At 47.9% G+C, this 70,502-nt stretch overlaps 5 protein-coding genes across 6 annotated transcripts; 3 read left to right on the forward strand and 2 right to left on the reverse strand.

Moving 5' to 3' along the window:
- The first annotated feature begins 16,868 nt into the window (after positions 1–16,868).
- Positions 16,869–17,390, forward strand: LOC124663040 (putative cyclin-dependent kinase F-2). The gene has a single exon (XM_047200799.1). It carries the CDS (start codon positions 16,869–16,871, stop codon positions 17,388–17,390), a length of 522 nt encoding a protein of 173 aa, XP_047056755.1.
- A 21,660-nt stretch (positions 17,391–39,050) lies between these two features.
- On the forward strand, positions 39,051–40,509 carry LOC124663041 (probable pectate lyase 4). The gene is made up of 4 exons (XM_047200800.1): positions 39,051–39,300; positions 39,372–39,934; positions 40,067–40,135; positions 40,234–40,509. Exons 1-4 carry the CDS (start codon positions 39,051–39,053, stop codon positions 40,507–40,509), a joined length of 1,158 nt encoding a protein of 385 aa, XP_047056756.1.
- Positions 40,510–40,981: 472 nt separating this feature from the next.
- Positions 40,982–43,977, forward strand: LOC124663042 (caffeoylshikimate esterase-like). The gene is made up of 9 exons (XM_047200801.1): positions 40,982–41,014; positions 41,095–41,133; positions 41,229–41,322; positions 42,685–42,717; positions 42,800–42,946; positions 43,029–43,159; positions 43,295–43,432; positions 43,515–43,613; positions 43,717–43,977. Exons 1-9 carry the CDS (start codon positions 40,982–40,984, stop codon positions 43,975–43,977), a joined length of 975 nt encoding a protein of 324 aa, XP_047056757.1.
- On the reverse strand, positions 43,254–47,021 carry LOC124663043 (putative F-box/FBD/LRR-repeat protein At5g56810). The gene is made up of 5 exons (XM_047200802.1): positions 46,952–47,021; positions 46,397–46,512; positions 45,128–45,964; positions 44,894–45,052; positions 43,254–44,804 (listed from the first exon to the last, which is right to left on the reverse strand). Exons 1-5 carry the CDS (start codon positions 47,019–47,021, stop codon positions 44,436–44,438), a joined length of 1,551 nt encoding a protein of 516 aa, XP_047056758.1. The 3' UTR covers positions 43,254–44,435.
- Positions 47,022–48,272: 1,251 nt separating this feature from the next.
- On the reverse strand, positions 48,273–52,518 carry LOC124660877 (26S proteasome non-ATPase regulatory subunit 12 homolog A-like). 2 transcript variants are annotated; one of them, XM_047198717.1, is made up of 11 exons: positions 52,381–52,518; positions 52,056–52,244; positions 50,806–50,913; positions 50,615–50,719; positions 50,433–50,489; positions 50,153–50,349; positions 49,502–49,601; positions 49,317–49,429; positions 49,067–49,220; positions 48,903–48,980; positions 48,273–48,789 (listed from the first exon to the last, which is right to left on the reverse strand). In XM_047198717.1, the coding sequence occupies exons 1-11, from the start codon at positions 52,381–52,383 to the stop codon at positions 48,571–48,573; spliced, it is 1,323 nt and encodes a 440-aa protein (XP_047054673.1). In that variant the 5' UTR covers positions 52,384–52,518; the 3' UTR covers positions 48,273–48,570. The 2 variants fall into 2 exon arrangements, with proteins under 2 accessions (XP_047054673.1, XP_047054672.1); XM_047198716.1 differs by lacking the exon at positions 52,381–52,518 and having other exon boundaries at positions 52,056–52,253.
- Between the last annotated feature and the right edge of the window lie 17,984 nt (positions 52,519–70,502).

Genomic DNA, 70,502 nt, shown 5'->3' on the forward strand with positions numbered 1-70,502 from the left:
TTTTAACTTCATGCATGATATGAATAAAATACCAGCTCATGTCAAAATATCACACAAATAGCTCACAGATTTTCAAATTTATCTACATCTAGCAGCGTTCATTTCAATGTAACACACAAACAACCCGTCGGGTCGGGAACACACAAACACACCTTGCTGCAGAGATTGGCAGATTGGCGGAATGGACAGTAGGCCGTCGTTTCGGGTCAGCAGGCCGTCGGGTCGAGGCGACGAGGTGGAGGACCTCCCGTATCCCGCCGGAATCGGAGAGCGAGGCGGCGGGCGGCGGCGGGACCTAGCTCCCTAGCTCGGCCGCGGTGGCGGTGGGGAGGGAGCAGCAGGCGGCGGTGGGGGAGGAGGCAGCGAGCGGCGGCGGTGGGGAGGGGGCGGGGAAGCGGCGGCGGCGACGGGGGAATGGCGGCGTGCGTGGGCGCGGCGGTGGTTGGGGAGGGGCGGTGGTGTCCGTGGCCGGCGGCGGCGGCGGGGAGGGGTGGCGGTGTGCGTGGGCGGCGGCGGCGGCCGGGGAGGGCGGCGAGTGGGCGGCGGCGGTGGTGGCGTGGATGCGGGCGAGGCGGCGCGGCGTGGATGCGGCGAAGGGCGAGGTCGATGCGTTTGTGGCTCGGGTGCCCCGACCGGGTACGTTATCCCCACACTTTGCCGTGCGCCGTTCTTTGCCGTGCGGCAAAGGGCCTTTGCCGTGCGGGGACTCTTTGCCGTGCGCATGGCGGCCTTTGCCGTGCGGCGGAGTTCTTTGCCGTGCGCTCGCGCACGGCAAAGCATTTTTATTTTATTTTTACCACTTCTATAACACTAAGAATTTTATTTGTAAATTATCAATAACATTAAGTTTTATTTGTAAATTATATTAAACTTGTTTTTCAAAATGTGTATTATTTAATACTATATGTTTCATGTTTTTCAAGAAATGTGTGATTAACCATAACCCTAACCCTAACCCTAAATCCTAACCCATTGATCTAGCCACATTAATCATAACCCTAACCCTAAATCATATAACCCTAAATCATATAACCCTAAATCATAACCCTAACCCTAAACCCTAACCCTAAATCCTAACACATTAATACTTAACCATAAATCCTAACACATTAATACTTAACCATGCATCATAAACCCTAACTCTAACCCTAAACCCTAAACCTATACCTAACCATAAATACTTACCCTTTAACCTAAATCTTTGGTTCTCCATGTGTATATGTACTAAACAAACCTAAAAGAATGAAAAGTTACATTGGTGCACCCTCGCGCGGAGAAATCTAGGGGGTAGACCCGCCGGGGCACGCGTTCCGCTTGTTTTGGGGGAGGAGGGGGATAACGACCGCCGGAGCACCGGAACCCCACCAAACCTTGCATGTGGACCTATGATATGTTTCAAAGTGTGGTGCAAGGTCTAATGGTGCAAAAGTAGCTCCCCTAAACCCTAAACCCTAAGCTGGGGAGGCTTCGAGCCCTAAACCCCTCTAAATCCCTAAACCACGACGCGGAGCTGCAGAACCATGCATCATAAACCCTAACCCTAACCCTAAACCCTAAACCTAAACCTAACCATAAATACTTACCCTTTAACCTAAACCCTAGCCCTAGCCCCTAAACCCTAGCCCTAACCCTACACCTAACCCTAACCAGTAGACCAGGCACACCGTCGATCGTGTGATAATGGCTCTAGTTGCTGGTATATGTGCCAAAGGGTCCCAATCTTTGGTTCTCCATGTGTATATGTACTAAACAAACCTAAAGGAATGAAAAGTTACATTGGTGCACCCTCGCGCGGAGAAATCTAGGGGGGTAGACCGGCCGGGGCACACGTTCCGCTGTTTTGGGGGGAGGAGGGGGATAACGACCGCCGGAGCACCGGAACCCCACCAAACCTTGCATGTGGACCTATGATATGTTTCAAAGTGTGGTGCAAGGTCTAATGGTGCAAAAGTAGCTCCCCTAAACCCTAAACCCTAAGCTGGGAGGCTTCGAGCCCTAAACCCCTCTAAATCCCTAAACCACGACGCGGAGCTGCAGAACCATGCATCATAAACCCTAACCCTAACCCTAAACCCTAAACCTAAACCTAACCATAAATACTTACCCTTTAACCTAAACCCTAGCCCTAGCCCCTAAACCCTAGCCCTAACCCTACACCTAACCCTAACCGAGTAGACCGAGCTACACCGTCGATCGTGTGATAATGGCTCTAGGCTGGCTGGTATATGTGCCAAAGGGTCCCAATCTTTGGTTCTCCATGTGTATATGTACTAAACAAACATAAAGGAATGAAAAGTTACATTGGTGCACCCTCGCGCGGAGAAATCTAGGGGGTAGACCCAGCTGGGGCACACGTTCCGCTGTTTTGGGGGAGGAGGGGGATAACGACCGCCGGAGCACCGGAACCCCACCAAACCTTGCATGTGGACCTATTCTATGTGTCAAAGTGTGATGCAAGGTGTGATTCACAAAATGGTGCATGGCATGGATCCCCGGTCCGACATTCCTCACCTTCGGGCGATAACACTTAACGGATTCCTGGACGTGTACGGCGTGAAGTGTCCCGCCGCGGGTATATCGGGGGCTAGACTGTGCCAAAGGGTGCCACACATGGTTTTCCATATGTCCATGGACTAAACAAACCTAAACCTATGAAAAGTTACATTGGTGCACCCGCGCGCGGAGAAATCTAGGGGGGTAGACCCGCCGGGGCACGCGTTCCGCTGTTTTGGGGGGGAGGGGGATAACGACCGCCGGAGCACCGGAACCCCACCAAACCTTGCATGTGGACCTATGATATGTTTCAAAGTGTGGTGCAAGGTCTAATGGTGCAAAAGTAGCTCCCCTAAACCCTAAACCCTAAGCCGGGGAGGCTTCGAGCCCTAAACCCCTCTAAATCCCTAAACCACGACGCGGAGCTGCAGAACCATGCATCATAAACCCTAACCCTAACCCTAAACCCTAAACCTAAACCTAACCATAAATACTTACCCTTTAACCTAAACCCTAGCCCTAGCCCCTAAACCCTAGCCCTAACCCTACACCTAACCCTAACCGATAGACCGAGCACACAGTCGATCGTGTGATAATGGCTCTAGCTGTCTGGTATATGTGCCAAAGGGTCCCAATCTTTGGTTCTCCATGTGTATATGTACTAAACAAACCTAAAGGAATGAAAAGTTACATTGGTGCACCCTCGCGCGGAGAAATCTAGGGGGTAGACCCGCCGGGGCACACGTTCCGCTGTTTTGGGGGAGGAGGGGGATAACGACCGCGGAGCACCGGAACCCCACCAAACCTTGCATGTGGACCTATGATATGTTTCAAAGTGTGGTGCAAGGTCTAATGGTGCAAAAGTAGCTCCCCTAAACCCTAAACCCTAAGCTGGGGAGGCTTCGAGCCCTAAACCCCTCTAAATCCCTAAACCACGACGCCGGAGGCTGCGAACCATGCATCATAAACCCTAACCCTAACCCTAAACCCTAAACCTAAACCTAACCATAAATACTTACCCTTTAACCTAAACCCTAGCCCTAGCCCCTAAACCCTAGCCCTAACCCTACACCTAACCCTAACCAGTAGACCAGGCACACCGTCGATCGTGTGATAATGGCTCTAGCTGCTGGTATATGTGTCAAAGGGTCCCAATCTTTGGTTCTCCATGTGTATATGTACTAAACAAACATAAAGGAATGAAAAGTTACATTGGTGCACCCTCGCGCGGAGAAATCTAGGGGGGTAGACCCGCTGGGGCACACGTTCCGCTGTTTTGGGGGAGGAGGGGGATAACGACCGCCGGAGCACCGGAACCCCACCAAACCTTGCATGTGGACCTATTCTATGTGTCAAAGTGTGATGCAAGGTGTGATTCACAAAATGGTGCATGGCATGGATCCCCGGTCCGACATTCCTCACCTTCGGGCGATAACACTTAACGATTCCTCGGACGTGTACGCTGAAGTGTCCCGCCGCGGGTATATCGGGGGCTAGACTGTGCCAAAGGGTGCCACACATGGTTTTCCATATGTCCATGGACTAAACAAACCTAAACCTATGAAAAGTTACATTGGTGCACCCTGGCGCGGAGAAATCTAGGGGGGTAGACCCGCCGGAGCACGCGTTCCGCTGTTTTGGGGGGAGGAGGGGGATAACGACCGCCGGAGCACCGGAACCCCACCAAACCTTGCATGTGGACCTATGATATGTTTCAAAGTGTGGTGCAAGGTCTAATGGTGCAAAAGTAGCTCCCCTAAACCCTAAACCCTAAGCTCGGGAGGCTTCGAGCCCTAAACCCCTCTAAATCCCTAAACCACGACGCGGAGTCGCGAGAACCATGCATCATAAACCCTAACCCTAACCCTAAACCCTAAACCTAAACCTAACCATAAATACTTACCCTTTAACCTAAACCCTAGCCCTAGCCCCTAAACCCTAGCCCTAACCCTACACCTAACCCTAACCGATAGACCAGAGCACACCGTCGATCGTGTGATAATGGCTCTAGTGCTGGTATATGTGCCAAAGGGTCCCAATCTTTGGTTCTCCATGTGTATATGTACTAAACAAACATAAAGGAATGAAAAGTTACATTGGTGCACCCTCGCGCGGAGAAATCTAGGGGGTAGACCCGTCTGGGGCACACGTTCCGTTGTTTTGGGGGGAGGAGGGGGATAACGACCGCCGGAGCACCGGAACCCCACCAAACCTTGCATGTGGACCTATTCTATGTGTCAAAGTGTGATGCAAGGTGTGATTCACAAAATGGTGCATGGCATGGATCCCCGGTCTGACATTCCTCACCTTCGGGCGATAACACTTAACGATTCACTGGACGTGTACGTCGAAGTGTCCCGCCGCGGGTATATCGGGGGCTAGACTGTGCCAAAGGGTGCCACACATGGTTTTCCATATGTCCATGGACTAAACAAACCTAAACCTATGAAAAGTTACATTGGTGCACCCTGGCGCGGAGAAATCTAGGGGGGTAGACCCGTCGGAGCACGCGTTCCGTTGTTTTGGGGGAGGAGGGGGATAACGACCGCCGGAGCACCGGAACCCCACCAAACCTTGCATGTGGACCTATGATATGTTTCAAAGTGTGGTGCAAGGTCTAATGGTGCAAAAGTAGCTCCCCTAAACCCTAAACCCTAAAGCCGGGGAGGCTTCGAGCCCTAAACCCCTCTAAATCCCTAAACCACGACGCGGAGCTGCGAGAACCATGCATCATAAACCCTAACCCTAACCCTAAACCCTAAACCTAAACCTAACCATAAATACTTACCCTTTAACCTAAACCCTAGCCCTAGCCCCTAAACCCTAGCCCTAACCCTACACCTAACCCTAACCGATGAGACCGGGCACACCGTCGATCGTGTGATAATGGCTCTAGTCTGTCGGTATATGTGCCAAAGGGTCCCAATCTTTGGTTCTCCATGTGTATATGTACTAAACAAACCTAAAGGAATGAAAAGTTACATTGGTGCACCCTCGCGCGGAGAAATCTAGGGGGTAGACCCGCCGGGACACGCGTTCCGTTGTTTTGGGGGGAGGAGGGGATAACGACCGCCGGAGCACCGAACCCCACCAAACCTTGCATGTGGACCTATGATATGTTTCAAAGTGTGGTGCAAGGTCTAATGGTGCAAAAGTAGCTCCCCTAAACCCTAAACCCTAAACTGGGGAGGCTTCGAGCCCTAAACCCCTCTAAATCCCTAAACCACGACGCCGGAGCCGCAGAACCATGCATCATAAACCCTAACCCTAACCCTAAACCCTAAACCTAAACCTAACCATAAATACTTACCCTTTAACCTAAACCCTAGCCCTAGCCCCTAAACCCTAGCCCTAACCCTACACCTAACCCTAACCGAGTAGACCGGGCACACCGTCGATCGTGTGATAATGGCTCTAGGCTGGCGGTATATGTGCCAAAGGGTCCCAATCTTTGGTTCTCCATGTGTATATGTACTAAACAAACATAAAGGAATGAAAAGTTACATTGGTGCACCCTCGCGCGAGAAATCTAGGGGGGTAGACCCCCGGGGCACACGTTCCGCTGTTTTGGGGGGAGGAGGGGGATAACGACCGCCGGAGCACCGGAACCCCACCAAACCTTGCATGTGGGCCTATGCTATGTGTCAAAGTGTGATGCAAGGTGTGATTCACAAAATGGTGCATGGCATGGATCCCCGGTCTGACATTCCTCACCTTCGGGCGATAACACTTAACGGATTCTCGGACGTGTACGTCGAAGTGTCCCGCCGCGGGTATATCGGGGGCTAGACTGTGCCAAAGGGTGCCACACATGGTTTTCCATATGTCCATGGACTAAACAAACCTAAACCTATGAAAAGTTACATTGGTGCACCCTCGCGGAGAAATCTAGGGGGTAGACCCGCCGGGGCACACGTTCAGTTGTTTTGGGGGAGGAGGGGGATAACGACCGCCGGAGCACCGGAACCCCACCAAACCTTGCATGTGGACCTATGATATGTTTCAAAGTGTGGTGCAAGGTCTAATGGTGCAAAAGTAGCTCCCCTAAACCCTAAACCCTAAGCCGGGAGGCTTCGAGCCCTAAACCCCTCTAAATCCCTAAACCACGACGCGGAGCTGCAGAACCATGCATCATAAACCCTAACCCTAACCCTAAACCCTAAACCTAAACCTAACCATAAATACTTACCCTTTAACCTAAACCCTAGCCCTAGCCCCTAAACCCTAGCCCTAACCCTACACCTAACCCTAACCAGTAGACCAGGCACACCGTCGATCGTGTGATAATGGCTCTAGCTGCTGGTATATGTGCCAAAGGGTCCCAATCTTTGGTTCTCCATGTGTATATGTACTAAACAAACCTAAAGGAATGAAAAGTTACATTGGTGCACCCTCGCGCGGAGAAATCTAGGGGGTAGACCCGCGGGGCACACGTTCCGCTGTTTTGGGGGAGGAGGGGGATAACGACCGCCGGAGCACCGGAACCCCACCAAACCTTGCATGTGGACCTATGATATGTTTCAAAGTGTGGTGCAAGGTCTAATGGTGCAAAAGTAGCTCCCCTAAACCCTAAACCCTAAACTCGGGAGGCTTCGAGCCCTAAACCCCTCTAAATCCCTAAACCACGACGCTGGAGCTGCGAGAACCATGCATCATAAACCCTAACCCTAACCCTAAACCCTAAACCTAAACCTAACCATAAATACTTACCCTTTAACCTAAACCCTAGCCCTAGCCCCTAAACCCTAGCCCTAACCCTACACCTAACCCTAACCGAGTAGACCGAGGCACACCGTCGATCGTGTGATAATGGCTCTAGCTGCTGGTATATGTGCCAAAGGGTCCCAATCTTTGGTTCTCCATGTGTATATGTACTAAACAAACCTAAAAGAATGAAAAGTTACATTGGTGCACCCTCGCGCGGAGAAATCTAGGGGGTAGACCCGCCAGGGCACACGTTCCGCTGTTTTGGGGGAGGAGGGGGATAACGACCGCCGGAGCACCGGAACCCCACCAAACCTTGCATGTGGGCCTATGCTATGTGTCAAAGTGTGATGCAGGGTGTGATTCACAAAATGGTGCATGGCATGGATCCCCGGTCTGACATTCCTCACCTTCGGGCGATAACACTTAACGATTCTCCGGACGTGTACGTCGAAGTGTCCCGCCGCGGGTATATCGGGGGCTAGACTGTGCCAAAGGGTGCCACACATGGTTTTCCATATGTCCATGGACTAAACAAACCTAAACCTATGAAAAGTTACATTGGTGCACCCTCGCGGAGAAATCTAGGGGGTAGACCCGCCGGGGCACACGTTCCGCTGTTTTGGGGGAGGAGGGGGATAACGACCGCCGGAGCACCGGAACCCCACCAAACCTTGCATGTGGACCTATGATATGTGTCAAAGTGTGGTGCAAGGTCTAATGGTGCAAAAGTAGCTCCCTAAACCCTAAACCCTAAGCTGGGGAGGCTTCGAGCCCTAAACCCCTCTAAATCCCTAAACCACGACGCAGGAGCTGCAGAACCATGCATCATAAACCCTAACCCTAACCCTAAACCCTAAACCTAAACCTAACCATAAATACTTACCCTTTAACCTAAACCCTAGCCCTAGCCCCTAAACCCTAGCCCTAACCCTACACCTAACCCTAACCGATGAGACCGAGCACACCGTCGATCGTGTGATAATGGCTCTAGCTGCTTGGTATATGTGCCAAAGGGTCCCAATCTTTGGTTCTCCATGTGTATATGTACTAAACAAACCTAAAAGAATGAAAAGTTACATTGGTGCACCCTCGCGCGGAGAAATCTAGGGGGTAGACCCGCGGGGCACACGTTCCGCTGTTTTGGGGGAGGAGGGGGAGAACGACCGTCGGAGCACCGGAACCCCACCAAACCTTGCATGTGGACCTATTCTATGTTTCAAAGTGTGATGCTAGGTGTAATTCTCCAAATGGTGCATGGCATGGATCCCCGGTCTGACATTCCTCACCTTCGGGCGATAACACTTAACAGATTCCTGGACGTGTACGGTGAAGTGTCCCTGCGCGGGTATATCGGGGGCTAGACTGTGCCAAAGGGTACCACACATGGTTTTCCATATGTCCATGGACTAAACAAACCTAAACCTATGAAAAGGTATATTGGTGGAACGTCGCGTGGAGAAATCTAGGGGGTAGACCCGCCGTCCCGCTGTTTTGGGGGGAAGGAGGGGGACGGCCGCGGAGCACCGGAACCCTGATATATGTGGGGGATGAGCATGGAGACTAATTTTGTATTTCACATAGTGTAATAAATAGTCATCAAAAAGAAAAACTAATTAACAAAATAAATATAAGTAGTAGATGAAATAAAATAGTTAGAAAAACAAAAAAAAAAGTATATTGGCGCACGGCAAAGGGAGAAGCGCACGGCAAAGGACCTTTTGCCGTGCAACTTATCTGTCCGCACGGCAAAGTTTGGCCGCACGGCGGTGCCCGGGCCTTTGCCGTGCGCTGTTTCTTTGCCGTGCGGCTTGCGGGGACTTTGCCGTCCCAAAATCTTTGCCGTGCGCTTCTCCAATTCTTTGCCGTGAGACACTTCTTTGCCGTGCGCCATATCTTTCTTTGCCGTGATTTGTTTCTTTGCCGTGCGCTGCGCTAATACTTTGCCGTGCATTTTTTCGTTGCCGTGCGCTCTTCCTGCTACGCACGGCAAAGAAATCTTTGCCGTGCAGCAGCTCACGGCAAAGTTTGGCTGCACGGCAGCGCCTGATTTTCCCGTAGTGATCCATGGGAGCCACACTAGACTAGACTATACAACAAATCGCTGCCACGACACGACTCTATCGGCCGCCACATGCACTGCATGTATGCAACTGCCACTGTCTCCAGGAACATATTAACCTTCAAGCTGCACTTTAACTTCTTTTGCCGATTTAGTCGATTTTTCTGCAATGGTCGAATCCGTATTGGTTAAGCTAAATTCAACTAGAGCATCTTGTGTTCATTAATTACCTTAGGGAAAAGGAATATGCATGTGATGAAATTAGTTAAGTCGATGGATTTATACGAAATCTGCACTAGTCCTGTGCCTGTGCGGATGTACGTACATGCATGGCTTGGAAAGCGCACACACTGGAGGAGCTTAGGGCATCTCCAACCGGGCGACCCATCCCGCGCACGCGCGTCCGGATGGGTCGATCCGGACAAAATCCCGGCCCAACGTGGCGACGCACCGCAAAAGCGGACGGCCACGGCGTCCGGAACGACGCAAACCCGGCCCAAATATTGGCTAGGTTTGCGTGGCCGCGGATGGCACGCGCCGTCCGCTCGCGTCCGGGCGTCCGTCGCCTCGTCTCCTTTGGGCCACCGGCGGTGACCCGGGAGGGTATTAAATGGGGACCTGGAGGGGATCCGGAACCCACTCCAGTCCCCACTCCACTCCCGCAGCCGAAGCCGCCGCCATGGCCCCGAAGCGCGGTTTCGCTCCCGAGCCCACGACGACGAGGCGAGCGGCGGCCGCCGGCCTCCGCCGGCGCCGCGGCCATCGGCGAGGAAACCGAGGCGGCCTCCACATCGGAGAGGCCGCCCGCGGCGGCGCGGCATTGCCGCAACCGCCGCCGCTCGCCTCGAGCCGAAGCCCGAGTCCTCGGAGGAGGACCCGGACATCCGCGCCGCCAAGCTCATCTCGGCGGCGGAGGAGGAGGCCAACTGGCCGGACCTCCGAGATGCCATCCGTACCTCCGAGCTGGAGGAAGCGGCGCGGCAGGCGGAGGAGGAAGCGGAGCTCTGGGTGCTCTACGCCCAGGCCCGTCAGGCGCGACGGGACGAGGACGAGCGGCGCGGCGGGAGGAGGCCGGGCGCCGCGCCGACGAGGAGCGCCGCGAGGAGCGACGGCGGCAGGAGGCCGGGCGTCGCGCGGAGGAGCGGCGCCGCCAGGAGGCCGGGCGCCGCGCCCGGCGGAGAGGCGCAGCGCCTCGGGGAGGGAGGCGCCGCTATCCGCGCCGCCGCTACCTCGGGTCGCTCCGGACCCCCACTCGGCTCGGGAGGAGGCCCTGTGGTCTCCGTGGCCGGAGTCCCCGGCGCGGTCGAGCCACAACAGTGCCTCGCCGCCCGGGGACGTCGTCGACGACGACGACGACGCCGACTTTGCCCACAGGGGCTAGGCGGCGCACCGGCGGCCACCGCGCCGCCGACCAAACCCTACTAGAGGGTTTTTAGTTTAAATTTAAAAGCCATATAGGGCTTCTTTTGTCAGTTATATTTGCCCAAAATAGGGCTATGTATAAATTTTGCCCAAAATAGGGCATATGTTTATGAAATATCGTTTAAAATTTCCATGTTTCGTTTCTTTTCGTATTTGTCCGATTATGCGGTGCGTCCGCGCGTTGGGCGCAGCGCGCGACCCAAACGGACACGCGGACGCGGGCCGCTGTCCGCGCGTCCGCTCGGCCACGCAAACGGCCCAAAACGGACGCGCTGGGCCATCCGTTTGGGTCGCCCGGTTGGAGATGCCCTTAGAGCATCTCTAGCAGACACTCCAAACCCCACGTCTCAAATATGCGTATCCAGGTTATCCAAACACGTTTTGTAGACTGAAAAACCGTCGCACAGCTCAAAGCGTCAAACACATCCCGCATAACAGCATATTTCCAGAAATATCATTTTTTCTCTCCATCCTCTACTCCAACTAGCCACCTCTTCTCCAACTAGCCAGGCTGCGCGCGCCGCCCTTCCCGCGCATTCGAGCGGCCCGCGCGCCGCCCGCGTGCGCTGCCCGAGCGCACCGTCCTGCCCCGCACCCGCCCGCCCGTGCGCGCCGCCCCGATCCGCCGCCTGCGCGTCGCCCTGACCCGCTGCCCAAGCCGCCTAGCCCCTGAGCCGCCCGAGCACGGTGCACGCCTCTGCTCCTGCCCGCTCGCGTGCGTGCTTGCCAAAACGGAGGCCGCCTCCTGCCTGCTCAGCGTGCGCATCCAATTTTGGCCGGCGAGCTCCATCCCCTCCATCGGCTGGCTCCAACCCCTCCATTTTTGCGTGCAATTTTGGTTGGAATCTGACGACTCCAGCGAATTTTGGCTAACTCTGGCGCCCTTACGGTGACAGTTGGGCTGAAATTTCCTTCGCGCGAACGCGGGAGTAGGGATGGGGTTCTAGTTCGGAAGGGCTTGCGAAACTGGGAAATTGTAGCTTCCATGACGCGAAACTGGATGGATTGGATTTTTTTTCCCTAATGGATCCGATGCGGTGTCTAAACTGGTCATTTTTTCCGCCTAAAACCAAAAAACGGTGGTTATTTTTCCGAGGAGTCCGATTAGGAGATGCTCGGCAGACAATTGCTTCAACGAACATGCGCAGCTAGATGTCACATACATGCGTAGCCTTGACGATTCCTCCGTACGTATAGCACTGTGCCAGGGCCCGGGGGAGAGACAAGTGGTGGTCAACAAAGACAGCTCTCAATCCATCTTCTGTACTCCAAGTTTAAGTGCGTGCAAAACCTCTTTTTAAAGGCAACTTCATCTATAAAAGTGACGTCAGCAGTGATATCACCTATGTGGTGATCAAATCTTTCACAAAATTATTGAACAAACCTAAAATATAATTAAAATATAATGAAAGACGAATATTTTTTGAAACAAATCGGAGTAATGTCACCAACGATGTCATCAGTTTCACTTTTTTATCATAATGTTTCACAATGTTTTTCATGTATCACTTTATTTTCATAAAAGTTTTACTCGTATTTTAATTATTAATTTTATATTAGATAATGTCAAAAGCTCACCAATCTCGAAGCAGGAATTGGAGGGTAAACGTGGTTGCCGGTAAAATCGTTGTGTTCCAAGTGCGTGCCCCTCTCCAGCCCAGGGCTGTCGGTCGGTGTCACACAAAGATCGGATACGTAATTACGTATACGCACCCGGCACGCGACGTCGCAACGGGGAACGTTCACCGATATCCCCTCTGCATCCGCTTCATGTCGCCGCTGCACAATATTTTCGCCTCCGTCCTCTCTGCTACACTGCTACAATATTTTCCAGATGGCCGAACGAGGCGGTGGCGTAGGCGGCAGCTGTTAGCATAATCTTATTCAGTGTTGTCGTGTGTAGGTGCTGTACACATCAAGTTGGAGTCTGATTATAACTTGGAGTTGTTGTGCACGAGCAAGTCCAGAGTAGTAGTTTAGCTAGTTTACTTAGTCTAAAAAGGGAAGTTTAAGGTAGTATTAGTCCGGCTAGGATTAGTACCGGGTCCCGTGTGCATTCCTGGCGTTGAGTTCGTGTAGTTTTAGGTTAGGTTTATGTTTGTTTAGGTTGGTTGGTCTGGTTCATGGACGACGTGCGTGTACAAAAGTATAGCCAGGCCGTGCAAGAGTTTGTACCATGGCACACGTATCCTTGGCTATGAATTTGTGTGGCGTATTTTTCGTCTAATTTCATGTGATCGATCTATATCCATTGGCGGAACCCAACAACAACGGGATTCTGGGTGGGAGGGTGAAAGGCAACCACGTGAGGCAACAACGACGGTATCAGTGGCAAATCAACATAAGGGGTCGGTCGCCGCCTGTGACTACCGGAGGGACCCATGGGAGCAATCCTACATGTATTAATTACAGCTGACGATCCCAACTCAGCTATTGCACGTACGAGCGGATTTGGAGTTGCTGGCTATTCTATTAAACACTGCCAATCATCTTTGAAAGATGCTACTGAGAGCCTTTTTAGCCGGGCACCCCTATAGAGCTATTAGCAATAATGCTACTTTCTTCTACGGACGGACTCCTACAGATTTTTTGTTACGCGCTGACGTGTGAGGTGTAGATTTGATCGGGAAGGTTTTGCTGGAACTGCCGCCCTCATTTTCTCCAATCGCATCACCCCACGTCTTCTTCGTAAGATCAGTCTGTAAACTAATTTGGTAGGTGTAGCATTGCTGAGCTATTAGAGTCGCTACGGGCACGTGTCCACGGGCAATGCGGCTATAGCCGCTTCGGGCACGTGTCAGGTAAGTGTATTTTGTAGCAGCCACATAGTTTATCACGCGCGGCTTTGTGTGGCTAAACGGGGTCGCAGCGCTATGGAGCTATCTGATCTCACGTCCTTGAGCAACGCATGGTGCTTATTCTCCGCTGCAATTCTGGTTGGAACGAAAACGATTAATACTACCGGGCCAAGTGACTGGCTAACCCATGCGCTTTATGTGTGCACGTACACTACCTCAAAAAACAATGTGCGCACGTACAGTACCTCAAAAAACAATGTGCGCACGTACAGTAACATGTCACTGTCATGTACGTGTCGAACACGTTCACTCCTGTGTACACTCGGTAGTGGTGGCGTAACGTGCACAAGCAAGATCAGCTCACTCCCGTGATCCAGCCTGCTGGTTTCCGTTGAGAGAGCGACGCCTCCGCCCGCTGTGTTGGCTAGCTGCTTTAGCTGATTAGCTCTGTCGGCCCGGCCAGGAGATCTACGGCCTGGTTAGCTGCTTTTTCGGGAACGACATCGTCTGACTTAGAGTAGACTACTGCAGAGGGACGTAGCGGTTTGCTACAAGCTGGTGGCCATGGCGTGCGCTGCAGCTAAGAAAAAGGCGCAAGAAACAAAATAGAAAAAAAAGTAGCGCCAGAAAAGGATCGCCTGAACCCGGAGCGGATTTCTCGTACAGCTTTCCAGACGAAGAAAATCACCTGAATATACTATAAAACAACCTCTCACCAAGAGACTTCTTTGGATTTGATCAATTTTTCTGTTCCTCATGGAAGTGGGTGGTTGAACTTCATCTAGCATCCCGTTCATATAGTTAGTTCATGAATCTAGAGACTATGCAAGCACCAATCACAATAAAATGATTATGATTCAGCACGTCCTTCTCCAAATTCACATAGCAACTGCAGTACAATGTTCAATTTGGGCATGAAAAAGAACATCCAGTTAACCATGTCATGCTCCAAGAACGTGTTGACTAATGCTCCTCCAAATGGACCAAAAATTTTTTAAACCAAAGGCAAAAGCTTTGCATGTTTATTGATTAAGAAGGAATTGCCTGGTTAATTACGGAAAACCAGGCGAAAACCGGAACATCGTTAACACGCACGCCGGTCCGAGACCACACACCAAACGAGCCGCTGGCCCTGTCACCCAAGCAACCGGAGATAACACCCTACCACGCACGAGCCACCGCTCTCTAACACGCACACTATCCTAGAGGCCGCGCACCTGCCGAGCCAACAACTCTGTCACCCAAGTGGCCAGAGAAGCCACCCTACAACACTTCAGAGCCGCCGCTCCGGCTACAACACCAGCACCGCCATCTTCCGCTTGTCACACCGGTGGAAGCACAACTCCAAAGACGATGCCCACAAGAGGGAAAACAACACAAAAATGCCAACATTGTCCGATCGCAATGGTCAAGGGTTTCCCCCGAAGTTGACTTAGGGGAGGGGCAAGAGCTTCACCACAACAGTGCCTCCAAGAAGGAAACGGCGCCCAAGGGTGTCGACACCGTTGGCTCCAGCCACGACCGGGGCCGGGGTTTCACCCGGATCCAACTCGCAACCACCACCCAAAAACCTCCACCGGACCGAGACAAGCACCACACGCCGACCTCGAGGTCGCGCCCCAGACTGGTCGACTACTCCGCCACCCAAGAAGCCGGAACCCACACCACAAAGAGTGGGGGGCTCAAGGACCGACGGCGGCTAGGGTTTCCCGTGTCGCCGAAGGAGGACGACGCGTGGCTTTTTTGATATAGGCAGTTAACCATGTCCTGCTCCAACATGCGCAATGGCGGCGACACAGACAATGAGCGCGGCGTCCACGAATCAAACTCTGCTCCTTCACTCTCCATCCTAGAGCATGGTTGAGACGACCTCGACATTATGCTGCAGCTGACCACGACCGAGAGCTGTGTGTGTACATCGCGGCAACCAAGATTAGAGCGACCTCGGCGGCGTCGTGCAGTCGACCACGACCGTAGAACAGGGCGTGCCGGCGAGCGATGGCGACGGTGAGTGAAGGGGAAGGACCTTTCTTTCGACGGGAGCGTCGATCCCACTAAAGAATATTCCGTCTTTAATGAGACACCAAAGTGTCAAACCTGGGATTTGAACTCTGGCGGGCTGATGGTGCCACTACCCACCCAAAGCCATCAACGTCCCTCTGCAGTAAATTCGCAGGCGGTGTATGCATGCTTGGAGGCCGCTGCCACTTATAACTTGATCCTACCCTCATAACTCATAAGTAGCCGGATCAAAGAAGCGCCCGGCATTAGTTTCAGAACTACTTTCTCGTTTTGTGAAACTTGTCTCAACTGTATCTAAATACTACAGTACATGCGATGGAGGGGGTACAATAAATGTTGTCACAAGCTGTTTTCACCTGATTTCACTAGCCTTTCGACTAACACATATACAAAGCGATGTTCCTGAGCTTTTAAAAAGGTAAAGGAAAAAAAATGTGTTGGTTTTAATGCAGAAAATAAACAAGCATACACATATACTAAAATATTACACCATGGATGGAAGACAAAGCACGAACTACCCACATCTCGTAGCCGTCATAGTCGTCTCAGAGACGAATAAACAGCGCAAAGGTGATAGTATCAACGGGAAGCTGGGAATGTCCTTTTCAATCAAGAAAACAAAAACAGAAAACAATCATAGTACCGAATCGCGCCCCGTCCATATCTCTAGGTCCCATATATCCAAATATAGGGGTGTCTGCAGCTAGCTTGGATCATTTGTCAATGTCAGGTGGAGTACACTGACAAGACGGTTGCACAGTTCACTCAACACTCCTGTGTACAAGACCTCATGAGCGCCATCTCTGCCTTCCTGTCCTCAATCGAAAAGCTAGTATATATATGGGCTCTTCCCCGTCCTTTCCAGCAGTTCTCCCTCCCCTCTCAGCTGTACCGAGTGACTGCTCTCTGCTCAGTTCTCGTCTTCTCTAGTCATGGAAGCCGCGTCCACCAGCCAATCGCCGGATCATGAACCGGTCGGATACGTGTCATTCAGCGAGCGAGCTCGCGGCAAGAAGAGGACATGCCGAACTTATGCGAGCATGGACAGCTACAAGCTGCTCGGGAAGCTCGGGGAGGGCACCTTTGGAGTCGTGGTCAAGGCGCTCGACCTCCGCACCGGCAAGGTCGTGGCTGTCAAGTGCGTCCGAGGCGCGGGATCTCGCCATGACGCCTACGCGGCCACCATCCGCGAAGCTGAATTCCTCGACTCGTGCCAGGGCCACGGGTCGATCGTGCAGTTCGTGGAGGTCGCCGCGGACTCCGTAACAGCGGACGTCTACCTCGTCATGGAGTTCGTCGGCCCCAGCCTCCGCGAGCACCAGCAGAAGCTCGGGTCGCCCTTCTCCGAGGACGACACCTGCGACATGATGCGGCAGCTCATTCAGGCCGCCCAGAAGATGCACGCTGCCGGCGTCATCCACCGCGACATCAAGCCGGAGAACGTCCTCGTCAGCCAAAGCGGGGCCCTCAAGGTATGCGACTTCGGGTTGGCAACTAAGCTGAGGCCGGCGGGTACACCATACGACGAAGGGCGCGTCGGCACCATGATCTACAACTCGCCCGAGCAGCTCGCGGGCAAGCGATCCTACGGCACTGCGGTTGACATGTGGGCGCTCGGATGCGTCATGGCGGAGCTCCTGACTGGCCACCGCCTCTTCTGCGAGAACACGATCGAGGGCATTATGGCGAAGGTGCACTTCCTGCGAGATCTGCTCAGGGACCGTGGTCTACAGGCGTTTGATGTCTTGCGCCTCCGGCAGTTTTCACCGGCGGGGCGCGAGGTCCTGGCTGGGCTGCTGGCGTTTGACCCCGAGGACCGGCTCACTGCAGAGGCTGCCTTGCAGCACCGTTGGTTCAAGGAGGGCCTTGACCTAACTTTATCCCTCTAGGTCATAGGCATGCGGATCCTCCCAAATTTAAGGTGCTTGAGGTGTTATCGAATACTACTCTCGTGATTTTCGGTGTCATTTTACTATTTGGGCCTTGCCTTTTTTTTCAGTTTAATAGGAGTGCAATGTAAGTGTTCGAATAAATATATTTGTCATATTTCAATTTCTTGGTTAAAATAATCAAAACAAGGTTTTATTTTTCTTTAAGTTTTGTCAGGTTAAGAGAAACAGATGAAAAATGCGGGTCTAGTTTCATAAGGGCATCCCAATGGGGGCGCTTATGCCAGGCGCTAGGTATTTATTAAGCTCAGCCATTGTGGCACATCCTCCCGTCCAATCCTAGGAAAAGTGTTTGCGTGGGGCATCTCGATTTCCTTTTCTTAACAAGCCTGGTGTGACTAGCGTCGGACGCTATCAGCAGAGAAAAATGAACACGAGAAAAATAGAAGGATTTCCAAGGGAAACGTACGTACGCCGGTACGAGGATAGGAAACAAAGCTAGCGCTCCGTCATTTTCTGCGTTTGGGGAGGCGAGGGGCTTAGTTGGTTTCATAGCGTCCGTAGTTAACGTCCAGCATTGTGGATTGAGCGTTTCAATGATTTTTCAGTTTGATGATATTAATTAATTAATTTCTCTCTAAAGAGTCTATATAAGCGCACCTTGCGTAGCAGTCCCCGATGTCTATGGCAGGGGTATCCCGTCGACCGTAGTTGTTGCCTCTGTGTCCTCAAGAAAACAGAACGCAAGGTTGGGCTGTTACAACGCGCGTTTGGCGTCCCCACCGCAGCTGTGGCACATGTCGAAGGTAGTTGATGAGCTCGTGGAGGCGGCCGGCATGCATGCTTCTCCTCTCGTCTAGGCAAAAAGAGACTTTTCTTAGCCATGTCTCTTAAACAGATGCATGCATTTTAATAGAAGGGAGGGGACCATCCCATGTGAAAAAGTTTTTTTTTTTTTTTTTGAGGGAATACGGCACTTTATTGATCACAGCAAATCATTACAAAGAGTCTCCCGGATACATTCCGGTGCATAGTTTCTAAAAACAGAGAAAACAAAACGCTCCGCGGAGCGAGCTAAGATATGTGCCGATTCATTGAACTGACGGAAAACATGGCTGAAAGAAACATCTTCGAAGTCTTGAGCAAGGGCTTTGATATCCTGCACCACGACTCCAACACTGCTGCGATCCACACCAGGCGCAAGCACCCGCTGGATCAGGGATAGGCAGTCCGAGACCACCATGATCTTGCTTCGAAACCTTCTTCGCCGGCAAGGGATAGAGCGCGGCGCATCGCCAACGCTTCAGCAACTTCCGGCGCCGTAACCTCCTCGTGTAGTTCGCTGCAGGCAGCGACACATCGACCAATGTGGTTCCGGATCACGACGCCCAATCCCATCCGACGAGACGAGGAGAACAGAGCTGCATCACAGTGCTGCATGCATACGTTCGATTCTCTACCGAGAACGCCGAACACAAAATGCAGCGGTGTTTAGCTTTAGAGGACGCAACTAGAGAACATTTTTCATCATTTTTTATCCGCAATTACCCAAACGATATTTGGGGAAGCGACTCGAGATGCTCTCACATCTGCCTGCTCCTGAGCCTCTTGCTGCCTGTCCCGTTTCATATCCTTGTCCTGCTAATGACAACAAAATCCCAGCCACCATGGCCTTGAATAGACGTCCAGGTGATTATGCAGTCTACGGGAGCAGTCCAATTTGCGTCCGTGCTGGCAGCCTTCTGGGCTTTGGCAGTATGTTTTGCAATCTGTTGGCCAGTGCAATACACCTAAATAGTCACACGTTCTCTTCCAAGGCAAGCTTTAACTAAAAAAGAGTAATAAAATCTTGATTATATTGCATACTTTATTAATATCGTTGGATTTATATTGAAAAATATTTTTAATGATACTAACTTTATAACAACATTTTTTAATATTTTAAATAATTTTTGGTCAAACAAAAAATACGCAAAATGAGGACGACTTATTCATTAGAATGGAGGGAGCATAATTTTTTAAAAATCAAACCATCTAATGTTTGACTAGGTTTTTACAAAAAATATTAACATCTGAAATACAAAATTAATATCATTATATACACCATGAAATATTCTTTTACTTGATATCTGTAGAATATTATATTTTTTGATAGATTTTTTGCAAAGTTCCGTCAAGCTTTGCTTAGATTGTCATTTTTAGAAAAAAAAATGCCTTATTCAACAAAACAATGTTAGTACTTAATTGATCAACTCAATCATCGTTGCCTCTAGGCATCCCTTTCTTTCTGCATTTATCTTATGGTTTGTCTTAGCTCTCTCTCCACCGAAAACCATCTTAGTTTCAGGTCGAATCTTGTCTTAGTGACGTCATCATGAGTTGCACTACAGAGCACTATTTTTGTGTTGCGTGTATACTTATTTAACTGTGAGCATAACTTTTATTGCATGAGAGCATCTCTAGAAAATACAGCAAATCGCCATGCATTTTTTTTTTGGTTTCGACCCAAAATGTGGCCGATCAGAATCCCCATCTCGGCTCGCATCGCAAAACTCGATGCAACATTACCTTATCGTGGTCCGTCTGCGCCGTATATAACCGGGAGTGGGGGGAGGGATGCGGAATACCCCATCCCTATCCTTCTCCCTCCTCCTCCTCCGTCTGCCACCACTGTTGTCCAGGATCTGGACACCAGTGCCAACCATCGAGCACTGCCACAAAAACGACCCAATTGAGATATATTGATGGTACAATTGCAACCAAAGTACAAGCCTCATATCACTGACCAATGCCGCACGGATAATCCTCCGGACCAAATGCAATGCACAAGCTTAAGTAACTGTACATTGCTCTAGGTTAGAAAGGATCACGCGGGAACCAATTGGTGGTCCCATTTTAATCACTAGCTTATAAGATGAGCAAAAATATTAATATTCATATGAAGGCCTCATATAATAGTCAGCGAGAGGAATCCTCGTTCACATTTTAATCAATGGCCAAATGAAACACAAGTAATAGTTGGCCTCGTTTCATAGAAGTTGGCATAATAATCTTAGGGCAGGGGTGAGTGAACCTAGTACAGTGCAAACACTTATGTTAGCACAAATGTACATGGTTCACTTACCACTGCCCTAGGAGTTTGCCTTATTGCAATGATTGGTCGATGCACAAAATCATGTTCAATGAGATTCATATAAATCTGGCTCATTAAAAGTTTCTTGCCTCATATTACAACTTCAATGGTAGGGAAGAGATGATCCTATTGATCTCAGGGCATGATCAAATGTTGGTTTATGATCATTGTACTAGGTTTAGTAGAAACACCCCCCCCCCCACCCTGCAACATCGATGGAAGACATGATCTTAGTCATCGTAGGCCATGATCAAATCAAGGTCGACGTGAGTAGGAATATCCCTTCATGATGAAGTCGGCACGTACAGTAAAAAAACCACAATTGTTCAACAGATCGAGCCCTAAAAACTAAATCTGACCATGTCGGGTGAAATTAAACCGGTCCATGTATGAAAATGTAGATCTGGTAACCACATATAGCACAAACTGAAGAGTTGAACTTATACGGGCAAAAACGTAGGTTAATCGTCTAAATCAGCAAAAGAAAGTACAAATATGAATGCATGCAAGGATTGGGCACGATAGTAAGCTCAATAACTTAGATCTATGCAATTACAAGCACACCAGAGAAGTTTGACAACTTACAACTATTGACGACCTCGAGGAGCACTCCCTGGAAGCAGCGACAATGCGTTGGAGTCGGCGTCGATGAAGTCCTCCGCGATGAGGGCTTCGAGCGTCAGCTTCTCCGTAGTTGCGCAGTGCTCGTCGATATAACGACGGAGAGGCGAGAGGGAGGTGAGAACAACCAATGGCGAGAGAAATGAGAGAAGACGAACAGAGAGTGAGGGTGAGAAAAGGGAGTGAGAGGTGAGAGGGCGGTGAGACGGTTTATGGCACGCCTTCTTGATGTGTGCCGGCTTCTCCCCTCTTTTCCCCATATGTGTAAGCTTTTTCCCACCTTGCGATCGTCAGCGCCTGCCTCATCAAGAACGCCTGAATCGAATATATCTTCGGAGCCAACTTTTGATCGGTTTATAACCGTGCGATGCAGGAACGCAAAAGTCCATGTAACACCAAACGAACCAAATTTAATCTAACACATTCGAAAACGGCCTTGCAAGCAACTAAACAGACCCCTATACTCCAAGGGCGTGTCAGTCTCCAGCCAATGGCTGTCACTGTCAGACGAAGGTCTGATACGCACCCGCGACGGGGACCCTTTTCCTCTTGCGACCGCACAATATTTCCGCCTCTTTCCTCTCTGCTACCGTCGTCATCTGTTGTACTACGATAGTCCAAAGTCGCGAGATCAAGATGCACGTTCCTGAGCTTTCTGAATGTTCCTGCGCTTTATAAAGCAGAGATAGTACAAGTGGCGGGCCCAGGCGGACCCCATATATAGCAAGTGCCCAATGCCTGGAGACAACGCGTGTGTGGTCTCTCAAAAACGCGCGCGTGGTAGCTGGCTGACGGCCACGAAGCCAGCACATTGGGTATGCAAATCCATCCATCGGGCCGAAGATATTTGTTACCTGCAAACAAAAGTCTACGTGCACGTAAAACAGTGAGTAAGTAACTTAAAGTAGATAGTATTAGTCTAAGTTGCGGTTTTTTATAGTGGGTTCGCCAGATCGATTTTGGATCTTTTGTCGTTGTTGCCGCGAGGAGGATTATCCTCGCAGTTTTTGTCCAGTTGCTACGTCGCTCGACAATGGTGATTCGTACTTCTGGCTCTCCATCGACGACGACAAAGCTAGTTGGTTATTATTCCCGATATACTTGGTGTTGGTACTCTTGCCGATGTTGTATGGCTGCTTTAATGGTTGCGTGCGTGCACGCAGTCTTGGCATTGCGGCTCAAAAATTATGGGAGAACTTTCGTCGGTATCTACAGGTCTATGGTTCGTTATGTATCTTTGGCTGCCTTCACAAGAGTACAAGATTGTGTTCTGGAAGAAGAAAGAAATTGAAGACCTCGAAGATTTGTTACTATCTTTTATACTTTATTTTGTAATCGTTGGAGTCAGTTCATGTATCTCTACCATGTACTATTTATTACTATGAATATATGTGGTATTGATTGTCAAAAAAAATAGTGGGTAGTCTTCAGCGGGCTGACCTAAATGGCCCTGGCTGTCTAAAACAGTCCGCGATGACAGGTGGACAAGCCGCGCACACTCTAGCAGCGTGGTGTAAACTGACCGACTCGCGTGGATCGATCCATATATTTCTCAAATTAGGACGTTGATGTGTCGGGCAGAACAATCCATGCATCCTCTTAGAACAACATGGTCCCTCCCACCGGTGACGCACAATTCTCTCCAAAAACCCTACTACAAAAATTCAAGCGACGAAAAAGCCAGCGGAAGCGATGGATTCGGCTGCCACGGCTACTGCTGGCAAGAAGCCCGCGAAGCCGAAGAAGCCCGCCAAGGATTTGGTGGCGGAGTAGCGGCGTGCCAAGTCTGACAAGCGTGCAGGATGGAGGGAAGCCACCGGAGCTCGAGTGGCAGCCGTCAAGCTGGAAGACGAGCGGCTCAAGGCGAACGACCGCATCATCGCCTAGCGTCAAGAGGCGAATGGCGAGCTGCTGGCTCATAAAGCCGCCTAGCAGGCCGCCATGATGATGAAGAACCAGGCGCTGAATGTGGCATTCGGCCATGGCGTGGTTATCCCTTTGGCTGGCCACGACGATGCATTGTCCACGACCTCCATCATGTTGACGCCAAGTGACCGGCCTACTCTTCAAGCCAAGCCGCCAGGTCCGCATACGTCATCCCAAGGCGGCAGCCACAATAGGGCTGGATGCGCGCTGTCCCAGCTAGGTGATCCGCGCCGACGTCGTCGGGTACGTCCGACCAAGGAATCAACCTCAATCACACTCCCAAGGCCGGGTAATCATCACCGGTAGGGCCGAAGTAACAACGGAGAATCTCTGCGCCGATATGCTGCCGTCAGCCAATCTGTTCGACATAATGACTAGCGAAGTCGTGTCGGGGAGCAAGATGGTGAAGGTCTTTCCCATTTTCTTGTAATTGTTTCACATTGCTACTTGGTCCTGCCTGTGGCTTGTCATGGCCACTATGCGTGCAGGAATATATGGAAGTGAATGGCGAGGCCATCATGCATGACATGATCAACAACGACGACGAGCAGGAAGATGCCGACTACGATCAATATGAGGAGCCTCGGTATGAGGATGTTCACGATGGATACTCCATTGACAAGCAACCATTGGTTGGCAACGACGGCTTGAACCAAGACATGAACAAGTAAATCACCCAAGCTACCGCGGCAACACTGGTCGCGTCACTTGCTGCCACACTTGTCGATGGCAAGAAGGTCAGCCAAAGGACGTCAAGCTACACCACCGAATAGGACAAGTTGCTATGCGCCGCTTGGATTGAGATTTCACAAGATCCACTTTGCGGTGTTGAGAAAAAGAGATATGCTTGTTGGTCCCGCGTGGGAAAGTTCTTCCATGAGCATAGGAAGTTGGAGCAAAACTCCTTCTACAGTAACCGCAAGGATCTCTCCCATGCAAAGAGGTGGGCCTTCATCCATGCCGAGTGTAGTCGGTTCCAAGACTCATTCGAGATGGTGACCGGGAGGGCAATAAGAGGTTTCTCAGCCGTTGACATGGTAAACCTCTTCCCCTCTTCTCTATGTTGCTTGTACATGTGTGAGCATATATCATTGCTTGTTGTGTGTGTGTAGGTTTTTTATGCTTTGGAGAACTTCAAGTAAACCTACGACAACAAGGGATTCACATTGAACCATTGTTGGATGTTGTTCAAGGACACGAAGAAGTGAGAAACAAGCTACGCCCTTTGGAGTAAACTCGAGAGCGCAATGAAAGGAAATGCAAATTCGCCAGCGGATGGTACCATCGACCTCGAATAGGATGGCCAAAACCTTGGCGTCCCTTCAACCGAAGAGGCATGCGGTAGTGGTCGTGCCAAACAGGCAGTTGGCCACAAGACAACCAGGACCGACATGAACTGTAAAGCTTCCTCATTAGCGTTCCAAGACACCTTGAGGGAGTTGATGGTCAGAAAGAAAGAGGCCATCACCAAGAGGGAAGAGAGGAGGCACAAAGAGAAAGAGGCAGCCACCAAGAGCTTTTTTGATCTTCAACTTCTAGCTCTTGTGGTGGAAGAGGCCCTTCTGAATAGTGGCGAATGACGGAAATAATTAAGGTATGGCAAACTCTAAAAAAATGATGCAAAGAAAAAAAATAGTCAGGACACCAGAGACATTAATAATAATATATATAACTCAAACACAATCACTTATACAATAAAAAACATATTTGATTATAAGAAGAACCTACAAACATACCAGCTCAATGTTTACCTAAAAAAAAACCATTTCAACGTTCAGTCTCTAATTCTCAGCGTATGAATAATGAATAGATCAAGGTTATATTCGTATGTAGTCTTTGTTGTTGGTTTGAAGTTATTTTTGCGCAGTGTTCACTAAAACAAGCATAACTTTCTCATACGGAATCCGTTTTCGACGTGTGGCCACTCAAATTATTCACAAGAAACAAGTGTATCTTAAATTACTAATGTATTCACAAAAAATTAAGGTAGGGAGGCTGCCATACCTTGCCCTAAGGGGAGCTTCGCCCCTGATTGTGAAGTCCAAGGTCTTGGAGGCCGAAGGAAAGATCTTGGCCGGGAAGAACTTGATCATGTTCACCAACTTGGCCACCATCTTCGATCCCGTGCAGAAGGCTTGGATTGAGAAGAAGCAGCTCGCGATGCTTGAAGGTCATTGGCAGATGAATGCCATTCGGGTGAAAGTAGCCAATTTTTTGACAAATTATAAGATATTGTCTCATTTTATCACATTTGGGAGAAACTTGCCACTAACTTGCGCTGTCTGGAGGGCAATGGCATTATGTTTGCAACATATTTGCTTGCCAATTGCTATGCTTTTGTGTTGCAATTTGAAATGGAATGGCCAATTGGTCATGTCTTCAAAATTATCAGGGGACCAAATGGGTGGTGCCGCTGAGCGTACTGTCCTGTCCGGCCGGACCGCGAGATGCATTCTATCCGCGGGCTGACCCAAACGGACAGAAACCGACCGCTTCGGTCGCCAATTTGGGTCGGCGGATGCCCTAACTTATATGTGGTTTAATGCGTTGTGTCATTTATTATGTTATACTAGTAAGTAACACGTGTTTTGCACGTTTTGGTATCTAAAAAGAGTAATTTTTAAAATGTAATGTACAATGTCTTATTGTGCTCTGAAAATTGATAAACTGAGATCAATACAATTTTTAAGACCATTACAGTCATTTTGATGTGACTTATAACCAAAGATGTTGAGAAGTATTAGGGGTCTATTTTTAGTGTACTAATTTTTTTACTGAATTATGTTCTGGCTTTAAGTGAGTTCTAAATAAGAGATAAGTGACAGACAAATAATTCGGAAAATATAAAGACTGAAACATATTAATTATTTTTAATATAACCATGTCAGTTGCAACCATTTCATTTATTAAGATTATCGCTTATAGTGTATTTTTTTATTCGGTTAGAAACCAGTGTGTACCTTCTTAAGCTTTTCAGGGGCATCGGATGCAAACTGCAAAAGTATTTTCTTGCTATTCCCTCCATCTGTAAATAACTGACTTAGTTTGTCTAGATTCATATTATCTACATATGTTTTAGAAACACACGAATTTAGACAAGTTTAACTCATTTATGTTTGGACGGAGGATGTATTTTTTTATCTTTATGACATAGTGTGTGAGTGTGACACTCTCCCTCGGTCCGCCCTGTTACCACTAGTCTGTAAGTTCGGTTCCAATTTATTTTATTTAAATGGTCTAAAGAAATCATCATCACAGAACAAATGAGATGTGTGAAACATCGCTTTCAGTTGTTTATATTAATTAAGATCTTCTATACAAAGCAATTACAGCATAAAAAATATCAGGCTAGACGTAACTCTTAGTCTGCTGGTCGGGTTTATCCATAAAAACAATTATGTGCATGTACAGCAGCTCCTAGTTTGTATTTCGCAAAAGTTCAGCTCTATCTCGAATTAAAAATACGTTCACACGGCAAAGCACACAAGCTGCAAGTTTTCATGGACTTTTGTTCTCTAGAACATTCGGTTAGCTGCTAGGAGGTTCACACGAGCACAATCAAGCTGGACTGATTGGGTGTACCGTGCAAACCAGGGGTCGGAGAGGCGAATCAAGCACGTTACCGATGATATTTGATGGACGGAGGCGAATCAAGCACGTTACCGATGATATTTGATGGACTGATTGGGTGTACACCGTGCAAACCAGGGGTCGGAGAGGCGAATCAAGGGCTGCAATACTTTCTGAGGTGTTTTGACGGAAAATTGTGAACAGGTTGGTAAATCTGAATTTAAAACTATCATATTATACTAGTCACAGTGGGAAGTAATATAGAGTAATAACATGCACATGTTACTAACATATGTTACTACCTTTATAACAGTTAGTAACATCAAAGTAGTATCATGCTCCCTCTATTTCAAAAAAATAAGGTGTCCTCGTTTTTCGTATTTTTTGTTTGATAAAGAATTACTTCAAATATACTCCATAAATAAAAAAAATTGTTACCATTAACTAGCTATGTTACTCTTTCCTCCTCTTTCTCATTAACTCGTTGCCACATAAGTAATTTGCTGAGTTGGACCTTCCTGATATCATCTCGGCAAACCAAAGTACCTTCGTCCTAGGACGAATGATCTATGACAATATTATTCTAGCCTATGAGCTGACACATTTTTTGTAGAGGAAAAGAACATGAAGGAAAGGATATGCAGCGATTAAATTAGATATGAGTAAAGCATATGTCCGTGTGGAGTGGAAATTATTGCACGAAGTGATGCTCAGATTGGGTTAAATAGAAGATGGGCCGAGCTTGTGATGAATTGTGTCATTACTGTCATATACAAATTAAAGGTGAATTGTAATGCAACAGGATCATCATTCCAGGGCAGGGACTTCGCCAAGGTCATCCCCTCTCCCCGTACCTTTTCTTGATATGTGCCGAGGGTTTCTCAGCCATGTTACATGAAGCTGAACGAAAGGGGAGTTTAAAAGGAATTAAATTATGTAAGAGGGCTCCAAGTGTAAGCCATTTATTTTTTGCAGATGACTCACTTCTCCTCATTGAAGCAGATGAAAATAGCATGCGAGAGGTGAACAGAATCTTAAGTACATGCGAAGCATGCTCGGGTCAAGTCGTAAACAAGGAAAAATCGGCTATCCTATTTAGCAAGAACACTAAAATGGAAGTTAAAGTGGACCTCATGGAGCAGCTAAACACTCCTAAGGAAGGCTTGTCTGGAAAATATTTGGGATTGCCAGTGTACATCGGCAAATCTAAAGTGAAGGCGTTCCAATACCTAAAGGAGAAAATATGGAAGATACTGCAGGGATGGAACAGAAACTGCTCTCTAAAGCCGGGAAAAAGATCCTAATCAAGGCTGTTGACATGGCATGCTTTGATCTTACGAAATATTTGTGTGATGAGATCAGCTCAATGATAGGAAGATACCGGTGGAGTAATATGGACGAAGAGAACAAGATTCACTCGGTCAGCTGGGAAAATATGATAAAGCCAAAGAAAGATGGAGGCCTAGGTTTTAGAGACCTATATTACTTCAACCTCTCCATGCTAGCAAAGCAAGCCTGGAAAATTTTGAAGAATCCTACATCCTTGTGCATCCAAGTTCTGGCAGCCAAATATTTTCCAGATCTCCTAAATGTTGAAGCAAAGAGTGAAATCTCATATTGTTGAAGAAGCATACTAAAGGGAATTCAAGTGTTGAAAAATGGCATTATTTGGAGAGTTGGGGATGGACATAACATCAACATATGGACAGATCCTTGGCTCCCAAGAGATAGTTCAAGAATGGTCAAGCCCAGGAGGGGAAATCAATTACTCACAAAAGTCGCCGAACTGATTGACCCTGTCTCTCACTCATGGGATCTACAACTTATCCAACAGACCTTCAATTTGGAAGATGCAAAGACCATAAGCACGATACCAATACAAGAAGGAGCAGAGGATCTCATAACCTAGCACTTTGATAAAAAGGGAAACTTCTCTGTAAAATCAGCATACCAAGTGGTTCTGGACAGCCATGCAAAGGAAGAAGAGTTTGAATCGACATCTACAGCACACACACACTCCAGAAGGAAATGTTAATCTACCATGGAAGAAATTATGGGCTTTACCATTACCAGGTAAACTTATACATTTATTATGGCGGTTCGCGAATGATAGGCTTCCGCTCAGAATGAAACTGAAGAGAAGGGGAATTGAGCTCGACACGAGGTGCCCAGTGTGTTATAGGCTAGATGAAGGCGGTGGGCATTGTTTTTTGAAATGCAAATCACTGAAGGCGCTTTGGAGGGCAGAGGAACTAGAAGATACACGACTTCTGCTCGCGAATTGTCCCAATGCTAAATGGGTAATGATACAGATCTTCAAACTGAACAAAGAGATATGTATGAAGGTATGTACATTACTATGGACTTGGTGGCTAGAAAGAAATGAAGCCAACCAAGGACAAAAGATTAGGAGCCTAAATGAAATATTATTTTGTCGTCAACTCTATTTTACAGAGTACTGGAAGCACCTCAAAAGAACAAAAGAGATGAGGCAAAGTAAGAGGCATGTCTGGTCCCCTCCTCCCTTGAATTATCTGAAAATAAATTCAGATGGGACATTTAGAGAATCGACTCGTTCCGGTGGATGGGGTTTTACCATCAAAAACGAACGAGGGGATACTCCGGTGACAGGAGCTTGAAATCTGATGTTCGCTTCTGACCCCTTACATGCAGAAGCAGCAGTGATGTTTCATGCAATCCAGGAAGCAGCAAGAATGGGATGTCAGAAGATCATATTAGAGACTGACACTACCGTCCTGAAGCAAGCAATGACCAGCGAGGCATATGACAACTCTGTTCTAGGTGCGCTATTTAAGGACATGAAATATGTTATTAGACACTCGTTTCAGCATTGTAAAGGTAGAAGTATGTTCAAGAGTCTGTAGCATATCAGTACATTGTCTTGCTGCGTTTGGTGTCAGTCAGTAGCGGGGAAACTACCAGGTGTGGTTTGACCCGCTGCTATCCTTTGTAAGGGACTTGGTTGCTGGCGTTTCTCCAGTTTATGTAAACTAATGGAATACATCTCTCAAAACAAAAACACCAACAACTACCCAGCCACCCTCCCCGGCTGACACGTGGGCACTCGGATGCGTCATGGCGGAGCAGCCGGAGCTCCTCACTGGCCAACCACTCTTCTGCGCGAACACAATGGAGCACCTAGGGGCGAAGGTGCACTCCCTGCGAGACCTGCTCAGGGACCGTGGACTCCACGCCTTTGATGTCTTGCGCCTCCGGCAGTTCTCGCCGGCGGGTCGTGAGGTCCTGGCTGGCCTGCTGGCGTTTGACCCCGAGAACCGGCTCACTGCAGAGGCTTGCCTTGCAGCACCGTTGGTACAAGGAGGGCCTTGACCTAACTTTATCCCTATAGGTCATTGGCATGCGGATCCTACCAAACTTCAAGGGGGTAAGTCGCATTACAGGATGTTCGGGCGCCCGAACCTTATCGCTTGCCGTCAAGATCAAGTGAGATTCACGCTCAACCATTTTGCAAAAAGACCCATGTACTTTTTTGGAATCAGGAAGTAGCCCAGAAGACCTGTGTATAAAATGTCCAAAACGGGTTCAAACCCTAATAAAAAATTCCCCCCCACCGCTCGTGCCGCCGCCTCCTTGCTGCAGCCACCGCCGTTGCCTCGACAGTCAATGCCTCCGCCGCTCATGGTCGTGGTCCTGCCGCCGACCGGCACGGAGCGGCCGCCTCACGCCGTCGTGGTCCTCCCGCCGGCCGGCACGGACACGGCCGCCGCACCGTCGTGGTCTCCCGCCGTCCGGCACGGACACGGCCGCCTCTCACCGTCGTGGTCCTCCCACCGGTCGGCACGGACGCAGCCGCCTCGTCCCCTCCGACCCTAACAAACTCAAACTGTGAGGACATCCTACTAGGAATTGGATAGAGAATATGGACTTTTTCGCAAAACTACTTCACATATCTTGATGCACCTTTATGCGCTAGACGGTGGAGGATAAGGTTCAGGCGCCCGAACGTCCTGAGAAAATGCACGTTCACTTCAAGGTGGTTGATCGAGGTGTTATCGATAGTACTTCTCTGGTGATTTTTGGTGTCATTTTACTATTTGGGTCTTGTTTACAGTTTATACGAGTGCAATGTAAGTGTTCGAATAAATATATTTGCCTTGCCAGAATGTAATTTCTTGGTTAAGAGAATCAAAAGGGTTCCATTTTTTCTTTCAAGTTTTGTCAGGTTAAAAGAAACAGATGAAAAATACGAGTCTAATTAAGCTGCCAGAACCATCACCTTAACGGTGATGTCTATGGCAGAGTTCCTGTTGCTGTTCGTCCTCAAGAAAACTCACGTGCCATTGGCCCCAAAAACGGATCCCCAGACGCTGCTTTGCATGTGCAGGGGCGGAGACAGGGGGGGGCGAGCAGGGGCTAGACCCCCCCCAACGATCGGCCCCCCTCATGAAATCGATGCAGACTCCAGTAGCAATACGGTATACTTTGTACGTATTAATGGCCCAGCGCGCAGACTTAATTAGTTTGTATTTAGCCCAAATCCAAAGCATTACTTGTGCTCTGCATGTTCCTAAGCCCAAAACGAGCCCATCTTTCAAGCCATAGTAGTAAACTTGCTCCTTATCGTTGGTCTCTTTAGACCTAGCGGTTGAGATCGATAGACAACTAGTTGGCCCGGCCGTGCCGCCGTCTGCTGCAGCTCTAGTGGCCAGATCCCAGGCGAGATGCCGCCACCGTGACGCCATGCTAGCTAGACAAGCTGTTGTATCTAGTTGATCCTGCCGCCATGCCGGCGCCCGGCGCGCCGTGCGTCTGTGCCATAGAATCCGTCTTCTCAAGCACTCAAATGAAAGGTACCATGTCGCTAGTTTTTGTTTAGGAGATATGTGATCTCTATAGTCTAAGTCTAATTGATCGATTGACTTTGCATTGCATATAAGACAGATGATTGATTATTTATTAGATACTCCGTATGTGTTTCATTAGATGCAGATGACCTATTAGTTATTACAAACTATTGTAAAGTATGTTTTAGATATAAACTTGATCCAATAAAAAGAAAAAATTGTTTTATATTGCCCAACACATATTGCTACTATGATTTAATACCAATGCGATGGTCAGACTTGATATATTGTAACTTTTTTTTTGTCTCTGTGCAATTGTTTCTAAGACTGATAAAACTACACATGACGTGTCTTCGGATCCCCCCCCCCCCTATATACCTTCACTATCATCTTCGCCCCCCTCATGCTCGAATCCTGGCTCCGCCCCTGTGCATGTGCCCATCGAATATATCCATCCGTGCGCATGCGCTTTCTCTAAGTTTTTCTCTACACAAAAGAAAATTATGTATTACTTCCTACCAGTATTTTTGCGACCGAACAATGGAACAGCTGCGGAAGTGTGCGTCACCACCGCGACCGTGGCACTTGTCACATCTGCATGCTCCTGAGCCTCTTGCATGTCCTTTGCATCACGGACAGCGAAGCCCTACCTACCCAGTTCTTGAAGGAGACGTCGAAGGATTATCAGCGTATCGTCTAAGTCTAGGGGAGCGGTCCAACTTGCGTGCTCTTTATGCATGCACACTGGCTGGTCGCCTTTATATATGACATTCTTCTGCCGGCTCCTAGGCGGACGCATCCCTTAGGGCATGGCCAATGGTATGCCCCAACTTACTTCCCCAGCGATCCACCTAGGTTCGGATGCCATCGTGTAGGCTAAAATGTGGTTCGGATGGAGAAGTAGCTGCCTGCATAGGAGGCAGGATCCTCATGTAAAAAGTAAGCAAAAAAGCATGTGAGAGATGGCAAAAGCGGGAGTGAGAAGAGAAAAGCTGGAAGAAGAGTGGACTGGTGTGGGTCACCGTGTGTTGTATGCTCACATCACGAGGCTACTAGTGTATTGGGCAGAGGTAAAACTAAGCGATAGCCTCATGGGCTTGTGCTGATGTGGCTGCACTGGAGCGACCACTTGATGCTTCTTCCTCTGTACATGCCCTTAGGCATCTCCACTAACGGACTGACGTAAATTGGAGGATAAAAGTGGTCTCGTTCGTTTGCGTCGGCCCACTCACAATAAAGTGATCAGCCTGTGTAACAACCAAAAGGTAAGGATAGAAATCCATAGGTACAAAGAACCATATCATACCCCGAAGAGGTAATGAAAACTTAAGATGATGCAAGTTTTTTGAACTGATTAAAAGTTTATGGTTGCAAATTCATCTTATTGATTCTATTAAAATTTCACCTTATTCTAAATATATGAAAGATATTGTTACTAACAAAACAAATATTCCTAATGAAGCCATTACTGCTATGCTTACTGATTATTCCTTGAAAGGCAAAATACCCGAGAAGCGTGGAAACCTGATATACCTACTATCTTTGCAATGTGAGAACTTTGTTTGCTGCCACTATCAATTTTTGTTTTCTAAATATTGTTGCCATATATTATCTTCTTTGCAGCATGTACAATTACTAGAACATCAAATGAGTGAACCCTTGCTAACACTTTGTTATTTGTTAAGGAAGTCATGATATGAACACTTGTTGCTACGAAGTATTAAAATTTCACACATGTATAGAGCAAAGTTCTTGTCAAAATCTTCTATCGCTTATGCATTGCATTTGAGATTTTTGTGGATAAACAACAAGCTAACCTTTGGGGAGCTGATACATTCAAAATTTATCTACTTTTTCAAGTACTTTGCTCGATGTTTTGCACCAGAATCTCGCCATATTTGAATAAAAATGATGAATGTGACCTTGTTTTTAGGAAAGTCTTCTTTCTTCACAGGAAAAAAATTTGGGCCAGTTAATCGGGACCCTAGTCGAATCGATGGTTCTCTAGGAAGCAACTAACGGTCCAGTTAATCGATTATGTGGCCACTTTTTAACTCTTCATCGCAAATTGCATCTTCATGTTTTTTCATGTACCATTTGAAGAACTAGCACAGTGGCCCGCGCAAATGCCCGGGCAGCGTTTCAATTTAAATTTTGTGTGATTTGAAAATACTAAGAAAACTAAGAGCATCATTAAGATTTATAGTTGTAAAATGATATTTATTACAATAATAGTATTATTAATTTGCATATAATGTTTCCTCTAAATATTATTAATGTGAATACCTTTTTCCTCTCACCGAGTAATGTAGACAATCCCAGAGACTACCGAGGATCCATAGAAGTATGCAAATTTCCAACAACATTGAATTTTAGTCTTTTATCACTATACATTTTTTTATAACAACTCAATTCTACTTGCTACATGTCTATTTAATTACTTTTTCAGTCTATAACATTTCTCTAATTTAAGATAATTAATATTAAGATACAAATTTTATTTTTTAAGATATATTTGATATTTCTTAATTGACTAAAAAGTAAGTTTCACGTAAGCTTTGTCTTTGATTTCACCATGTGATTCACACATTTTTATTCTAGCTCTTAACCTTTTATATCTTGTTTTGACTGCGAGATGTTTATCCAATATCTCATATGCACCGATTGAATATCAACGTCTTGGATCAATCGAGCCCATTATTAATGTGCATTTTTTTTGTTGCTTTAATTCGAATTTTCAAGTTTGTTGAACATGATTAAAAGTTTTATAGTCCACTTAGTACAACTTAGTAGCATCAATTGTATATGCACTTCTTTCAATTAAAAAATAGTCAAATATTTCATTTCCTAGAACACTTAAAATCATAAATCATAATACAACAAAATGGATAAACATTAAACTTCTTAGATGAATAAATATAAATGTACTCTTCGTTAGTAGTAGGTTTGGCGTGCAAACAATGTGATTAGTTGAGAAAAACTACAAAAAAAGAGAGTGTGTGAGACAATATTAAAAACATACCTAATGCAAATGTAATGACATGTTATTCTTGTTCTCCATACATACTAATTTTTCTTTCTCCTTGAATTGTTTTCCAATATTTCTGAATGATAAATGATGAGATGCTTTCCGCAATGAATGCTTCGATATTACACTTCCAAAGTTTTCATGGTTTGTTCTACTTTAGGAAAAGATATTGAATGCATCCAGCAAGATGAGAAATATTGGAATAAATATATAGTATTTTAACCCGCGGGAACCATATAATACATTGAATGATCTTACACCATGCAAACATGCAGCTAAAGTTCAAGTCGAAAGATAAAAGAAGCGGAAATAAGCATAATTTTTATGGTAGAAGTATGATATCCTTGATTGAGATTAGAAGGAAAAACAACTCCTTCTGGACTTGTGCCTGCTAGGAGCAGTTTCACCTTCAAACGAATTATGTAAGAGAGTTTTGGTATAACAAAGAATTATATCAGGTGTTCAAGCTTTTTGCAACTTTTAAACAAACCTTGCTTAAATCATACTTATCCAGGATAGTATAAAATTAACCATGCAGATTGAGTTACGACTTACAACTATCATATGGCCCAACAAAAAGATGGTAAACATGGACCTAACAAACATACAGGGAAATGGGTGCATCATATATGACAAGCTTGCGGAGGAAGATATGGAGATTACAGCAGCGGCAGAGGTAGCAAGAAGGATCATATGAGTTTGGTGCCCGAGCTCGACCTTCTCACTGGAAAAAAGTGCGGATAAGTCTGGTACAGAGTCGTGAGCGAAGAAATATGTCGGCAGCTGTTATACAGTGAGGTGGATGGTGGAAGGGTAGTAGTGCATATTTTCCATGGACAGAAGGAGTTGACCATATTAAAATCAAAGTAAAGCGAGATCTTAACCGTTGGTTCTGTAATTAACAGCAATTGTTTATATAATAGATTGTCCAATATTTTTAGTTTATCTCAGAAGTTTTAACATACAAAATTTAGTTTTATTAGGAGAAACATTGTTGCATCCATGAAACTACTTTTAACCCGAAGCTGTATTATATATCATAAAGGGTTTTGTGGTGCCAAGATTTGCAAGAAAAAACAAAATACTATATTAAGGCGTTAGGCAGGAAGCCAAGCTTAAGGATCTATCTAGCTGAGGGACCGGTCGGTTGAGTATATAGTGTGGTTTCTTTTGGAGGTAGCACTTGAGTTTGCGTGTGGTGCAGCATAACGAAGCAGTATATCTTGCGATAAAAGAAAATGAAACAGTTGGAATCGACCTTCAATCTGATAATCTGTACTTTGTTAAAACTGCACACGGACTGAATATAAATTAAAGAAAGGTGTAAAGAAATTAGATATTGAAGGGAAACAATATAATAGGTTCATACCTAGTATTTTCTCCATGATGTTTTTGAAAAGCTCATATGAACACCTAGCTTCTTGCCGGTGCAGCTCGCCGAAGTGCTTACACTCATGTAGTAAACACATATACACACACTGAGTCTTGATATGAAATTAATTGATCCCTTGTCCGGCGACTCCGAAAAAAAGGAAGCAGTAATTTGATGATAAAAGACAATAAAGATGGAAATAACCTTTTACTCTGATATTATGTATGAAATCAAATTAGTCTAATAAAGTGTACACAATCTGAATATAAATTGAAGGATAGTGTAAATAAATAAGATAATAAAGGTGGAACAAATTAACAAATTTGTCCTAACTATATATTTTCGTCAATTAATTTATGCGTGTAAGACCAAGTTGAGTTGGCTGCCTTGTTTTTGAGAAGTTCATATCTACACCTAGCTAGCTTCTTGCTGGTATAGCTTGCGGAAGCGCTTTACCGAGGGCACATACAGCATGCATAAATCCTCTCCCTTTGGGAAACAAATACATGAGCTAAGCTTCGACACAAAATATATCGACTCCTTGTCTGCCGACACCTATATCACTGAAGCGGTATTTTCACCATAAATAACAATGAAATAGTGGGATTCTGTCCTTTACTCTGATGCTTACTCCGATGATATGTATAAGCAAATTAGTCTGAGGAAGTACACAAACTGAATCGAAATTGAACGGCTGTGTAAATATTAATCCATAATAGATTCATACCTGCTAATATTTTCGTCCTAGTTTCTCGCTAACTTAGCATATAGGTATGGACAGAACCTTGATACGCAGTAGAGATTCCTTAATTATCCGGCGACTCCGCAGTCCGCACATTGTGAAGCTAGCCCAAGCTGGTCTATCACGTCGTGTTGCATGGTAGCAGCAACGGATCAATTAATTATTTGACCAATCTAGCAAGCTAGCTTCGCATCAGGCTAGCTTTGAAGAGCTCCGCGCATAGATGCCAATCGATTAGCAATTGCATATTATCCAGATCAGCTACGTGCTTGCCTCTGATTTTTCCTTGTGATCTCAACCTGTGTCTCAGTCAATAGTAAAGTTGAGGGTGGGCTAAAGAGGAGATTTCTGAAGATCCAACGCGAGCGGGGCTACAGCCTGAGGAGAAAAGAGGCTCAATGAGGATTAAAGAGTGGCGAGCAGATTGAAGTTGCACCTGATAACCGAAAGTCCAAAAAAACCCAATCAATCAATGGTTCCGTCGAGTGCTTTGCTTCGCCTCTTTTCGTCGACTGAATCGCCACCAGCTGCGTGTCTCCTCCACCCCGTCCTCTTTGTTTTTTCCTATGTGCGGCGGCCGCACACTGAGGATGAACATAGATTAGAGGAAGACGGAAGGAAAAAAAATTAGTATAGGTTTTAGATAGATGCTATTTTTAATCATGGCAAAGGTGGGTGATTTCTTTAAAGTTTAAGGTACCTGAGATATATCGGCTAATATTCTCTGACTTATTGGATCAATGGCCGGATGATTCTGTTTATTGTGGGATTTTCTAATGTATTCTCTAATTTCTGGTTAACCCGTAATGTACTTTTAATATATAATAGATTCATAGAAGACCATGCATGACCAAGCTTGACTAACTACTAAGGTTTTCATTAACCGCATGAGGCGCCCACCAATAGGGTGAGAATCTGAAACCATAGAATGAAATGTGGTCGGGACACACCTCTCACGATGTTGGTTGTTAAAATTCATAATCATACCAAGAACAAGAAGAGCACTATGATTACATGGCAAAAAGGGACAAACAAAAACACCATGAGCCTCCGGAAGCCGGCTAAAAATGCCATATTATACAGGTATGTAGCTGAGACATCGTCATTGACACAATTCTGTCACAAAACATAGACAAAAATAATCAAAAAAACTAAAGGCCATACAAAGATCTGAGATTCCCCATATTCCAACTGGTAGAATGTTTCCTCAGATGAGGGGAACCTAGACATGTAGATGACAGACAAAAACGCATGCAGTAGTAAACAAACAATCGTAATTGATTAGTCATGAGACAACCTTTTCCCCACCAATGATGTCAACGCCGCTAACAGGTTGATAATAGTGTTAACAATGTTGATTTTATCAAATATCTAAATTATGACATCAAATATTTTTTTTGATAACAAATAAGTTATTACGATTTTTTTATAACAAATATATTTTTTATATGAAAAAGATATCAATTACACCTAGCCTATGCAAGAATTCAATACCCGTCTTTCATGTATCCCAGCTAAGACGTGTCTTGCGTCCTGGTCAGGAGGTGTCTATTAACATTCCCTCATTTACTGATGAATTTCCTACTCCTGCCAAGGTTTTGGATCAAACTTGGAGCCGTAAAGGTAAATCTATGGGGCAAGTGTTGACAGAATGGAGCAATGGTAATACCCATGCAGCTCATAAGAAAAGGGGATCTGGACAAAGGTTGTTTGTGGGAAGAAGAGTGCTCGATCCATCAGCAATTCGAGACATCGAGGATACAAACAACCAAATTATTAAAAAAACAAGATTTAAGACAAAAATTAACCAATAAAAACATCAACCAGTGCATAGTCAACACGCGGGGCTGTGAGAAGGTTCTCACATGGTAGTGATGGGGCTAGAATTTGCTCAGAGTAGGTTAACTGGATTCTCCTATATTTTTCGATTAACGGATTTGCTATGTCTCAGTCGACTTGACTAGAAATTACTCACGTATCTGTCCCCTAAAAGAAAGTTTAAGAACAGTCTAAAAAGTATTACAATGCACTTTTTTTTGAAGTGCGGACTTTCTACTTTAGCAGGAGAGAAATTTTTATGAGTACTTGCTAACCCTCTCGGTGAATGGTTTTTTCTCTTTGCTTCAAATCAAGCCACGTACTCCCGTAACTTAATCCCGTAAGATCAGCATTTTCGGTGAACGCTCCCTCCAGGGTTTCTATGACTATGGAACGTTTCTCCCTTTCAGATTTATGAGTGTTTTCTCTGGGCCGGCCTGAAACGCCCCAGCGAGATGGAACAGCTCACCCAATTAAGCCCGAGGTTAAACGGCAGCCGTTCTTTCCTGAACGCGCCTCCTCAAATATATACCAAACCAATACGTTCACTGTTCGTGCACTGGATCACTGTCCCACGCCTTGGCGCCTCTTCAATCCAACGATCAACTGGGAGACGAGCCTGCAATGGCGGACATCACGCCTCCTCAAGCCTACGAGCAGCTCGGTAATGACCCGAGCATGGACGACACAGCCCCTCCTCAATTACCCAATGACCAACTCGGGAACGAGCCGGCGGCTGTGCAGGACACTGTGCTTATGCCGTACGCCGCTGTGGATTCCTCGCTGCGCGCCATGGCCGGTCAGGCCGAGGGCTTCGGCCGGCACGCCATCGGCGGCCTCCACGGCGACGTCTACCACGTCACCAACCTCCATGGTACCCACGTTCTCCCCGTCAATTCTCCGCATTACATTCATAGCACTGAAGTACTTGAACGGTGTCTTCAGATGACGGGCCCGGCTCGCTCCGGGATGGTTGCCGCCGCCGCGAGCCGCTGTGGATCGTCTTCGACGTGTCCGGCACCATCCGCCTCGCTTCAGGCCTCCGCGTGTCCTCCTACAAGACCATCGACGGCCGCGGGCAGCACATCATCCTCTCCGGCAAGGGCCTGCTGCTGCGGGAGTGCGAGCACGTGATCCTTTGCAACCTCGAGGTGGAGGGCGGGCGCGGGCACGACGCCGACGCCGTCCAGATCAAGCCCGGGTCGAGGCACGTGTGGGTGGACCGGTGCGGCCTGCGCGACTTCGCCGACGGCCTCCTGGACGTGACCTGCGGCAGCACGGACGTGACGGTGTCGCGGTGCCGCTTCTCGGCGCACGACAAGGCCGTGCTCATCGGCGCCAGCAGCGGCCACGTCGGGGACCGCCGCATCCGGGTGACCATCCACCACTGCTTCTTCGACGGCACGCGGCAGAGGCAGCCCCGCGTCAGGTTCGGCAGGGTGCACCTCTACAACAACTACACCAGGAACTGGGGAATCTACGCCGTCTGCGCCAGCGTGGAATCACAGGTAAATCTTAGGCCTCGTATCTTAGTCGTAGGTCACTTTGCCTGAAGTGTGTTTCTTGACTTTATCTGATCAATCACGTGCCACTTGGCTTCGTAGCTAGTGCTCTAATCTACACGCTTGATTTGGCCGCAGATAATCTCCCAGTGCAACATCTACGAGGCAGGGGACAAGAAGAAAGTGTTCATGTATATGCCAGAGCAGGTAATTAGTTACACAGGCTTTTACAAATCCAGTTCTCTGTCAATGCGATTTGTTATTGAAAAATAGTTTAACATATACTGTATATGTGATTGATACAGGCGGCAGACAAGGACCGGAGTTCAGGTGGGCGCATCCGGTCTGAAGGCGACCTGTTCCTGAACTGTGCGCAGGAGCACGCCGGAGATGATTCAGAAACTGCAGAAGATAACCCGTGGGACTTCGAGGTCCGGGAATGCTACCAGCCATGTTCCGTCCAGCCGGCGTCATTGGCGCTCAAGGAGCTCCTGGAGTACCGCACCGGCTGGCAGCCGGTTCCGTTGCCAGAAGACATTTGCTTCCAAGGAAAACCTGCTGTTGCACATCTGAACCACTGAAATTTTAGAGCACGCGGTCCAAATAAATTACCCGAATATAATACCGAATCTGCAGTAATAATCGTAGCCATAGTAGCATTATATCTGGCAGATATAATATAATCAATAATGTGGACGATGTCGGAATTCTTAAGTCAAGGCATTATTTTGTTGTAACCCAATCTATGGATTATCCTTTTGGAATGAGAGTTGCATGACGGATAAACAGGGGATAGCGCAACTGATCGTGCTACTTGGTTCCGACCGATCGTGTACGCAGAGATTTTGCATGCGCGTTGTTTTTCATGGTTGCCGGAGTTTTGCAATTGTAAATCTCCCTGCCTTTTGAGTGAAGGAATCAGTTCTACCTTTCTGCACACAGACTAGTACTACACCGTTCCATACCGTTGGCTTGCTTTCTTCCAACAAGGAATCGATTTGTATGTTCAAGGTGCAATATATATGCATGTACAGGCATAAGCATCAAGTTCACATGTTCACAAGAAGCTCTGAAGAGATAACCATGGTACGTTCAGGAGCATCCTACTCTGGTGATTTCATACTCTTGTGATACATGTCTGAAACTCCCAAGCGTCATTTTTGCAGGACAAGTACATGTACAGCGACGATATCAAATATGAAGAGGTCGGTTCATAGTATCAGAGCACGCTGGATCCGAACTGAACACGGTTGCCCTATCATTTGTTACCTTTTCTGACTCTGCAACTCAATCTCCACAGGAATTTATTGTGAACTCCCGGGGCATCAAGCTGTTCACTTGCGGATGGAAACCACGCAATTTAGAGCCAAAGGGTTTGATCTTCATTTGCCATGGTACCAGACTACTAGTACAGTCCCCACCGTCTCTGCCCAATCGATTCATAACTAAGAGAACAGTATATTGGCAGCCGCCGCCGTTGAACCCGTCACCGACTCCTGACGCAAACAGCGCCTCCTCCTCCCGTCCTCCCCCACTCCGCCGCCGCCAGAGGTCACGCCGGGCAAAGCCCGGGCGATGACGGCGGCGGCGGGGCCCCTCCCCACGGGCGGTGTCCCTGCCCCCGGTGGCGGTGTGGTGCCTCGCGAATCCGGCGGCGCGGCGCTGCGGGATCTCGCGGCAAGGGCGGCGCTCCGGCGGCACAGGTGGGCGGGGCCTCTCCCCGGCGGTGGTGTGCCTGCTCCGGCGAGGTCGAGCTCCAAGTTCCCCACGGTCTTCGGTCTGGGGGCGGACTCGTGGAGCTGGTCTAGCCGCGGCGAGCGTGGTTTGCTGCTGGCTGCTCGGCATCGTGGTGGTGCTGGCGGCCGTTCATGGCGGCAGCGGGCTGGAACTCCACCTTCCGGTCCCGTCCGGGCTGTGGTGGTGGACCGGCGATCAGCACTTCCTTCTCCGCCAGCTGTCGTTCCTGCGCGCCTCTCGCCGGCGGTGTGCTGAAAGGAAGCTCCTTGTGCGCTTGTCCGATGGTTTTTGGGTGTGGTCGACAGGCCGGGGCGAAATCCCTGCATTTTGCTGACGACGGCGACGCCCGTGGGCGCCGTCACCTTCTTGGAGGCGTCGTCATGGCCTTGCTCGTGCTCTCCCGCCTCGAGCACCGGGGGAAACCCTAGATCCGTCCTCGGATCGGGCGGCGGCGGCACTACAATGTCGTTCCCTCCTTGGAGGCGTTGCTTTGGTTGTTCGGAGTCCTCGGCGAGTCTGATGGAGTTGAGGTTTGGCCACCGCTTCGAGCGTGAGCTTCCGGTGCGCTATGTACACCGTTGGTGAGGCTTCTTCGCCGAAGCCTTCTCCGGTTTGGTTCGATCCCGCCATCAACTCGCCATCTCTTGGGCGCTCAAGGGTGGGTGGTGCGTTGATCTACACCATCTCGGAGTTGGGGTTGGCCTGCGAGGTTTCCTCCATCGGGTGTGACGCGGTTCGGGAGCTTGGTGTATCGCCTCCTCGCCATTCTTGGCAGGGGACGATGCAAGGCGAGTTTTCGGTGCCTGGTTGTGGGTTGTGTTGTTTGCCGGGTGTGCGTTTGTATCGTGGTAGCCGTGGGTTGTGTTATACCGTTCGTTGTGGTGTGGAGTTGTAGTCTTCTTGGCGTTGTGCCGGCCGTCTTTGGCCTTTCTTCTATGAAACCGATACACCTTCCAGGGTGTATCCTTGAAAAAAAGAGAACAGTATATTGCTATATTTTATATTTTTCTCTTTGCCAGGAATTGCAGCAGAGTGCAGCGTATCAATGAGAGGTACCAACACCATCTTTATCTTCTCTTACCCGTCTGAGTAAATAATAAGTTACTGACATGCTGCAACAAAAACAATGATCAGATACGGCGTCTCGTTTGGTGCGCGCCGGGTATGCCGTCTACGGGGTAGATCACGAGGGGCACGGCAGGTCATCTGGCCTGAGATGCTACATACCAAACTTCGGCGACGTCGTCGATGATTGCTCCAGCTATTTTAAGAGTGTTTGCGGTATGGACAGCTCTAAGAAGATACCGGATACATAAACTGAAAACACCAATCGAGTTCTGAATCTGTGGTGCCTTGATTTCAGATAAGCCGGTGAACAGGGAGAAGAAGCGGTTCCTGTACGGGATCTCCATGGGTGGGAGCGTGGCACTTCTCCTCCACAGGAAGGAGCCGGCTTACTGGGATGGCGCCGTTCTGCTTGCTCCTATGTGCAAGGTCCTAATATTTCCTCTATAGCCCGCGGTATTATCTGACTTCTCTATCTACACGATGAGAAATCGAGAATTACCATGATGATTTTTGCCACGGTTCTTGCCTGCATGGTTATTCATTAAGCTGTTATCTTGTCAGATTTCTGATGACATGAAGCCTCATCCGGTCGTGGTCAGCGCTCTCAAGATGGTATGTGTGGTGGCGCCTAGTTGGAGGATCATACCAACTCCGGATATCCTTGACAAAGTTTGCAAAGATCCAGAGATGAGGAAACAGGTACTACAGCTACTGCACGTGCGAAAGAAAAAGGCTGATCATAGTTACTGAACTTTCTGCCTGTGTTGGTATGTGCGTGCAGATTCGTTCCAATCCGTACATTTACAGGGGAAAGATCCCACTCAAGACTTGCCATGAACTCCTTATGGTGAGCCTGGACATTGAGAAGAACTTGCATGAGGTAACCTTCCTAGTTGGAAAACTCACATTACTCTGCACACCGCAGTAAGTGTGCCTAAGAATCTATGATCCATGGAGAGGCTGCTAACGTTTTCAGTTGGCAGGTGACCCTGCCGTTCTTGGTTCTGCACGGTGGAGATGACATCGTGACAGATCCAACAGTGAGCAAGATGCTGTTTGAGGAAGCGTCAAGCAGAGACAAGGCCTTCAAGCTCTACCCTGGGATGTGGCACGCGCTCTCGGCAGAACTCCCTCCCGACGCCGACCTCGTCTACTCCGATATCATCTCTTGGCTGGACCAGAGGGTGAATCGTGCTACTTGTGGAGCCAATGTTTCAGAAAATATTGGCACAGCAAGTGCCTGAAAGATCTTAATTCTTCCAAGGAAAAGATGTGTCATTTCACGCGCCTTTGGGGGCAGGGCTTGAAGGTTTACAGATTCCAGATGTGTTATTTGTAGGGTTAATTTGTACTGATGAAAGAAAAGTATGAAAATATGTAAGAGGTTTCCACATCTACCGGTATTTATATTGCTGGTTTCCAACATATCTCTACTTTCTGGCTAATATAAGTAATAAAAGATGTATGCTGTATCCCTCCACAACTCTGTGGGGACTATGGAAATGTATGAATGAACGATATAGTTTTGGTTAGTCGGCATTGGATCAATATAAAAACATCTATGGAGATTCATACGCATATCACTCAGGAACTGGAAGATATACCTTTTAAAGAGTCGGGCAGGAGTGTAGGACCAGTTTGGAGCATTTTTGCTTATATTGTGCATCACCCAACTGCTTACTATGTCACAGCAACTGCCACGCTACAGCTTGCAGGGCCCTAGGACCTTGAATTCAACACCAGAGGGAACTCTCGACGCGATGCATCTGGCAGCAACCTCCATAGCTACATGAGCGTCCGCAACATTACTCTTTGTCATCCACGAGCATCTGCATGGCTTTCTTGAGGTACAAGAACTCCTATCATCGCTGTCTGTTGTGTCTAGTTTGAGGCACTCGAGCGAAGGCGCACTCTCAAGGATGTAGATCACGAGCTCAACCAGGCTCTTGGATGCACGGAAACCTGTGATCATCACTTGCCTGAGGTGCTCATGCCGGAACTCTGGCTTCTTCCTCAGGTAAATGTAGTCATCTCCAACAACAGAATCGTGACACATGACGTCTTGATTGATCTGCATATACATGAATAGCCATGTAGGATGATCATTAATGCAATTTTTCTGTCATAGTTGGTCTGAGAGGTGTATGGATAGTGACTTACACGCAGTATAAAAGAATCCAAGGCAGGAGAGGCTTGAAGAAAAGAAATCAGAGACAGGGCATCATAGTGAGGAGAGAAGGCTGGTTCTAATCCAAGTAGTCTAATGTCCAACTTCTTGAGGCGTGGGAGCTTGGAGAGAAGCATCGGAGTGTTGACATTCTGAAGAACAATACGTCCATGCATAAATCGTACTTATCCTTATAACTAGATTAAGATGTAGAAACAAACACGTACCTCGCCACAAGAGGCCAGGGTAAGGCTCTTAACATTCCGTGCGATGGACGGAAGCCTAGCACGTGCATAATAGAGAATGCAGGGCGGATGGACCAAATGCACATCCTTAAGTTGTGAAGAATCTCCAACAGAGATTCCAAGCAGGGCTGTCCCGCTGTAGTAAAACGAGGAGAGCTTTGGGGCATTAATCTCCACCGCCTGCAACACTTGACACCATGCAACCTTGAGGAACTTGAGTTGCTGCAGTGTACAAGGTATCGTCAAGCAAATTATGTTGCTGCATTTGAAGATTTCCAGCTCCTCCAGGGCAAAAGATTTCGAGAGCAGGTGCTCCAATCCCTCCCCAGTAATGTGGACACAAGACAGATGCAATATTTTCAATCTTCTCAAGTGGCCAATTGTTTCTGTGGGATGAAAAGCGCAACCAAAGAGATAAAGAGACTGAATTGAACTTGCAGCCGCCTCACCAGACAAAACCGAACATGGGAAGCTGTAACTTTCCTTGCTGTGTGAAGACAGCGCCAAGCTAAGTTCTTTGACCCCAGAATGAACAGCGGCATGGAGCCACCTGTCCAGGCAGGAGGCGCTGATATTTCTGAAAGGTAAAAGATCAAGTCTAAGTGTCTTCAGCCCAGAATGGTTCTTCAGAATGGGGTCAACTATGCAGATGAGATCGATTTCTCTGCCCTTAATTTTCTTGCCAGCCAACCCAAGTGTACGCTCGTTGAGTGTGAGATTGGGGTAGCATCTCCAGGAACGCAGGAAACCATGAGATACACAGGCAGCACGGGCAGCATCTTGCACTGGCAAGAGGGAATGTATATGATAACGGATGTCCTGCACAACCAAGGTTTGCGAGCTCAACAGTTAGACTGTAGCTACTGCATGTACAGTTGGAGTACATGGGAGATATGGCTTGTTAACTACTGCATGCACTTTGCATAAAGACCTACAGCATACACTAAGAGAGTGCATGAAACATAATTTATGTAACTGTTTGTTGGCAGGATTATGATGCACGAGTACCTTTAATTCTTACAGAAACATTCATGGCTATACAATTCATAAGACTGTCATTATTGAGAAATCAGCAAAGTGCAAGCCTATCAGTTCATCATGGTTTTTCTATTGATATGTCATATGTGGAATTGTGGATTCGCCACCAATGTCTGATACCCAAATGCACAAGAATTACTTCATAGAATACTTTGCGTCAACTTTTACTTGTTACTGAAGTCTAAAGGACACTTCACAGCCAGTAACCCTTACCTCTGGGAGTTCCTCAAACATAGGTTCTTGTCTCGTATTTTCAGCAGCTTGAGAAACATCGTCTTGTTTGCAGGTTGTGGCATTTGAATCAGCCGATGACGTCGCCGATCCACTATCTGCAGTGCAGCAACAGGTTTCGTTAGAACGTATCAGTTTTGCGCATGAGTCTCTAATTTAACTTCTTGATTGGAAGGGAAAGACAAAATCTTAGTGCATGATGACAAAAGCGGCAACAGTCGGTCTGCTTATGAAGCGTTGATAATTTGAAGTTGTTTATTTCTGCTCTTGGAGCACCAGATTAGTTCCTTTCTCAGAATACCCAAAGCTGAACTGAAATTTTACATATGTCAACAGAGTTATTTGCGCAATCTAACTCGATGAATTTGGAGCTAGCACCCTAGACAATGCGACGGCAGAGCGCGTGTCAGTCAGTTCAACGTGTTGCTAGACGACGAATAACAGGAGAAGTTTCAGGCGAGAAACCGGATCTCAGGAGCGCAACCCTTGCAGAGAACAGAGATCGATGCGGGAGGAGAGAGGATCGCGCGCACATACCTGCAGGAGTAAAGAGTTGCTGCAGCCACTGCTGCGCCGTGCGCACGGCGGCATCGAAGCCGAACTGCATGGGTTGGGATCGACAAGGCCCTGGGTGCCGACGGCGGCTGTGTTGTCGACTCCGATCTCGCCGAGGAAGGATAATCAGTCGCTTCTACTAGGTCGCAACCGTATCGAAATCCTGCACCTATCTATGACGAGGAGAGACCGTCTATGACAACATACTCTTTAGACATTATCCGTGAAACTCCATGTAAATTCAATCCGGCTCTCGGGTGCATATGCTCCCTCTACCAGAAAATTATATTTCGAAATGTCTAAAAGAAATTATAAAAAGTTCTACATGCAATTCTCCATAATATACGTGTGTTCGTGAAGTTTCACGAGAAACCAATATTTTTTGTGTTTTGTGTAAAAAGGAGAAAATTTATCCTTCTGAAAAACCTAATTTTTAGCATTAAATTTTATCTGTTTACACATGTTAAACGAGAAGTCGATTTTTCATGAAACGACTTTATAAGTGTGTAGCACGTAAAGATTTACGTACGAATTTTTTGTTTCAATTTTTTAAAATTTTAAAATAAATGTAACATATATTTCAAAACAAAGGGAACATATGCTTCCACGTGCCAAAACACCACTCCCCAAATTATAGCAACTTTATTGATCGCTCATAGTGTTACATTGTTCACTATCAGAGGTAAAATAATCATCCGGGTTCTCTCACAACTTATTTTCCTTTTCGCTTGGCAATGAGTGATTTTATTAATCAGGGAGAATTACATTCAGTCTCGTAAACTGATACCAGGTTATCGGGACAGGATGCCAATCAGACCATAGTACCATCCTCACAAGTCACACCTACGAACAGAAGCTCTCTTTGTCTCCGAAAAGCAAGGCACGCTTGCGAATTGAGCTGATAGTGATAAATTGTTCACCCAACTATCCTCCCAGAATAGAGATTTTCACCATTCTTACTTGAAGGTATGATTCACCCTGTAATTGCAGCAGAGTACAGCGTACCAATGAGAGGTACCAATACCATCTTTAATTTCTCTTAAACGTCTCGGTAGATACTGAATTACTGACAAGCTGCATCAAAACAATGATCAGATACGGCCTCTTTGGTGGTGCACGCCGGGTACGCGTGCGTGATCACGAGGGACACGGCAGATCATCTCTCCGACTGCTCCAGCTATTTCACGAGTGTTAGCATAGACAATCACTCGAGAGAGTAGAGGATGCTCAGTTTAAGGTTACACACCCCCGCAGTTGAGACGAACCCCACCCGGCTACACAGAACACATCATTCAAAAGCCAATCAATGAGAAACTGGGTCTAGTTCTGAAGAGCAGATACATCTAGGTTCAGAAGAGCAGATGGCAAAGAATACAAACAATGTTCAGAAAAGTATATGAGCTGTGAAAACGAGCACAGCCAATGGTATTCATCGTTCTGTGGTTACAGTATTTTCAGACATTCACACACGAGTTCCCTAAGCAAGCATGTGATGCTTGAGCAGAGAATAGTTTTGCCCATCCTGAGATTGTGATACTAGACCATTCAAATGGCAGGGCAGAGGGCTTAAAGAAGGCCATCTAACTCAAAACGGTTACACATTACGCTTTCAACACCACCTTGTGGATCATGGTCTCCTTGTGTATTTGGTGGCAGCTCTTCTCAACAAGGTCAAGAAGCTTCTCGAGGTTCGACGCCCACGAGTTGAGCACCCCGTTGCTGTCCTGAGCTGTCCGGAACGATATGATCCCCATTGGTCTGTCAATCTTTGCAATCAAGGCCTTTGAGTTCACCATGTCTGAAAGATGTTTCTCTGCTTCCTGGAGTTGGACAATGCTGGGCAAATTAGTTACTCTGCATACACCATGTCTATAACAGAGAATCAACGGAAACAAGGTAAAGTGCTGCTAAAGGAGAGGTAGGAAATACAGACCTGCAAGCTCAAGCAAAGAAGATCCGCAATCCTCTTCAGGGTGATCCTTGAATAGTACTTCGAAACAACCAAGATATTCTGAACACAGCAAGAACTGGAAATCAAATGACAAGCACGAAGGAAGAAACTAAATGAACATACAATGAAAGCCAATTAGACAATACATGTTCGATGATCCTCAGCTTCAAATCTTCCGCAGCTTTGGTACCTAAAGCTCCTCCAAGAAAATTCTTCTCATTCTCATACTCATCCTTGAAGAATTCCCACAACTTTGTCCACTGAATCACCTCCATGGTAACGAGTTGCTTCAGTAGTAACCTGTTTTCGTACAAACATCAGAAAGGCAAGTGAGCATTAGGTAATCCCCATTGGTGTTAATCAGAATTTCTAAAACCAGAAAGCAGGCAATTGTACCGGAAATTTGGGATCTCAGAAAGATTTTTATCCTCTAGTGTAGCATTGAGAAGGCTCGACTGCATTGGATCATGAGGAGCCAGCACCAAGTACCAGCAAATCTTCCTAAGAACCTACAGATGGAATCAGACAGTTAGACACAGGTAGGTAGAGCACATACATGTAACCAGAGAGTGAGGGATTACCGGTATCCACTTTGCTGGATCCTCTTTTACTGATGGAATTTCATAAATCGACTTGTAGCAACGGCAGATTTCAAGGTAATCATTGTTATGTGAGTAATAGCTGAAAAAGACAATTAGAATCATAATTGACCACCAAAACTGAAAATACTTGCAGAGACTAACAGTTTTAAGAAATTCAGATACCAAACAGCTCATATTAAGAGTCTATTTTCACATATATCAAACAATTCAAATAAGGAAACTAAAGCAGATGATAGCTTGAATTCAGAATAGCAGACCCTAAATCAGATATTGCTGCCGTCTACAGGTAAGACATTCAGTCAGTACACATGACATGACAATGTAAACACAACTAACACATATAGGACAGCTGAGAGGAAAATGCAGAAATTTTAAAAGGGCTTTTTAATGGTAAACAGATTGCATGTTGAACACTTGGGAGTATATGAAAATTCGTGAGTTCTTTTGTCTTCACGGTCCAGGCATACAGTAACGCTACGTTAAGTAGTGTTATTGTCGGTTAGGTAAACTGCATCGGTAAGATATTTCCTTTCTCCAATAAAAAAGTTGCTTTAAATTGAAATAAACATTACCAGATAAGATATTTGAACCTATCATGATTAAGAAACAGTAAGCAGAAGTACCGCATACCGAATCATCAGTTCATAGTAGATGCGCTTCAGTTCTAAGAGTGACGGTATCTCCGCAGGGGCTTCCTGAACCATATTATCACCGTCTTTTGGTTTCTTTTTTTCCTTTGATGTATCTGCATCAAAGACCCTAGGGCTAATTTTCCTGGATAATATTTGTGCCCGGACATAATCTTGACGATCCAGACACAACCGAACCTGCAGCCATGATAAAGAAAGTTCTTCACGAATCAGACTTTTGTGACCCTTCAAAGTTCAATTATGGCCAATCAACAACATACCTGCTCCAGAATAAATGCAATCTTCTCTGTCTTTGCCATTGAGCCAAATGTTTCAACCTGAGGATCAAATTGTTAGTTGAGATATTATTAAAGGTACTTGGAAAAGAGCACCAGAAAATTGAGCACATCATGTTTATAGCGTATGAACCATTTATCCAGAAATCTAGTGCGTGCAAACTTACAGCAACTTCCTGCATCAAATCAGCAGCCTCGTCAATCTTTCCCAGCTCCTCTTTGATTTTTGCAAGTCTTTTGATCAATCTAGCTCTCTCGATCTCTACATATATCTACAGCGGATGCTCAACAATGAGACTGTGAAAGCCAACAAATGTTACATGAGTAATTAAAAATTAGAAGTCGTCATTCTTCTCACTTTTCCAGCAGCGACGCTGCTCAATGTTTTGATAAGCTCAATACGGGTGTCTACATCTGGTGTCACGTCAATGTACTCCATCGCTTTCTGAACCACAGCAGTAATGGCCTACATATAATAAAGAACAAGAAAGTGAGATATACGTACAACTCAGAACTACAAACCAAAAGTAACAGCAGTTGCAGAGGCAGCAAGAAGTTCTTAAGTGCTTGTGGCATATTGTTCAATACTTAAATAAATAAGATGACAGGTGAACATTAAGGGCAAGATACTGACTCTAGCAAACAAAGCTCCAACTGTTTCAGGGAGAGAGAGAGAGAGAGAGAGAGAGAGAGAGAGAGGAGTAGGAAATTAGTTTTATAGTGGACAAAACGCCAGAAAACCATGCAATCACTTCACGTTTGTTTTTGTGTTGTGTGATAAAACAATAGCAAGAAGTAATATTGTGTAATTCTCAGAATAAGGCAGTGATGCTGTTGTTGTTAGAGTATTTGCACGTGACTTCAAACAGAAAAGTATATAAGACACAGGCATAGAAGAAGTATAAGTAGAAACAGCTGGTGCAAGCAAACAATAACTTAATGTTGTTTGACAATGCCTAAATGCGACTACAAAATAAAGACAATTACTATAAAGTTTGACTAGAAGAAAAACCAATTAGGGTACGTACCTAATCTTGCTCTCTAACTGTATCCGGTGTGCTAAAAAAAACTATTGGTTTTGAAACAGTCCATTAGAAACAGAGCAACCAGTCAGTACTTCTTGAGTCAAGTTAAGACATAAAGCATCGCTATAATTATGATCACTGCACCGAATAAATGGTGTTACAAGGCAATATGGCGCGCCTTTCTCATGGCCCCTTACTTATGCGGCAAAATATCCCACTACATAAGAGCATCAATTTAAACAGAGACCAAGCTCCTTCACACATAGCCCCACTAACATATTTCTACTACTCCCTCAGATCCCTTCTAATTGACTCGGATTTAGTAGTACTTGTACTAAATCCGAGTCAATTAAAAGGGATCGTAGGGAGTACATAAGTTCCAGCTTATCCTTGAAAAAACCTTAATCTAGTGCTGGACATATTTCTACTAAGTAAACCCAGCCAGTTCTCTGCGCAGCTTCTGTGAGCATATTTCTACTAAATGAATCTAGTGCTGTACATCCATCCATCCAGGCAGCTAGATCGTAACTACAGTATCATCAAGCTGGCGAAAAAACGAACACGAAGCGGAGGCGCTACATACCTGCTTGAGCTGGCCCCTGCGCTTGGAGAGGACGACGATCTGGTCGTTGAGCGTCTTCCACGCGGCGTCCTTGAAGCAGAGCTCGACGATGTCGACGGCGGCCTTCCTGGTGCCGGCCACGTCCCCGGCCAGCCTGCACTGCTTCTCCACGTTCAGGAGCGACTCGATCGCCGCGTCCAGGTTCCCCTCCTGCGCCATCCACACGGTAACAGCAGATCAGATCGGGAACCCTAGGACAGATGGGGGATGGGGCCTGGGGGCGGCAGAAGCTCTGGGGAGCGGGAGGGCCGTGCGGAGAGGGGGAGGCGGGAGGGGAGGTGCTCACCATGGTCGGGATTTGGAGAGAGGCGGCGGCGTGGAGTGGGAGGCGGCGGCGGGGAGGAGACGGCGGCCGGGATGGGGAGCGGACGGATCGAGAGAGAGGAGATGGGCAGTAGCTGTGTGAATTTGATGGTGAGTCAGGCTCGAGCCGGACGCGGCGCGTCTTGGCCAGGTCCAGCCGGCCCAAGCCGGGGTCTCTCGGCTCGGTTCCTCGTCTACGTGGCACCGCTCTGCTTCATTAAATAGTTTTCCTTGGGAAAGTCTATTTTAAACCCTAAATTCTCGTAGAATTTTTTTCGAAATGAATTTTGAATTGGAAATCCTAAATTCGCTGCTCAAACACGGCGACAGAACTCGGCCTCCATTACGTCGAGGGCCACGACGAACAGACCGGCGTTTAGGTTGATGAAGGAGTCCTTGAGCTTCGCGAACTCCTACGCGAGGTCGTACATGAAGTGGAGCACGGTGAGACTGCGATTCCCAATGTACTCGACGATATCTGAAAGCCATTGCGTGACGAGGCCACACTTGTTGAGGAGGAACCGGAGCACCTCCTCTAACCTCCTGACGTTGAGTAGGTACCTGGGAGGGTCTGCGCAGCGGCGGCGCCCGCCAGGAGGGGCGACGGCGAACACCTTGAGCATGACCGCTGAGGGGCCCGCAACACGGTCGATGTTGGAGACTGCACCCTCGAGCGTCTCCCGCAACGCGGAGACAGCTGCACTGCCGCGCCAGGATCTTTCAATCCTCATCCACCGGCGATGGGAAGGAGCAAATACGGTCCCCCCCCCTACCCCACCCCACCCCCAAAAAGGTTCAAGGTTTGATTTGGCGTTTTAGACTGAGATTCGCAAGTCTAGCATTGTGCCTCTGCAAATCACGTGCTCCACGCACGTACTAAAATCCTTTTGACATTTGATCTTTGCTTGTAACAAAATAAGGTTGTCATCAGACAGTTTTGCAAGTATACAATTGAAGTCGAGAGCTTTTACTCCACCCAAAAATTGATATGAGCCATTCATTTATTTCTCTTATTGAAGTGAAGTTGAATTGCCCCAGCGGAAAAATATTAAGTTCTCCGTCTGCTTAAGTTGGACTTGTTTCGGATCTTTTGAGTGCTTGTGGTGTGCGTAGTGTTGTATGTTGCTTGCGGCATTCTTGTAACACCGGCTGTATGGCTTTATTAATTTAAATTTAGGCATTCGTGCCTTAAGTTAAAGAAAAAACCTTGTATGTTGCTTGCGGCATCCTTGTAACACCAGCTTTATGGCTTTATTAATTTAAATCTGGGCATTCATGCCTTAAGTTAAAGAAAAAATCAACACCCACTGGCTGATCATTATACGCTTTTATGGGGGATGGACTTGCCTAAACGCAACCCGAAACTTGGGCTTAACGGTTGTATGCAATTTCTGGGGCCATCGTTTGATGGCTATGTGTATGTGCCTACGGTGGAGACGAGAGGAGGGATTCTCCTAGCTTGGAACAAGTCAATTGTTTATATAGAGCGTGTGAGTTTCGATTCCCATGCGGTTATCGGGGAAGTCGTGCCCAGAGATAATAATAGATGGTGGATCACCACCGTCTACGGGCCGCAAACGCATGAGGATAAGCTAGGCTTCCTACGTGAGCTAGAAGAGAGGAGGAGTCTATGCCCGGGGCCGTGGTTGTTGCTTGGAGACTTTAACATGATCCTGTATGCGGAGGAGAAAAACAATGACCATCTAGATAGATTCATCATGTCGAGATTTAGGCAGTTTGTCCAAGAGCATGAGATCAAGGATCTCTACCTCCATGGCAGGCGTTTTACCTGGAGTAACGAGAGAGAGGTGCCAACCCTTATGCACATTGATAGGGCTATCGTTTTGGTGGATTGGGATCTCATGCACCCGGACGCGATTTTACAGGCGTCGTCCTCATCGGTTTCGGATCATGCCCCAATACATCTTTCGCTGAGCGCGGCTTTTAGGCCAAAGAGAAGGTTCCAATTTGAGTCTTTTTGGCTAAATTTGGAGGGGTTTGAGGAAGCCCCGAGAGAGGCTTGGGCATGCGACCCTTGCATTGTGGACCCTTTCAGACGCATGGATGCTTTGTTCCGTAATGCAGCGGAATACTTCCAAGTGTGGGGAGAGAAAAAAAAGTTGGGAACATCAAGCTCAAGATTGCTATGGCAAACACCCTGATTCTAAGACTTGATGTGGCTCAAGAGTCGAGAATGCTCTCGCATGCGGAGGCGTGGCTCAGGAGAGTGCTAAAGCATGCGGTGCTAGGGATGTCGTCCCTTAAGTGCACCATTGCTAGGCAAAGTTCGAGAATAAGATGGCCCCAAGATGGAGATGCAAACACCAAGTTGTTCCATGCGGTGGCGAATGGGAGGAGAACAAAGAACTATATTGCCGCGGTGAAAGTGGGAGAGGAGATGGCGACCACGCAAGAGCGTAAGAACGAGGTGTTCACCGAGGCGTATGAGAGGCTGGTAGGAAGCATCCAAAATAGAGAGCACACCGTAAACCTGGAGGCTTTAAACATCCCTGTCACGGACCCGAGAGAGCTCGACTCTATGTTCACCGAGGAGGAAGTTTGGAACACGATTCGTGAGATGCCGAGTGACAGGGCGCCGGGGCCGGATGGCTTCACCGGAGCCTTCTACCAGAGAGCGTGGCCAATCATAAAGCATGACATCCTTGCTGGCCGATGTGGCTTCTTGCCATTGCTTGAAAATTACGGCAGTCCTTCTGCAGATGTCCTGACTGCTTTCTTCCATTGTTGTCGAGATAAAAATGCATCTGGCATGGCCCGTTCATCATATCTTCGGGAGTTACGAAAGGTCTCTGAAACCTTGACCCGCTATTTTGTCTGTTATTTCGAGAATCATCTCTGTTGTCGCCTCGCTGCTCATTACTTCTTTGATATTCATCTCTATTGTTTCCTCCGTTGTTTCCCCGAAAACCAGCCGATATTTGGCCAAGAGCATCGTAACTCGAGAATTGCCGAGGAAATCGTCTTCTATTTTGAAAGTTTCGGCTACGGTCCTCCTCTGGTGACCTGTGTCGCTTATTGTGAACGGCATCCTCTCCGTCTGCCCATCTGTTTGCTATCTCCATCAATGCTGACACTGTCCTTGGGTTAGTTCTCCCCAAGTCTTCGACAAAATCTCCTCGCCAAATTCCTGCCACAAACGCATCTATTGCTCTCTCGTCAGATATATTCTCTGCCGAGTTTTTGATGATGTTCCACCTTTGGATGTACTTTCTCATCGATTCATCATGTTTTTGTTGACACGATCTCAACTCTTCTAGTGATGCCGGTTTTTTGCAGGTTGATCGGAAGTTCTTGACGAACACATCCTCAAAACTGTCCCAGCTGTCGATGGATCCCGGAGGAAGTTTCTTTATCCAGGATCTTGCGGCTCCGCTCAGGTGTATTTGAATACTCTGCATGGCTGTTGCCCTGGTGCCACCTATCAATTTCACCGTCTCTAGGTAATCGACTAGCCAATCCTCAGGATCTTGTAGGCCATCGAATTTCTTGAAACTATCGGGTAACTTGAATCCTGACGGGACTCGAGTTTTTCGAACTCGTCTCGTAAAACATGGGAGTCCGCACATATCTTCTTCGGCAACTTCCGGTGAATGCCGATGTTCCCTTCTATCTTGTCGCGCTCTATCCACCCTGGCCTGAGTCGCTGTGTCTCTAACTCCACTTGCTCTCGGTGGATCTTGCGCTACTGCGGTAGGTCGTGGACTATTTTGCCTTGCAGTTCCTTCGGGAGGTGTAGCTGCAAACGCTGCTCCCATGGCTCCACATCCTGCCATGGCCATATTATACAACGCTTCTCTTGGATCTCCGGGAGGTGGCCTGGACGCTAGGATGAAAGCTTGCGTTGCCATGTATCCTGCTTCCGGTGTTTTTGGAATAATATTCCCCCTTGTATCGATTGACATGAAAGACATATCGAGATTTTGAATTAAAGTTTCTCTTTCTGCTTCAGGTATATTTTGCAGTCGAGATCTTGCTCTCCTTCGAGCTTCTCTGTGGCTATCTCCCGAAGTTCTTGAGTGTTGGCTTAGTTCAGCTCTTCGCCTGCTTGACGCGGAAGCTGCTTCCTGCCTCCTGTCCAACTCTATTTTCTGCTTCTCGAGCTCCCTTCTGGTACGTGCGAGCCTATATTGATACGCTTGTAACTCCTCAGGTGTCGCCGTAATGGTCATTGGTTCTGTACCATCGATAGCTCTTACGACTCGATCCCACACTGCCTGCGAAAATCGTACCATCTCTCGTGTTCCTGGTCCGATATATTTTGTTCCCAAACCTCGCGTGAGATCTGCGGGATCGACATATGGATTTCCCGCATCGTCGAAAGCCTCTGACGTCGCTGGTTCTGTCCGGCTTGGTTCTCCGATTGCGTAGATTTGATGATATTTTGGATTCTGAACTTTGTCGGGTTTGGTGACACCATCATTGGGATTGGTGAAGACCTTTCCCACAATAGTGGATCTGTCGATGAAGGTGAAGCTGTCGATATCGCTTGAGTCATTGCTTATATCGGAGTCCGCAGATGACTCGAAAGACATGTCGCTGAAGATCTTGGCGAGTTTTTCACTTGCCCTGGTGCTGATGAAGCGTGGCGACGAAATCTCTCCTTCGCTTGACTTTGTTGACGATGCTGAGTCCGAAATATCGGGATCGACCGCCAATAATCCCGACGAGATCGGAATTTCGAGACGATATGATCCTTCCTTCTCGACGCGGAAGTGGAACTCTCCAAACGTCATCTCCATGGGCTCCTCCAGATACGCATATGCATCCAAATGGGAGGGCGGGTGAGGAACAAAATCAACAAGACCAGTTTCGATCTGTTTACCTCTGTCCATGATGTTGCTTGCTACCGACGAAGTCGACGATCTTGAACGTGCCATCGATATCAGCTCCTTGTCGCCTCTAGATCCCACAGACGGCGCCAATTGACAAGGTATTAACTAGTCAATGCCTACAGATTGTAGACTAGGGTTTCGTTGGATGTAGAGGGCAAGTAGATCTCGAAGGTTTCAGCCGAAAAGTACTCAACGAATATGAAACTAGGGTTGTGTTGACAGTAAATTCGATCCTTTCTTTGTCCCCCGACTCCCCCTTATATATGAGGTGGAGTCGAGAGTTTCGTAATACACAAGTTTACAGAATCCGGGAGGGTTTCTGACCCGTCCCGCAAGATTACAAGTATTGCTTCCTAATACAACTCTAGCTTTCCTTAATAATAATTTGGGCTTCCGATTCTTCTTATCCTTCGGGTCGTGGGCCTTCAGTAAACCCCGGGTACCATCTTCGGCAGGCCCATTGGGGATGCCTATGTCACCTGGGGCTATTGAGACAAAGGACTTTAGGCCCATAAGCCTTGTACATAGCTTTGCGAAGCTTTTCTCGAAGATCATTGCGAACCGCCTTCGCTCGAGACTTGGAGAGATTGTGAGCATGAACCAATCGATGTTCATTAAACACCGGAGCTTACATGATAATTTCGTGCTAGTGAGGCAAGTGGCCAGGAAGATTAACATGAGGAGGCAGACCGGAGTGCTGTTAAAGCTTGACATAGCGCGTGCTTTCTACTCCATTTCTTGGAGTTTCTTGTTTGAGGTGCTCAGGAGAATGGGTCTTGGCGAGAGGTTCTTGAAGTGGGTAGCGTTGCTGCTCTATACAGCAAACACGAGGGTGATGGTCAACGGAGTGCCGGGAGATCGCATTTATCATGGTCGTGGTCTGAGACAGGGAGACCCCACATCACCCATGCTGTTTGTGGCGGCCATGGAGACCCTGTCCGCGATGGTTATTAAGGCGGTGGAGGCAGGATTATTTGAGGGTTTGGCTTCCATATCTCCCATATAGAGGATATCGGTATACGCGGATGATGTTGCCCTGTTTCTCAAGCCGGAGGATAGGGAGTTATGGGATGTGAAACATATTTTGAGTCTCTTTGGAGAGGCCTTGGGGCTGCATGTAAACTTTGGAAAGACTACGGACACGTTGATTCGAGGAACACAAGCGGAGGAAGAGAGGACTGCGCGGATCCTTGGCTGTGAGCTGGCAGCTTTCCCGATCAGATACCTGGGGCTCCAGCTTGCACTTTGGCCCCTCACTAGGGTGGAGTGGCAGCCGCTACTGGACCAGGTCATCAAGTGTGTACCGACGTGGCAGACATGGCTCATCCGGAGAGAAGGGAGGTTGGTCCTGATAAACTCAGTGGTGGCGGCTAGAGCGGTACACCAAATGGTGGTTGCGGAGGCTCCAGTATGGTTGCTGGAGGAGATAAACAAATGGATGAGAGCGTTCTTCTGGACCGGTAAGGATGAAGTCCGAGGTGGACAGTGTTTAGTGGCATGGAGGAGCATTTGCAAGCCAAAGGAGTTTGGGGGGTTGGGAGTAAAGGACCTCAGACTGCAGGGCCTTGCCCTTAGAGTGAGATGGCATTGGTTGAGACGCACAGATCAGGAGAGGCCGTGGCAAGGTCTACCGGGGTTGAATGACCCTGAAGCTGATGGTGTGTTCCAAAGCCTAGCACGCTTTGTTGTGGGTGATGGCTGCTTGACCTATTTTTGGAGGGATTGATGGATTAGTGGATACACAGTGGAGGAGTTTGCACCGGAGGTGTTCGCCATGGTCCCCACAAGGAGAAAGAACACTCGCTGAGTGGTGGAGGCATTGCGGGATGACGGATGGATAGGCGACATACAAGGAGAGATGACTGCGGAGTTTTGGATGCAATGCATGAGACTGTGGGAGGCAGTGGAAATGATGGAGAGAGACGTCTCGAGTCCCGACCGCATTTACTGGAAAGGTGCAGAATCGGGCACCTACACGGCAAGGGGCACATATAAGATGCTGTTGCCTGCCAAAACCCACCGGCGAGCAGCGACGAGCAACACGGAGAGCCGGGAGGCTCCCAGGACTGCTGGTGGGCCCTGGTCCCTCGGGCAACGGCCCGCAATGCTCCGGCACACGTCCTGGCGGTTGCAAGGGCGTGCCACCTGACCTATACCTGGTCAGGAAGGTGTTGGATTGCTTCGATTAGCTTCCTGCATGGTAGACATGTAAACATTAAATACGAGCCCGATCGGCTCTCAGGTTGCCCTGTGGATCGGCTCAAAGAGCCAATTGCCCCATGGTTCACGTTGGATTTACGATGACATGGGGATCCTGCTTGATCAAAACAAAGTTAAAGCAATCTACGACAGTTTAGGGTTTTCACCGCATAACCGGAACATCCTACACGTAGTTGAGCCTAGCAGATACGAAAGATGATAGAAACTAGTCCTAAAAGAGGCCTAAAAACCAACATAAAGTCAGTTCCCGGAACAATCCCTTCTAGGACTAGCAAACCACGCCTTATGCACTACCGGATCGTTCAACCCGTTTGCAAGGCCTAACCATGCGGATATCAAACTAATCCTTGAAGAACAAGGAACAACTATAACAGATTGGATCTACTAAATAAAGAACAAGCAAGACGCTGCCCTTACACCTAAGATAGATGTAAAGGCAGCTAGATATCGAGGGGCGGCATAACTAAGCAAGCATATTCAGAAAAGCATCAATGCAAGCCCCAAAACATCCACGATAAGGGTGTTACTCGCCATCAATAAGGCTTCAGTACGAGCAACACCAGATAACGAATAAACCAATACTGCCTAGATCGCGAGATGCGATCTAGGCAGCATGATGCTTACCCGGAAGAAACCCTCGAAACAAGGGGTGGCGATGCGCCTGGATTGTGTTTGTTGTGAACGTGGTCGTCCCCCTTTCTCAATAACCCTAGGTACATATTTATAGTCCGTGGACTTTCTAATTCGGGAATAAACTTAACCGTGTACGAGCTAAACTCTATCTCTTAATTCTAATCTACCATAATATACAGGTACTCGGGCAATCTAGCCCAAACTCTCGTACAAAGCCGCTTCAGAGACACTTCATGCACATATCCTCCAAGCCCATCTCAATCACGGTCCATCTCCTGCTCTGGCTAAATTCTGGTGATAACACATGCCCCCCTGGTTTTGGTAATGATAATTTCAAAACCACTCTGTTTTTTCTTCGTAGGGTCACGTCGTGGCAGAGCGGAACCGTCACGAGTATCCTTTCATCATGATGCCTTGCCTTCTCAACTTCTCTGCACGATTTGACAGTTTTGGCACCATGTCCTCGGAAACCGACGTAGCATTAAATCTCCACTATATCCCCTTTATTTAACCGCGTCGAGCAGTTCGCTTCTTCATCCCCTTGCTCCGTATTAGCCATCGGAAAACCCTCCTTCGCACCATGGATTCCTCCTCCTCCTCTACCTCATCGGATCTTTCCTCTCTATCCTCTTCCTCTCGTGAGCCGACGCCGGAGTGGGGCTCGTTGGCGGCGCACGATATCCTCGCCCCAACGACGTGGGACAAGGAGGATCACGATTCCTCCGTCTGGTCCGAGGATGACAAGTCCTTGACCGACGGAGAAGACGACTTCCAGTTCCTCGTCGATGGGGAGCTGGAGGCGGAGAGCGAGGATGACTCCTTCTCCTGGGATGACTTCACCTCCTCCGACGAGGAGGAGGAAGAGGAGGATGACACCTCCTCCGACGAGCCGCCGGCGAAGCGCTTCCGCGCCGGGTCGGACGACGACGACGAGGAGGAGGAAGAGGCCCCTGCCGAGGGCTACGGTAGCAGTGACGAGGAGCTCGCCGGTAGCAGCGCCGACGGCAGCCACGACAGCGACGACGAGGGCAGCGACGGCCCTTAGACTAGGACTACTAGCATAGGACTAGTAGTAGTAATCGGCTCTTCTTTTGTTCTTCCTCTCCTGAGCAATCGGCTCTTCTCTGTAAAAATCCTCCTTATTAATGAAGAAAATGTTTCTATGTCGATTTTGCTTTCATATCAATTTTGCCGATTGTCAAAGCAAGTCAACGCGCAAAGAACCGATGGCAGCGCATCGGCCTCTACCATAAAACGCGAGTAAGGCCAAATTCAGTTGCCTATTTCAAACGGTAACCTGCAACCTTTATCTGAAAGAGTAAACTCAGATCCCCAAATCGCCGCTCGAACAGATCCACTTTACGGCGACGCGAACCTCAGACCTCAATCGCGTAGATTCAACTCCGCAGTGAATCCAATGGCGGAATCATCCAATACCAACACTACGGTCTCTGGCCTGAAGGTAATCCTCAACCGCTCCTTGCTATCCGAGCATAATGTTAGAAGTAACAGCAAACATCTGAATTAATGTCTCGTTCCGTCATTAATTTTGAGGTATCAGACATTCTACTGCCGCATCCTTCTCTTCCAAATTCTCTCTGTCTTGGCCCTCGTTCTACCGAGAGCCCTGCCCATTTGATTTCATGCGAGGCCAATAGAATTCCCTTCGTGAACCAGAATTTAGATCTAACTTCCTGGGCCGACTGCTTACGAGCCCGGCCTAATCCTCCTGAAGATTGGGTTTCATGGTACAATAGAATATCCAAAACTCACCAAGCCACCTGGGAAACCGCAGGAATAGCCGATGCTCTAGCTTTATCACTGTCTCCGCTTGAGAAACATGAAAACCTTCTGAAAACCATCGGCTACTTTTGGTCTGATGCTTTGAATTGCTTCATGTTTGGCCATGGCTCCATGACACCAACCCTACTAGACGTGGCCATGATCACTGGTCTAGACATTGCATCCCCAAGCCCCTCTGCTTTTATGCTGCCAAAGGTCCCTTTCACACTCTCGTCCAAAACAGAGTGCACAAACTGGGGCGCTTATCTTCGACGCCACATGAAAACACAAAGGCACTGTAACAGAGAAAGAACACACGGCTTTCCTGAATTTCTGGTTGGAACACTTCATATTCTGTGGCCCTTCACTTGCTCCAACCAAGAATTACCTTTCCTTAGCCTATGAACTTGCCAGAGGTACCCAGCTTGGCATTGGAAACTGTTCCTTGGAGAGGTCTATCGATATCTCCAACTAATGTCTGTCAAACTGTTTTCCCAAAAGACAGTCAAAACAGGAGGTCCCTGGTGGTTTATTCAACTATGGGCTCAGCTGTATTTCCAGAACCATGTCCCAAACTTTCCACCTTTGGCCACTTGCACTTTTCCAGATACTAACGGGAAGCCAATCCGGTGCACTAGCTACGGTCAAGCTCTATATAGCCTTCCAGGCAGTAAACTGACCCTCAAGGAAGCATTGGAGTGGTTCAGAATTTTCTACCAAGGCCTGGACAATCCTCTTTTCTTTCCTTATATGGAGTGTGAACATTTTGAAAATCCAGTTTCCTTTAGGCTAGACAGCTTTGCCGATGACGCCAGCACCCGGCAATTGTATTCCATCATGATCCGTCCCTGCTTCCTTCCAGTTGGCATGAGCACCTCGAACAGGATCATCAAACCTGGTTATGAGTCTTATCAGCCGGTCGTAGCAGCCCGGCAGCTTGGTCTCGGGCAGGTACCTCCCCATTTCTTCCTCCACCACTTAACAGAGAGTAGAGCTGAACTGCCCGATGTTCTCACCAGTCAGAGGTGTTACTCTTTCTTTGATGCTCTAGCCATCCCAATCCCTCACAACCTCTCTTTCACCTCATCGACCGATGGTTTTGAGACCTGGTGGTCAATGTGGAAGACTCATGCCTTCAGGAGAGCTCTGGGACCATTGCTGAAACAACTTGATGCTGAATATGATATCCCTGCAGAACAGGTACCACTACTCACGAATTATCTTGAAGTGGCTCACAATGATTTCTTCCCTTTTATAATCCTGCTCTGTCTTCCTGCAGCAACAAGACGGTCCAAAACCTGTACATGATGACGGCTCCCCTTTCAACTTCCTCCCACCAGCTCCGGTGGTGCTCTTCTGCAAAAACTCACCACCCTTGAAAAAGGTCGTGATGCAGAGCCAGCCGATTCCGCGAAAATCGGCTTCCAAGAGCAGAGTATCTTCTAGGCCAGCTGCCCCCCCGAGCCTCAGCTAAGGCGAGAACAGCAGTGAGGAAAGTAGCTGCCAGGAAGACCTTGAAGCGCCAAAACCCTACTCCAGCCCAAGAAAATTTGCACGTAAGCTGATCCATGCCTTGGCTGATCTCATCTACCCTTCTAGGCTTCTGCAACATGCTTGTATTTCTTTTACAGACCTCTACTGAAGACAACTCCAGCGAGGAGACACAGTCTAGTCGCAGGGACTCGGGCTCGGGCAACTCTGGGAAAACCACCACGCAGAGCCAGCCAGACTTGCCACCGTCGGCCTCCAAGAAAAGGTCAGCTCCTGAACCTGCTGCCTCCCAAGCTCCAATCAAAGCAGGGCAGGGCGGATTACGCACAAAGAGCCGATGCATCAAGAGAGCTCGCAAGGAACCGCAAACCTCTTCATCAAACCAGGAGGTTTTGGATGTAATTACCCTCCATACTCTCCTTGGCTCATATCTCATGCTAACTTGTTGCTGTTCTCATCGGTTAACCACTTCCTCTGCAGACTGATGACACCTCTAGTGGGGAAGTCGAAGAAGTATTGATGCCATCCGCCACCCTGGACCTAGCAACTCCTAACAGTGTAGCTGACAAGGTTGCCACCTTGGCCAAGCCCACAGCAGAAACACAAGAGCTGATCACCTCTTCATCGGCTGTTCCTCTAGTCTCAGGAGAGGTACACTCCCTTTCCTTAGCTTTACCTCTCTCTTTCGCTGTATACTGACGTTGTTCTTGTTGTTTGTCAGGGTCATGACCTCTCAAGCTTACTAACGTTCGACCCTGAATCCATCGAACCAGCTACGTCTAAAGCAAGTGAAGAGCCAGGACCCAGCGCTACACATGGTCAACTCCAGCATCTCAAGGCGCTGCTCTCCTCCTCAATTGAGACATTGGTTGAAAACCCCGAAGAAGTGAAGAGCATTCTTGAAGACGTTCAGCCTCATCTCCCGGTGACGTTGCAGGTGAAACTCTGGCCAGTCGTGACTCTGTCTGCCTACAGGTCAAGGGTGAAATTGGCTCGTCAGAGAATCGGCCTACGCCACGCCCAGCTTCCGTTGAAAGCCGATATTGCAGACAAATGTCAGCGGCTTAATGAGAAGAAGGCAGCTTTGGACGCCAAAACTGACACCTCTGTCAGCACTGCCGAGCTTGAGACCTTGCGAAAGGAGTTGGAGGACCTTGAAGAAAGGGTCCGGGCAACCAAACAACTCATCCAAGATAAGGAAGCCCTAATTGCCCACTCCCACGAGGAAGTAGAAAGCCTCAACACTACTAGGAAAAGGGCTATAGCTGCACGCAAGTGGTGCCGGCGCACCACCATAGGCATGCGCCGGTGGAACATATTGCCGGCGCACCAAATAAGCGCCGCGCCGGCGATGGACCTATACTGCCGGCGCACAAAAAAAATTAGTGCGCCGGGGATAAAATTCGAAGAGATGCGGGTGAACGGTAAAAATCCGGGCACCTTACCCCCGGCGCATCTCTATGGCGGTGCGCCGGTGGTAGACAATTTACCACCGGCGCACCACCATAGAGGTGCGCCGGGGGTAATATGCCTAGATTTTTCTCTCCACCCCCCCCGGGAATCGCCTTTTCGGTTTTCGAAAAAATAAATGAAAATGATAGAAAATTCAAAAAATAAAATCCTTTGAACTGCCCATGTAATATGTGATCTAGTTTTAGTAAAAATTTGAAAATTTGAATTTCGATGTATTATGCAAAATGGCGTCATCTTTCGGTAAAACGGGATTTCGGTTGCATACGACCTCCGATGAAAAACTTTTTTATATCAAAATCGATCTACTCGAAATTTCCTATTCGAATTCAACGGCCTACGGCCGTTTGGACAAAAAATGGATTCGTCAAATTCAAAACAGAAACAGGACTTTTTTCGGCTTTTAGGTTTTGATGAAAAAAAGAAAAAAAATATCCCCGGCGCACCACTATACTAGGTGCGCCGGCGGTCATCTGTGCTATATAGGCACAACTCGGCAGGCTCCTCCTATTCTACTTCTCTCCTCCTTCACTTCTCCTCCTCCGGCCACCTTCTTCTCTTCTCCTTCCTCCACTTTCTCTTCTCCTCTTCTACCTTCTTCATCTCCCTCCGGCAAGAACCTTCTCAAGATACTCACCGGGAACCACCTCCTCGACCTCCCTGCGACGAGCTTCTACCTCCGGATAGCCGGCCTCCCTCCGACGAGCTTCTACCTCCGGTGGCCTCCCTCCGACGAGCTACCTCCGGTGGCCTCCCTCCGACGAGCTTCTACGTCTGGTGGCCGAGGCTCCGGCAAGGTTCTCCGGCGGCCACCTCCTTTAACTCATACGGGCACGGCCACATCGACAACCATGGTTACGGCGCCGAGCACGGTGATGGAGGTGCCACGGTCGCCACGATCACGAACTTGAACTAGAACTTGACCTAGATCTAGATCTAGATCTAGATCTAGATCGGACCTTTTTTGAATCCTGGATAAAATACCACCGGCGAACCAGGCTGGTGCGCCGGCAATAACTCGTGTTACCCCCGGCGAACGGGCTGGTGCGCCGGCAATAAGACATTATCACCGGCCCGTTCCCAACGGCGGGCTCTAGTGCGCCGGGGATAATCGATTTTGGTGCGCCGGCAATAAGCCTTTTCCTAGTAGTGCAAAGCTGAACTGAAGACTGATCTGGCCGAAATACGTGCCCTGAACAAGAAGCTGGTGACAGGCAAGGGCGAAGATGATGAGAATAAGATCGCCGAGGTGGATCGTGTTCGTGCTAACGCCCTCCATGCTCTTGAGGCATTCCTTCAGTAGAGCTCCTCTGTGTACCCTGATAACTGCTCAATTGAGCTTGTACCTCTGCTTGTAACAGTTTGTACCTCTTGAGTCGATGGCTGCACATCGGCTTTTTATTCTAAAGTCGATGTCTGTGCATCGGTTGTACTTTGCCTCCTATTGTTTTATATACATTTTTTTTATTTGGACGATTTCATGTATCGGCCCCCATGTCTCACTGTCCATCATCCCACATACTTGGGAAATATTTCTTGCGAATATTTCTTGCGATGCTGGCCATTGACAACCCCTGGGAACATACTTCATGGCCTCATATCTTACCCGTTTAGGTGCCCCCCGAGCCGAATCTTTCAAGTAATTGAAGATATCGGCTTTCTAGTAATCCGGTTCCAGGAACTGTACCTGAACATCGGCTCCACCTGCTAGCTCGATGTTGTGCTTTACTCTGGCTACGTGACATGCTTGAGGTGAGATCGTTGCTTTTTATTTTTTGGGGCCGATCGCCGGGATCGGCCTTGCCACGTACGTCCACTGCCTCTGGTCTTGCTACTCTGTCAGGCCGGTGGATAAGACCAGCCTCACCCCGTTTTTTGAAGCTTCGATGCGCTCACAGCCGTCCAAACTGATTCCAGAGATCGGCTCTTGATCATCTGCATCCCAAATATTCATGCCAGCTAGTGAGATCTCGATCGAGTCATCTGCATGAACGACCTCCACTTCATCTCCATCCCACTGTATCAGGCATTGGTGCATCGTAGATGGAATGCAGCAGTTAGCGTGAATCCAATCCCTCCCTAGCAGGACAGCGTAGGTGCTTTTGCTGTCGACGATGAAGAATGACGTAGGGATGGTTTTTCGACCCATGGTTAGATCAACATTCAGAACGCCTTGCGCTTCTGATGCTTGCCCGTTAAAATCGCTTAGTGTAACGTTGGTCTTGATCAGATCTTCGTTAGAGCGTCCCAAACGCCGTAGCATGGAGTACGGCATTACATTGACTGCCGCTCCCGTGTCAACCAACATCTTGTTGACAGGCTGCCCATTGATATAACCTCTTAGGTATAGGGCCTTCAAGTGCCTGTAGCTCCTCTCTCGTGGCTTTTCAAAGATAACTGGTCGTGGGCCGCAGTCAAACTGTGCTACTGGCACTCCTTCAGTTCTTGGAGAACAAAACTCTGACGGAAGTATGAACACCATGTTTGTATCAGCCGGTGTCTTTGCATCGGCTTTTGTCTGCTTAGGACGCCATTCCTTCTTATGTGGACGCGTCTCCGTTTCCAACGTTTGCTGAATTTTTACGGCCAGATCGGGCCGCGCTTTCCTTAACGTGTACAGGTACTGCGCTTCAGCTTCCTCTAAGTTACGTAGCCTCTGAACCCTCCGCTTTTGAGAATGACTGAGCCCATCAGGGCACCACCTTGGCCGGTGGTATCTATCTTCTTCTTCATCTTCTGACTCCTCGAAGTCTTCATCTCGAGATGACTCAGCTCGTCTGTTCTGAGGTGGGAGAGGCCCTAGACGCTTGAACACTGAAACCTCACTTGCGCCCTTCTTCTGCTGTCTACATTCTGGGCAGTTGTCGATTGTAGGCAATCGGCTCATTCCTGAGTCCCAGCAGTGTTTGAAGAAAGGACAATCCCAGTGCCTGTCCATGTCTTCCTGTTCTCTCGACTTCTCCTTAGCGCAGTGCTCATATCTTTCGTCGTTTCTATCATACCGACGATATTTTCTGCTGTCACCATCAGACCGACGATATCTTTCGTCATCCATGTCATACCGCCGACGTCGGTCGTACTGATGCTCATATTTATTCAGGAGATGCGCGGAGAGCGGACGTTGGTACCGTACATTTCTCACTTGTTCCTCGGTGAGGTACCGTTTGTCATCATATCGGGGTCGGTCGCGTGGATCGGCCTCCTCCTTATCCTTGCCATGGCGGTCTACAGGCCCTGCCATGTTAATTTCGAATGAGAAACCTGGCTCGCACCCCGTGGAGTGATTGAGTTCCACCATGTTAACACCAGGGAAGGGGTGCGTGTCTACTTTCATGGCAAACTGACCGAGGATCAGACGGCCCTGTTCTATCGCCATTTGGATCTGCCGACGCAACTCTTTGCAGTCATTGGTGGCGTGGGTGAATGAGTGATGCCACTTGCAGTACGGTCTCCCGTTCATCTCTTGCGCCATGGGGAATTTATGGCCTTCGGGTAACTTCAGCTGCTTTTCTTTCAGCAATAAGTCGAATATCTGCTCGGTTTTGCTTATATCGAAGTCAAACCCTTTTGCAGGCCCTGGTTGTTTCACCCATTTGCAGGACACGGGGACTCCCCCCCGAGTCCATTCAGCCACGGCGACTTCCTGATCTTCTGCAAAGTCTTCAACGTCATCTGCCTCGACCAGGCCTATCGGGCGCTTGAACTTGTCTTGGTACAATTACGGATGGCGCTGTTCATATAATGTTAACTTTTGAACCATGTGTGCCAGTGAATTGTATTCCACTTGGAAAGCCAGATCTTTGATCGGCGCTGCGAGGCCTACCACTGCCAGATCGACTGCTTCCTTCTCAGTTAAACGAACCGAATAACATCGGTTCTTGACAGTCCTGAAACGCTGAATGTAATCAGACACCGTCTCTCCCCGCTTCTGCCGCACCTGCGTCAGATCGGCAATGCTAGCTTCGGTAGCTTTTGAGTGATATTGCACATGAAACTGCTCTTCTAGTTGCTTCCACGTCCGGACTGAATCTGGTGGCAACGAGGTGTACCACCCAAAAGCTGGTCCTGTGAGAGATTGCGCGAAAAACCTCACACGTAGCTGGTCTGACGCTGAAATCATGCCCAACTGTGCTAGATATCGGCTCACATGCTCAATGGAGCTGGACCCTTCTGATCCACTAAATTTTGAGAATTCAGGGAGCCGATACTTGGGCGGCAGCGGGATCAGGTCATATTCGTTGGGATACGGCTTGGAATAGCCGATTGTTCTCCTTTTTGGCAGGATACCGAACTGGTCTCTCAAGATCGTGCTGATTTGTTCCATGGTAAGAGCTGCAGGGGTTGAGCTTTCATGACTCGTTCCGGTGGCATATTTAGCTAGCCACGCCTGTTTATCGGCGTCTGCTCCAGAAATCCCTCCTGCTCCAGAAACCCCTCCTGCTGTAATCTGGTTCGTGCGCGCCCAATTATTGCAGTCCGGCACGTATGTGCACACGTACCCATGTGGGATCTCTTTAGGTGGCTCATACAGGAATTGGTAATCGCCAGGATCACCTCCAACCTTGTAGACGACGTATGCCGGTGAACCCTGTGGCTCTGGAGCTGCAAGCGTGAATGGCAGTGGCGGTCTGGTGTGGAACGGTGCCTCTCCCTGGTGAGTTCCTAGGGTAGGCCCTGACGGGGAGTACTGATGCTTCATGATTTCCTGAACCACGCGAACCGCAATGCGCTCCAAAGTGTTCACCAGGCTCTCAGAATGGCGGTGTAGAGAATGAGCCACCATGTAATTAACTTCTTGGCGCAGGGCTCTGGTGCGCTCTTCCGAAGGGAGAGACAGATCTACTCCATCGAGCACGCCTTCGGGTGTGAACCCTTTGAACCTAATGCCATGTGAACGAGTCTTTTCGAAAGAGCCGATGAGATCGGCTTCGAAGAGAGCCTTAAGCTCATCATATTTCTTCTTGTGATCGTCAGGCAGATCTTCATACTTGACTGATTCGTCCGACATCGTAGCTGCAGATGCTGACGTAGTTGGTGTAGAGTGTCCCACCGGGCGTGCCAGAATGTGTTGCCTGCCAAAACCCACCGGCGAGCAGCGACGAGCAACACGGAGAGCCGGGAGGCTCCCGGAGCTGCTTGGTGGGCCCTGGTCCATCGGGCAACGGCCCGCAATGCTCCGGCACACGTCTCGGCGGTTGCAAGGGCGTGCCACCTGACCTATACCTGGTCAGGAAGGTGTTGGATTGCTTCGATTAGCTTCCTGCATGGTAGACACGTAAACATTAAATACGAGCTCGATCGGCTCTCAGGTTGCCCTGTGGATCGGCTCAAAGAGCCGATTGCCCCATGGTTCACGTTGGATTTACGATGACATGGAGATCCTGCTTGATCAAAACAAAGTTAAAGCAATCTACGACAGTTTAGGGTTTTCACCGCATAACCGGAACATCCTACACGTAGTTGAGCCTAGCAGATACAAAAGATGATAGAAACTAGTCCTAAAAGAGACCTAAAAACCAACATAAAGTCAGTTCCCGGAACAATCCCTTCTAGGACTAGCAAACCACGCCTTACGCACTACCGGATCGTTCAACCCGTTTGCAAGGCCTAACCATGCGGACATCAAACTAATCCTTGAAGAACAAGGAACAACTAT

This window comes from Lolium rigidum, chromosome 6 (genome assembly GCF_022539505.1).
Source record: "Lolium rigidum isolate FL_2022 chromosome 6, APGP_CSIRO_Lrig_0.1, whole genome shotgun sequence".
NCBI lineage: Eukaryota > Viridiplantae > Streptophyta > Magnoliopsida > Poales > Poaceae > Lolium > Lolium rigidum.

Bases quoted from the DNA above. Each gene is read 5' to 3' on its own strand.
- LOC124663040 (XM_047200799.1), top strand. From the start codon at position 16,869: ATGCGGCAGCTCATTCAGGCCGCCCAGAAGATGCACGCTGCCGGCGTC.
- LOC124660877 (XM_047198716.1), bottom strand. From the start codon at position 52,253: ATGGCGCAGGAGGGGAACCTGGACGCGGCGATCGAGTCGCTCCTGAAC. The intron at 50,914-52,055 runs GTATGTAGCGCC...TATTATATGTAG, and splicing joins GCAGGGGCCAGCTCAAGCAG to GCCATTACTGCTGTGGTTCA. The intron at 49,602-50,152 runs GTATGCGGTACT...TGTCTTTTTCAG, and splicing joins TACTATGAACTGATGATTCG to CTATTACTCACATAACAATG.
- LOC124663043 (XM_047200802.1), bottom strand. From the start codon at position 47,021: ATGCAGTTCGGCTTCGATGCCGCCGTGCGCACGGCGCAGCAGTGGCTG. The intron at 45,965-46,396 runs GTAAGGGTTACT...TTGGTTGTGCAG, and splicing joins TGTTTGAGGAACTCCCAGAG to GACATCCGTTATCATATACA. The intron at 44,805-44,893 runs GTAAGTCACTAT...ATGTATATGCAG, and splicing joins TGGATTCTTTTATACTGCGT to ATCAATCAAGACGTCATGTG.
- LOC124663042 (XM_047200801.1), top strand. From the start codon at position 40,982: ATGTTCACAAGAAGCTCTGAAGAGATAACCATG. The intron at 41,015-41,094 runs GTACGTTCAGGA...TCATTTTTGCAG, and splicing joins GCTCTGAAGAGATAACCATG to GACAAGTACATGTACAGCGA. The intron at 43,433-43,514 runs GTACTACAGCTA...ATGTGCGTGCAG, and splicing joins ATCCAGAGATGAGGAAACAG to ATTCGTTCCAATCCGTACAT.
- LOC124663041 (XM_047200800.1), top strand. From the start codon at position 39,051: ATGGCGGACATCACGCCTCCTCAAGCCTACGAGCAGCTCGGTAATGAC. The intron at 39,935-40,066 runs GTAAATCTTAGG...ATTTGGCCGCAG, and splicing joins GCGCCAGCGTGGAATCACAG to ATAATCTCCCAGTGCAACAT. The intron at 40,136-40,233 runs GTAATTAGTTAC...TGATTGATACAG, and splicing joins TCATGTATATGCCAGAGCAG to GCGGCAGACAAGGACCGGAG.